Source organism: Gigantopelta aegis, chromosome 1 (genome assembly GCF_016097555.1).
Source record: "Gigantopelta aegis isolate Gae_Host chromosome 1, Gae_host_genome, whole genome shotgun sequence".
In the NCBI taxonomy this organism is placed as follows: Eukaryota; Metazoa; Mollusca; class Gastropoda; order Neomphalida; family Peltospiridae; genus Gigantopelta; species Gigantopelta aegis.
In genome coordinates, this window is record NC_054699.1 from 23,062,905 (window position 1) to 23,124,455 (window position 61,551).

Below are 61,551 nucleotides of genomic sequence, written 5' to 3' on the forward strand. Positions count from 1 at the left end.
AGTTCATCGTTGTATATTTGTCCGATTCAAGTAAAACGCTATTACTGGTTTAGACCTTCTATGTTTAAACTGATAGAATTGCTTAACTGTTCAACTGTAAAAATGCTTTGTAATCTGGGGAAATATTTGGTCAAAGCCTCTAAGTACAGAAATTTTGTAATTGGATAATTTATTAATATATCATGCTTCACTTGTCTATTTATATTCTCCACTAGCCATACTTCTTCTGTCACATGTATTATATATATATATTGTTTGTACCAGTGAACAAAAAAGAAAAAGAAAGAAATGTTTTATTTAACGACGCACTCAACACATTTTATTTACGGTTATATGGCGTCAGACATATGGTTAAGGACCACACAGATTTTGAGAGGAAACCCGCTGTCGCCACTACATGGGCTACTCTTCCGATTAGCAGCAAGGGATCTTTTATTTGCGCTTCCCACAGGCAGGATAGCACAAACCATGGCCTTTGTTGAACCAGTTATGGATCACTGGTCGGTGCAAGTGGTTTACACCTACCCATTGAGCCTTGCGGAGCACTCACTCAGGGTTTGAAGTCGATATCTGGATTAAAAATCCCATGCCTCGACTGGGATCCGAACCCAGTACCTACCAGCCTGTAGACCGATGGCCTACCACGACGCCACCGAGGCCGGTCCAGTGAACAAATGCTTACGGTAATAAAGAATTGAATTGAAAGTCCCAAAGTCTAAAATATTGCGTTTCCTGGAACGTGTTGAAAAGAATTAGGCAAAGTAGGTCGTCTTTTAAAATTTATTTGTACTACATTCACCCCTGTGGATCAGATTTGAAAAAAAGAATTAGGGTCAGCCTTTTTTCTGGATAGGGTTTAGTTTCCATAAACACATACATTTTTTTTTCGGTATCGGTATTATGTCAATACCGATTTACCGTACCGAGCAAATTTCAAAATACCGAAATTTCGGCATTGAAAATATTTCCCGGAAAACACTAATAATATATCTGACGAACGCAAAATGGGTTGGTATAAATCAGACGAGAGCCTTATGTATGGAATTTAATTGTATTTAGATGAAATTAGCGGGTGAGTATATCTAAAATAGCGCTCGATATCGGTATCGTGTCAATACCGAATACTGTACCGATACCGACGTAAATCGCCCCCACAATACCGATATCGATACCGAACCTCAAATTTCAATACTGCCCAGCTCTAGTTGCTAGTATATAACAATATTTGGTAATTTCATAATTTCAACTATATAAATACATGAATATGATAATATTATGTTGATGAAGATAATTACAAATGTAGATCAGTTTGATCGTTTAAGAAAGGGGGGGGGGGGGGGGGGGGGTAGAGATTGGGAAGTCATATAAATTTTAAAATTAAATTATTTATTTGTAACACTGACAAGTTGGATTCATCATTTACAGTTTGAATGGGAAATACATTAACAGAAAAATTATGCCACCTCCGTTAATAGCATGTTGAGCTGAATAACATATTGTGTTAATTGTATGTATGTATGTGTGTGCGTGTGTGTGTGTGTGTGTGTGTGTGTGTGTGTATACGTACGTGTGTGTTCTTTATATAATATGTACGTTCATTGTTCATATTACTACTGATAATCTCTTATTATTTTATATTACATTTCATTATAAGGTGAGAATTAAATTTTTAAAATATTATATAAATTTATGAATATCTATATATTGACTAGTACGTACACCTATATTAACGCACGGCACAGTGGACACAATTTCGTTTTGGCCTCACAAATGTTCTCTCATGCTATTGCTGGGACTCGAACTTTAGGCACAAAATTGCTCACAGTTCCGAGACCAGTATGTATGTATGCATGTGTGTGTGTGTGTGTGTGTGTGTGTGTGTGTGTGTGTGTGTGTATGTATGTATGTATGCATATTCTTGCGCAAAATAAACTCGTGCAATAAATAGGAAGCGAAAACAACGTATGTGAGGTTCTGTATATTTATCATATAATATCTTACATTTTCAGTGCAATCAAAGTATGTGATATTTTTCAGATCACATACTTTAAGAATTTGATAACTTTGCAAATTAGATGTAAATTAATCGAAAGAAAGATATGTTTTATTTAACGACGCACTCAGCACATTTTATTTACGGTTATATGGCATCAGACATATGATTAAGGACCACACATATATTGAGAGAGGAAACCCGCTGTCGCCACTTCATGGGACTACTCTTTTCGATTAGCAGCAAGGGATAGTTTATATGCACCATCCCATAGACAGGGTAGTACATACCACAGCCTTTGATATACCAGTTGTGGTACACTGGCTGGAACGAGAAATAGCCCAATGGGCCCACCGACGGGGATCGATCCCAGACCGACCGCGCATCGAGGTCACGGCACTAGATTTATTGACATTTAAGCAAACGTACTAGGGTGACACCCCATCAAATAAAAACATTTCAATAGCAATTTTACACTAAAAACTGCCCAGTAAACGTTAAACGTTAAGCACTAGTTTATTTTGATGTATGGACATCCAAAATGATCTCATTCGTGTTTGACGCCATTTTTACTCAAAACGTGTCATTTAAATATCTATTAACGGCGGACTGGAATTAAAGTTGCGTGTACAGTTTACAAAAACACGTTGTATTAAGCTTGTATGATAAAGATTATATGATAAAGAGATTATTATCCTCGTGTCATTCGGTATCGTCAATATCATATATTAGGAATAAAAATAATGTATTATGCTCGCCAGAGGTTCGCATAATACAATTTTTATTCCTAATATATGATATTGACGATACCGAAAACACTAGTAATAACCTCTTTAGATCAATGGTCCACGGGTATAACCTACGATGTTGTTAGCGGGCGGGGGCAAGTTACAAGTCAAATTAATCAACAACGTGAATTAAAATGGATCATGACCAACATAATTTCTTTTATTTTCAACCAAATTATTACGAATAATTTGATCAATCCGTGATTAACGGTCATAAGACGGCTGTTACTTTGAAAGAGAAATTATTTAATTTTGGCGATTGATATCGATGCTTACTTTTATAATGCTACATTTGTTCCAATTTGTAGTGCAAGTTTGTGTTATAAAGGCTAGTATCCGTAAAATCTATTACCACAATAGAACTAATTTCTATATTCCAAAGTAACAGTCTTTATAATAATAAATAACAGAATGTGGGTAAAAACCTCTTAATACCAGTGATAACTTGTTGCAAACTATGAAATTAAAGTTTGCTTTGTTTTACAACACCACTAAAGCTATTGGTTATTAATCATCGGTTATTGGGTGTCATATCTTTGGTCATTGTGACACTTTGAGAAAACTTGTTACATTTGTTTTTTAATAGCAGTAAGATATCTTTTATATTCACTTTCCCACAGATAGGATAGCACGTACCTCAGCCTTTGATATACAAGGCATGGGACACTGACCATGACATGACAAACACCAGTAAAAGAATAAGTCCACTGACATAGTTCGACCCAAGCACCTCAGACGACTTCTCTACCTGAAACTGTCTGAAGATGAATTATTTCAAGCACAGTGACAACTTAAAATAACCCAACAAATACACTAATTATTTGAAGGTAAAGACTATATATAGTATACTATAGTACACGTTAAAGGCCTCAACCATCCCAACGTTTGTGCAGAATCTTGGCAAGTATTATGCTTAAAACTTAAATGAAACACGTTGTGACGGTACATGCGCTTAAATTTGTTTTCGCCTGTGGCGATATTAATTGTTTTAGAGGGCCGTGTGCAGTTCCAAATTGCACTTAAGCCCAGATGGGCAACTTGTTACGTGATACCTTTGCGCGACGGTCATCGAGCTTTTCTAATACACACCCAGCGCAGGTGTGGAGGCCATGTGGCTAGTAGTTACGTAATATCTCCGGTAGTGCTGTTTATGGCCAGGGGATTGCTCGCGGTATGGCGACAGCCAGTCTGACGATCAGAGAAAAATATGCCAGCATGGTGGCTGTGGAAAATCCACATGATACGTGAGGTACCGCCTTGTACCCCCAGGCGATATTCGCTGTCTCTGAGAGTTTTGAATAAATAGCTAGGATTTTAGATATATCGAGGAGAAACATTTGGAGGTATCCAGGGGCACGGACGTCGTCCACTGAACGATCTATATTAGTTCAGACGGGACTTTGGTAAATATATTATTTCTGCTCTGTTGTATAACCTTGATGTGATTGATGTGACGTTTAATATTTTAATACTGTATTATACCAATATTCTTTAGACAGTGTCTTCGGTCATCTGACGAAGTAAATCGTAGACTTATTGTTCTAACATTATACGAGTATTTGGTAATATAAAGCTTAGCCAGTCATCCTAGAGGACCTAGGTAAACTGTAGGTTATTGTCTTTATTGTGATAGGTACCAGTATTAATTCTGTGTTACAAGGTTACTGAATGAGTAGTTAGGGTTAATTAAATATTAACCAGTTAGGAATAGTGTTGTAATTCCTTTATTAATTAAGTTCCCCTGGAAGCGTTTCTCCATTATCGCACGTGTGTGTGTTAGCGTTTCTCCATTATCGCACGTGTGTTAGTGTTAGCGTTTCTCAATTATCACACGTGTGGGTGTTGTGTCACGGTGAAGTGATTAGCATATTGTGTAAACTAGACACCTAGAGATTAACTAATTAAGTGATCAGTTCTGGATTGTTATTATTGTTGTTATTAATTAACTACTGCGGCAGTACATTTGTCAGCGTAGGTTAATACAGATTCCAAAGTGTATTGTGTTTTTGTTGTGTTTTCTAGTGAACTAAACGTGCTATAATAATATATACTTTATATAAGATCTTATCTCTGATCATACCTAGACGAGCCACATTAGGGTATAACCGCCCGTTACAGAGAGATCTAATAGATATACAGTTAGGAGAGATATTTGGACAATCGTGTTTTATTCAGTTACGGATATTATAGAATCCCCGTGACAGGAGTAGAAAATTGGGGCGCTCGTCCCGGATCTGAAACGGGACATGCATATTTAAAAAAAGTATTGTTTGTAAATGGGGGCTTTATAAATTATTTTTACAAATAACTATAAGTAGCAACGTTGTTCACTAGAAAATTAATTAAATATAAGTGCGTCATATCTAAACATGGATAAGAATTTGCTGGATAGGCCTACGCTCAGTGTAGTGGAGATTAAGCGAGCACGTAAGGCCGAGTTAGTTGAAATCGCGGGTGAGCGAGAAATTGATTTAACATCAGCTAAAACCTTTGGTGATATAAAAACAATTATTATCCAGCAAGTTTTTGGTGATAGGCCTGTTATGGAAGAAAGTGAGATTGTTCCAGAGATAGAAATAAATGAGTTAAGTGTGGAACAACAATTAGCTTTTAAAAAGCTTGAGTACGAAAGAGAAGAACGTGCATTAGATAGAGAGAGAGATAGAGAAGATAGAGAGAGAGAGATAGAGAGAGAGGGAGAGAAAGAGAAGAGAGGGATAGAGAAAAAGTAGATAGAGAGAGAAAGGGAAGAGAGGGATAGAGAGAGAGAGAGAGAGAGAAAAAAAGAAGAAGAGAGGGATAGAGAAGAGAGAGATAGAGATAGAGAAGATAGAGAGAGGGATAGAGAGAGAGAGACAGAAAGAGAAGATAGGGATAGAGAATTCCAGTTAGCAAAATTAAAAGTGGAACATGAGTTAAAGTTGAATACTGAAGAAGTTAGACGGGAGGCCGGAAATGGGTTTAACATGTCGGAGGCTTATAGATCAGTGCCTGTATTTGATGACCAGAAGGTAGACATGTTCTTCCAACTTTTTGAACGGGCCGCTAAGCAGCTAAATTGGCCGCAGTCTAAGTGGACATTGTTAGCCGTGTCTAAGTTTAAGGGGAAGGCTAGTGTAGCTTATAATTCAATGAGTGATGAGCGAGCAAGTCAGTACGACCTAGTTAAAGCTGCAGTGTTGAGGGCTTATGAATTACGACCTGAGGATTATCGTTTACGGTATAGCGAGTTGAGAAAAACGCAGGGTCAGTCTTATAGTGAGTTTGTGGCTAAGAAGGCAGGGATGTTTGATAAATGGGTGGTGTCTCATCAGGTAGAGTCATATACCGAGTTACGGGAGTTGTTGATCTTACAGGACATTAAAAATGGATTACCAGTTAGTTTACGTATTCATTTAGAGGATCGTGATGTCAAAAAGATAGAGGAGGCAGGCATAGTGGCAGATGACTACGTGTTAATACACAAAGCTCAGGCAGTACAGGGTAGCTCTTTACAACAGGGCGATAAGAAGAAATTTCAGCCAGGTTTTCCCCGGGAAAGTAACTATCGGGGAGAGTCATCTAGTTGGTCAGCTAGTCAGGCAAGGAATGCACCTGGTGGGCAAAGTAAGGATAAGCCTGCATTATCAGCCAATGCACGAACTTTTCGTCCACATTGCAGTTACTGTAAAAAGGATAACCATCTTGTCGGGGACTGTTTTAAAAGGAAACGCGATAATGCGCAAGTGGTCGGTTTAGTGAGGTCAGCTCCGTTAGCGAGAGAGTTAATGGTTAGTCCCATGGCAGAGAAAGTAAACCCGTATGTGTCCACTGGTATGGTTTGTGATGTGAAACAAGAATTGAGTCCTAAGGCAATATCAGTCTATCGAGACACCGGCTGTAGTCAGTCGTTGATAACGCAAGAGTGTTTTGCTGGTATTGAAAATTCAGATACAGGACGTAGTTTGGCTTTAACCTCGGTTACTGGAGAAAAAATGGTTGTCAGGTTACATAAGGTTTTCTTGTGTTCGAAGTTTGTGACGGGACCAGTCGTTATGGGTGTTGTGAAGGACTTGCCTGTTAAAAACATAGGAGTTTTGTTGGGTAATGATTTGACTAGTCAGTGTTGTCAGCCGAAATGTGACCAGTTGTTAATTAAAGACAGCACTTTACCAATAGAAGAGAGTGAGGTTGATGAGATTAGATATCCTGCGTGTGTAAAGACTAGGGCTATGGCCATTGGGGTAACACGAGACCCAGAGGATATTTGTGATTTGTCTGATACGTGTGTGAGCCATGAAATTGGAGTGGATGAGGTTATCAGTAAAATGGTAGATAAGTCAACTGAGGAATTAAATGTGGTGGAACCTGTTGATCTCCCGCAGAGGGGAATTGAACCAGTTGTGTTTGATAGAGGGGATTTACCTTGTAATAGACAAGAGTTAATTCTAGAGCAGGGGGCTGATCCAAAATTGTTGGCAGCTCGCACTACATTGTTAACAGAGGGTGAGATGGAGGATCAGATGTCAGGTTATGATATGGACAAGGGAGTATTAATGAATAAGAGAGTTAGAGATAGGAAGGCTAGGAAGCAACTGAGCCATGCTCAGAGCAAAATAAAATCAGTGTTTGATAGCAAGGCTAGGAAGCAACTGAGCCATGCTCAGAGTAAAATAAAATCAGTGTTTGGTAGGAAGGCTAGGAGTCGGGAATTTAAACCAGGGGATAAGGTGCTGCTGTACCTTCCCATTAAACAGGGTTCTGTGCAGAACAGGTATTCCGGGCCCTATGTTGTGCACAAACGGGTTAATGAGACAGGGTATGTGATAAACACTCCTGATAGGGTTAGGAAAAGTAGGTATTGTCACATCAATTTGCTAAAAGGTTATTTTGACAGACTGCCGATAGTTCCAGTACTACCGATCCAAACTGAGAGTCACTCAATTTCCTGTGATGACGTCAAGACTGCAGAGATCAAATTAACCAACAGCCAGTTTCTAGCAGACTTGAACCCCCAGCGAGAAAAGTTGACTACGCTGATACAAGACAAGGCTTCCATTTGTCAGGACCTTCCAACGGTTACCAATACCTTAAGCCAAGATGTGCGCTTGGAACCCAACGCTACACCGATTCGACAGCATGCCTATCAGAGAAAACCTGGAAAACGTGCGACACTGAAAAAGAAGGAAACGAAGTTCCAGTGGTCAGGTGAATGCGAGAAGTCATTCAACCGTCTCAAACAGATGCGCTACTCGTCTCCCGTGAGGGCAGCACCAGACTACCGAATGCCGTTCAAGCTAGCTGTGGATGCCAGTGACGTGGGAGCTGGAGCTGTGCTGTTCCAGGAAGACGAAAATGGACTGGACCATCCTGTAAGTTTCTTCTCGAAAAAGTTTGACAAACACCAGATGAACTATTCCACTATAGAGAAGGAAGCTTTGGCCATGGTACAAGCTCTGAAGCATTTTCAGATCTACGTGAAATCGGCAGTGCATCAAGTGGTGGTCTTTACTGATCATAATCCGCTTACCTTCATTCACAGAATGAAAGCCACCAACCAGAGAGTTTTGAGGTGGAGTCTTCTTCTGCAAGAATACCCAATTACCATTGAACATATCAAGGGCACATCCAATGTAATCGCTGATGCCCTGTTCCGAAGTTGAACGTTATGATAATGTGTTGACATTCTTGATTTCTGTTTTGTTTTTATATATTTTATTTGTATACCAGGGACTCAGAGACTCCGTGTGATTACTGGTAGTCACCTTATTATTACATGTGTTATAAATGCCCGTATGCGTCGGTTAACGCACCCTTTTGTTTTAATGTAGTATATTTCCCTATTCCTAGAGTAGAGGAAATATCGTTTTTGAGGTGGGGGTGTGTGACGGTACATGCTCTTAAATTTGTTTTCGCCTGTGGCGATATTAATTGTTTTAGAGGGCCGTGTGCAGTTCCAAATTGCACTTAAGCCCAGATGGGCAACTTGTTACGTGATACCTTTGCGCGACGGTCATCGAGCTTTTCTAATACACACCCAGCGCAGGTGTGAAGGCCATGTGGCTAGTAGTTACGTAATATCTCCGGTAGTGCTGTTTATGGCCAGGGGATTGCTCGCGGTATGGCGACAGCCAGTCTGACGATCAGAGAAAAATATGCCGGCATGGTGGCTGTGGAAAATCCACATGATACGTGAGGTACCGCCTTGTACCCCCAGGCGATATTCGCTGTCTCTGAGAGTTTTGAATAAATAGCTAGGATTTTAGATATATCGAGGAGAAACATTTGGATGTTGTATAACCTTGATGTGATTGATGTGACTTTTAATATTTTAATAACGTATTATACCAATATTCTTTAGACAGTGTCTTCGGTCATCTGACTAAGTAAATCGTAGACTTATTGTTCTAACATTATACGAGTATTTAGTAATATAAAGCTTAGCCAGTCATCCTAGAGGACCTAGGTAAACTGTAGGTTATTGTCTTTATTGTGATAGGTACCAGTATTAATTCTGTGTTACAAGGTTACTGAACGAGTAGTTAGGGTTAATTAAAAATTAATCAGTTAGGAATAGTGTTGTAATTCCTTTATTAATTAAGTTCCCCTGGAAGCGTTTCTCCATTATCGCACGTGTGTGTGTTAGCGTTTCTCCATTATCGCACGTGTGTTAGTGTTAGCGTTTCTCAATTATCACACGTGTGGGTGTTGTGTCACGGTGAAGTGATTAGCATATTGTGTAAACTAGACACCTAGAGATTAACTAATTAAGTGATCAGTTCTGGGTTGTTATTATTGTTGTTATTAATTAACTACTGCGGCAGTACATTTGTCAGCGTAGGTTAATACAGATTCCAAAGTGTATTGTGTTTTTGTTGTGTTTTCTAGTGAACTAAACGTGCTATAATAATATATACTTTATATAAGATCTTATCTCTGATCATACCTAGACGAGCCACATTAGGGTATAACCGCCCGTTACAGAGAGATCTAATAGATATACAGTTAGGAGAGATATTTGGACAATCGTGTTTTATTCAGTTACGGGTATTATAGAATCCCCGTGACACACGTGAAGCAAAATGTGGCCAGTTTTTAAAAAAAAAATTCAGCTTTATGGTAGCTAAGTTGAATTACAAGATGGACATCATACTTTTTAAAAATTATTTGCTCCTATCACAAATTTATATATGTCTGATATTAAACCTACATTTCAAAAATAAAATATTTGGAAATGTAATTTTAATTAATTATTCAGATTTAGGCTAGACATATCAGATATGAAAATGTTCACGACAGAGATAGCAAATGATCTGATGAGATGGTACAATTGTGGAAACTATACAATATTACTGTAGGCTGTGAATGAACTACATTTCATTGTACGCTTTTTGTGTGATGTCCAAACCACGCCTCTCTTCACATGTACTTTATGGATTAACCCTTAATACGTATATAGATGCCCGCTTAGGATGTATACGGATGTCCCCCTAAGAAGCATATGGATACCCCCTAAGAAGCATATGGATGCCCTCTTAAGAAGCATATGGATGTCCCTTTAAGAAGTATATGGATGCCCCTTTAAGAAGTATATGGATGCCCCTTTAAGAAGTATATGGATGCCCCCTTAAGAAGCATATGAATACCCCCTTTAAGAAGTATATGGATGTCCCTTTAAGAAGTATATGGATGCCCCTTTAAGAAGCATATGGATGCCCCCTTAAGAAGCATATGAATACCCGCTGAAGAAGCATATGGATACCCCCTTAAGAAACATATGAATGCCCCTTTAAGAAGCATATGGATGCCCCCTTAAGAAGCATATGAATACCCCCTTAAGAAGCATATGGATGCCCCCTTAAGAAGCATATGGATGCCCCTTTAGAAGCATATGGATGCCCCTTTAAGAAGCATATGGATGCCCCTTTAAGAAGCATATGGATGCCCCTTTAAGAAGCATATGGATGCCCCTTTAAGAAGCATATGGATGCCCCTTTAGAAGCATATGGATTCCCCCCTTAAGAAGCATATGGATGTCCCTTTAAGAAGCATATGGATGTCCCTTTAAGAAGTATATGGATGCCCCCTTAAGAAGCATATGGATGCCCCCTTAAGAAACATATGGATGCCCCCTTAAGAAGCATATGGATGCCCCCTTAAGAAGCATATGGATGCCCCCTTAAGAAACATATGGATGCCCCCTTAAGAAGCATATGGATGCCCCCTTAAGAAGCATATGGATGTCCCTTTAAGAAACATATGGATGCCCCTTTAAGAAGCATATGGATGCCCCCTTAAGAAGCATATGAATACCCGCTGAAGAAGCATATGAATACCCCCTTAAGAAGCATATGGATGCCCCTTTAAGAAGCATATGGATGCCCCCTTAAGAAGCATATGAATACCCCCTTAAGAAGCATATGGATGCCCCTTTAAGAAGCATATGGATGCCCCCCTTAAAAAGCATATGGATGTCCCTTTAAGAAGCATATGGATGCCCCTTTAAGAAACATATGGATGCCCCCTTAAGAAGCATATGGATGCCCCCTTAAGAAGCATATGGATTCCCCCTTAAGAAACATATGGATGCCCCCTTAAGAAGCATATGGATGCCCCTTTAAACATATGGATGCCCCCTTAAGAAGAATATGGATGCCCCCTTTAAAAGCATATGGATGCCCCCTTATGACGCATATGGATGCCCCCTTAAGAAGCATATGGATGCCCCCTTAAGAAGCATATGGATTTTCCTTTAAGAAACATATGGATGCCCCCTTAAGAAGCATATGGATGCCCCCTTAAGAAGCATATGGATGCCCCCTTAAGAAGCATATGGATGCCCCCTTAAGAAGCATATGGATGCCCCCTTATGACGCATATGGATGCCCCGTTAAGAAGCATATGGATGCCCCCTTATGAAACATATGGATGTCCCTTTAAGAAGCATATGGATGTCCCTTTAAGAAGCATATGGATGCCCCTTTAAGAAGCATATGGATGCCCCCTTAAGAAGCATATGAATACCCCCTGAAGAAGCATATGGATGCCCCTTAAGAAGCATGGATGTCCCTTTAAGAAATATATGGATTCCCCCTTAAGAAGCATATGGATGCCCCCTTAAGAAGCATATGGATGCCCCCCTTAAGACGCATATGGATACCCCCTTAAGAAACATATCGATGCCCCCTTAAGAAACATATGGATGCCCCCTTAAGAAACATACGGATGCTCATTTAAGAAACATATGAATTCCCCTTTAAAAAGTATATGGATGCCCCCTTTAAGAAACATATGGTTGTCCCTTTAAGAAACATATGGATGCCCCCTTAAGAAACATATGGATGTCCCTTTAAGAAACATATGGATTTCCCTTAAGAAACATATGGATGCCCCCTTAAGAAACATATGGATTCCCCCTTGAGAAGCATATGGATGCCCGCTTAAGACGCATATGGATGCCTGCTTAAGACGCATATGGATTCCCGCTTCAGACGCACATGGATTCCCGCTTAAGAAGCATATGGATGTCCCTTTAGAAGCATATGGAAGGAAATGTTTTGTTTAACGACACACTCAACACATGTTATGTTATGGCGTCGGACATATGGTTAAAGACCACACATATATTGAGAGAGGAAACCCACTGTTGCCACTTCATGGGCTACCTTTTTCGTTGCACATACAGGATACCACATACCACGGCCTTTGATATACCAGTCGTGGTGCACTGGCTGGACCGAGAAATAGCCCAATGGGCCCACCGAATGTCCCGCCCCAAAGCATATGGATGCCCGCTTAACACGCATATGGATGTCCCTTTAAGAAGCATATGGATACACCATTAAGAATATATGGATCCCCCTGTTAAGAAACATTGGTACCCCACTTAAGAATATATGGATCCCCCCTTTAAGAAACACATGGGTGCAATGTTAAAAACATATGGACTCCACTCCCGTTACAAAAACATGGATGAGCCTCTTAAGAAATATTTGTGTTTATAATGCTGCAGAATGAAACACCATTCCCACGTCCTAATAGTATCATATTTTTAGTCCTTAAATGAGTACGGTCAGAGTTTTAAGACAGGTTAGTTGAGTACTGCGGGCTACCTGTATCTGCATCGAATCAGGAATATATGGATCCCCCCTTTAAGAAACACATGGGTGCAATGTTAAAAACATATGGACTCCGTCCCCGTTACAAAAATATATAGATGTCACACTTTAGAAATATTTGTGTTTACAATGCTGCATGATGAAACACCATTCCCACATCCTAATAGTACCATATTTTTAGTTCTTAAATGAGTACGGTTAGAGTTTTAAAGATGTAAAACAGGTTAGTTGAGTACGGCAGGCTACCTATATCTGCAATCTAATTAAAGTTAGCTCCACTGGTTAATTACTATTACCAGTTAACCTTTCATTCGACCAATCAAAACCTTACTTGCAAAATCATGCCAGTGATTTGAAAATAATTTGAAAACATTCGGGATTATGCCGAGGGTATACGAAATGATTCGAGTGTATTACGAAGTATGTCGGAACTAATTTCAATATAAAATTTTATATAAAATTTGTTTCAAGACGTAAAAAACCAACCCGTGATGGTATAGCCATAAAATCTGTTTATACTAATATAAAATCCAAAGTTTATTACAGCACTTTTCCCTCAGTTTTTTTAATGTTGAAATAGACCAACAAGTTCGCCTATTGTATAAATAGTCTCGCCCGATATTTTTTAGAGTTTGTATGCTCCCGAATAACGCTATAAAAGGCGAAGTGTAATTGGTCGATATTTAAATTGTTATTTATAGATGACATGTCACCTGGACATGGAAGTCTACGCAATTCTGTTAGATTTACCGGTAAACCAGTAGAGCTAATTTTCATCAGATTGCCTGTATCTGCATCGAATCAGGAAATAATCAGTCGTGCTTACTTTCAATCTTGTCCTGAGTATCACCATTTTTATTAGCTGTCTCACAGACGCCACGTGCAATGTCCTCATGTTCACTTCCACCATGAAGATTAGGGATCTCAGTTACTTCTATTTCTGATAGAAGGAAATGGTTTACTTAACGACACACTCATCACATTTTATTTACGGTTATATGGCGTCGGACATATGGTTAAGGACCACACAGATATTGATAGAGGAAACCCGCTGTCGCCACTTCATGGGCTACTCTTTTCGATTAGCAGCAAGGGATCGTTTACATGTTCCATCCCATATACAGGATAGCACATACCACGGCCTTTAATATACCAGTCGTGGTGCACTGGCTGGAGCGAGAAATAGCCGAAATGGACCCACTGACGGGGATTGATCCTAGACCGACCGCGCATCAAGCTACGTCCCGCTCCATTTCTGATAGAATGCATGCATGTTCATGTCTCTAATCCAAGATAGAAATTACAGCAGACTCCTATGCAATCCTCACGCGTTTCCTTTCCTCATATAGTTAACTATCTTGGTTATTTCTTCAACAACACTCGAGCATATTTTCCGTCATCACCATGTTTAGATATCTCGGAGAACTCTTGTTCCGAATATGAATGTTCCTCATAAGTATATAAGTATTATATATCTCAGTTATCCATTGTGAAACGAACCAGTTTTCCTTTTCTTCAGACAATCGTAGAATGCACGCATGTTCCGTTACTTCATCAGCTCTCGATCACTGCTTGTGAAATACACGATAGCTCCTTTCCTGAATAAAGATTACGATCAGTTAATTGTGAAATACACCTATGTTTCTTTTCATCAAAAGAATCGGCTATCTCGACCACTACTTGTGAAACGCACGTGCATTCATTTTTCTCATACGAATCAGCTACGTCAGTTACCTTTTGTGAAAAGCACGTGCATTTCTTATCCTCACAAGAATCCGCCATGCTAATGTCAGTCGCTATTTGTGAACAGCACGTGCAATCATTTTCTTTGTAAAGATCACCTAATTCAGTTACTACTTGCGAAATCAACGTGCATTCCTTTTCCTTATAGCAATCAGCAACTACATGCGAAGTGTACGTGTCTTCCTTTTCATGAAAGCTACCCTGATGCTCTGTTTGACGCGAAATCCAGTAACCTTGGTTATCACGAGCCACCACTGACACTATCTGCGCAAATCTGGATCCAGTGACAAATCGTCCAATGCGGGGACGGCGTATCTGCAGATTGATCTCTTGGTAGTCCAGCTCAGACTGCTTTCTCTTGACCAGGTGGTGATGACGTCTTGTGAAGGACGCCGCTAACACTGCGATGAAGATGAGCACCAGAGTGAAGTAGGATATCCACAACAAGTCGCCATTCGCAGACGACTCGACAACCGGTTGTGTTGCATTCTGCATTCTCAGATCAAACGTAGGAAATAATTTATAACACAATTTCAGTTATACATGCACACATATATTCATAGCTACGTTGTGCAGAGATACGGGTTTGATCACGAATAACGATTTTTTTGGTTCAGATTTGTAACTAATGTTGATCATTATATAATGATGCCCAGATATATACATGTATATATATTTCACTGAGCTCTCTTCTGTACAAGTTTTGATTTACTGAACCGGTTTAAAGAGTGGCAGTCCTCCCACAGGCGGCCGAAGAAGAAGAACGTAACGACTTTTATGGCATCTCCTGGGAGTGGCAGGCTTCCGACAGATGAGACACTTGGTAGTGATTCATAAAAACAATCACAACTTTGTCACAAATACCCTTTTGACTCTGCGTTGTTTTGGTTACGAAAAACGGTTTTGTTGTTCAGATCCATGTAACCAGGCGTCAATAGAGGTCTTTGTTAAATAACGGCAGCAGGGTTTTGTCTCACTGTCTAGATAAAGTCTCTCATTCACAAGGTTAACATATGAATATCACAGTGTAACGCACGCAATTTATAATGTAATTTGTTATCATTAATTAACGCTTCCTTTCTCTACATTAGAGAAATAACAGTTGCTCTATAGTAAATAATAACAAAGGTACTTGTCGGTCAAACCTTGTACCTTACCTTTGTAGGTCTATGTTTTAGTCAGTCTTCGGTAACACTGACAGTTTACACTTTACTTCTGACTGGCTCCACAAATAATATTAAAAGGACCAAAGAGAATTAATTAATTCTTCAGAACATGTTCATTAGATCTATGGCACATAAAATATTTATATATAATGTCTTTTAATAAGATTCCGTGATAGTGACCAGCTCCAACTGACTTGAGAGGTATCTAATTTAATTATTTATGTTTTTATTGATTTCCTTTCATTATACCTCAAGAAAACCTGATACCAAAGATAACAAGCCGCTGAGATCTGTTGCTGTTGTTTTCGTATACTGTGTAGGGCGGGATCTAACTCAGTTGGTAGAGCGCTTGCCTGGGTTGCTTTGGTTACAGGGAACGAACTTCCCATTCTCTGATTGGAATTTCTCCCACCCCAATTAGTACCACACGACTGGTATATCAAAGGATGTGATATGTGCTGCCCTGTCTGTGGGGAAGTGCATATAAAAGATCCCGTGCTACTAATGAAAAAACAAATGTAACGGGTTTCCTCTCTAAGAATATGTCAAAATTACGAAATGTTTGACATGCAATAGCCAATGATTAATAATCTAGTGGTATCTTTAAACAAAACGAACATTATTTTATTTGTTCAAATGTTATATCAAATCTACGTTTATTCAGATGTAATGCCTAACACTGGAACCTATAGTCCGTTCCACAGGGATCGCATTTTTTCATACTATGTAATTTACTACAAGTTATTTATTTCCGAGGCGATTGATTTGTAAATTGCACACACACATTTTATTTCTTTGTTATTTCCAAAACACTTTTACTTTTCTTCCTACGTCAAACCAAACTGAAATTATTTACAAAAACATTTTAATAGAATGATGGGACGGACTATAAGCAAACTCTTGAAAACCGGACACCCATCGGACCAAGTGAAAAGTCCGGTTTTAATGGGTATTTGGTTTAGAGAGGTTCTGTACTGATGTTAAAAAAATACCGTGAAAAACGTCTGGTTTTGAGGGAATTCCGGTTTGCACAGTGTCCGGTGATGAAGGATTTGACTGTATAAAGTACCAATATATAGCTCAGATGGCAATTATTATGTATGTGACAGATATAAATAAAAACAAGCATGCATACCGTTTCTTTTAAGCACGTTTATTACCTAAGAAACAAATATGGTAGTGATATGACTACCTTACAGACATGATATGGCAAATAATTCTACACAATATAAATGATACAGATACATAACGTTTTATATTAAAACTAATAATAAACATGGATATATGAAAACAAGAGTTCTATGATATGTTGTGTTAATGGTGACAAAACCGTATTCCGTGATCGAAATCGTGATTGCTTCCATGATCCACTATAAGATGCTCAACTTTAAGAGGACCGCCACTCTAGGAGCACATAACATATATATATTATATATATATATATATATATATATATATATATATATATATATATATATAAAACTGACGATCAAAAGAAAGTATACCAATTACTTTTATGATAAATAAACACAATACACGTTCATGGAAGGTTAGATAGGTTCCAGTATTGTTCGTTATAATGCAATCAATGCCGCACGTGCAAGTTTATTCATCAAATTTATACTGCACGAGAAACATGATACTCGTGCACATAAGGGTGTAAAAAAGGGTGACATTGCTTAGAACATGCCTCAGTCAACAGTAAAACACCAGAGAACATGGGAAGGCTAACTGCTGAAGAAAGAGAGAGGGCTATTGGTATGGTACAGTTGGGTGCGAGTTATGCCCATGTGGCAAGAATCCTGAATTGCACAAAATTTACGATCACCAGGTTGATACAGCGTTACAGGGTGACTGGCAGGACTGCATACAGACCATGAAGTGGAAGACCCCGCGTCACAACAGCCAACGAGGACCGCCATCTCAGCATTTTACACTTATGTAACAGATTCCTCACTATGACGTCATCTGCAGCGACTGGCCTTGGACATGTCATCAGTCGTCACACTGTACGTCGTCGACTACGACAGCATGGTATCAGGGCCTATCGACCATTCAGAGGGATGACATTGACGAGGCAACATCGACTTCGACGTTTACGTTGGGCACGTCAGTTTCAACGTTGGCAAAATCGGAACTGGCAACGTGTACTCTTTTCTGATAAGAGCAGGTTCCAGTTATTCAGAGCTGATGGCAGGACTCGGATATACCGATGTGCAGGAGAAAGAACAGCTCCGTATCTCTGCAGAAGGCAGAGACGAAAGGATGTTTTAGGCAAAGTCGTGATAGCAGGAGAAAGAACAGTTCCGTGCTGTGTTCAGGAGACTGAACCGTTTGGTGGTGGATCTGTGATGGTTTGGCCAACAGTGGACAGACCTTATTGTCATTAACGGAAATCTGTCCGACGTCGGGTCCATGCTTGCATACTTGTACATGGTGGACATACACGCTATTGAAACATGTTCTTTGTGGTCAAATTTATTCACCTTCATTATGAGTGGTCCTTTATGAAATCGCACATTTCACCCCTAGTGCTGTTGTGAACTGTGATATTATCATTTTATGGGTTTTATTGAGTATACTAGTGTTTATTTATCGCCAAATTATTATATTTTCAAAATATAACATTTGCATCAACTTGTGTTTTGTGTTGTTTTTAATACTTTGAAAAAATAATTGGTATACTTTCTTTTGATCGTCTTTCGCTGATATATCGAATATATATATATATATATATTATATATATATATATAAATATATATATATATATAATAATAATAATAATAATAATAATAATAAATAGACTATTTCATGGTGTTTTTCCGAATACAATTTTCATGTCAACTCATTCGTTGACATATTAATCGTATTCGAAAAAAAAAACCCACCATGAAATAGCTTCTATATATTATGATGAAAATTAGGCACTTTCGTTCAGATTCCTAGACCTAAGACATATCAGTATAATTTTCTACATAAACATATTTGCAAAATATACTAACTTCATCTCCAAATTCATTCTTTGTATCATTCTTTTCATCCTTTCTTTCATTGTACATCTTTCTTAGTCTTTCGCTGATCCTATTGCAAACAGGTAACGCCATGATATATTTCTTCCGGTTGAACTTTTGTTTAAAAGTCACTTGACCATGGTATTTTAAAAAGCCATACGAATAAAAAGTATTTTTATTTAATTAATAATTACTTAATAATACTGCTGTTCAAACATACGTGACAAAATGATCCTCCCAAATAACCCACACATACAAAACGAATCGATCCGGCAAGTTTAAAAACTAACACTCAACGACAGGACATTCTTTTATCATTGTTTAGCTTCGTATTGAATCAGTGTTAAATATGTTGTCGCAATTGCACTTAATATCAATTTTTTATGGGTACAATTGTTTAAATTAAATTTTGTTTATTTTTCAAATACGACCAGATGCATTGGTAGTCATCAAACTTAAACTCGTAATAATTTACAAGGGAGATAACTGATTCATTAATATTCACAAAATATAAATATGATTTCTTACACACCCGTTGGTGAGAATATCATATTCGTTATTTTTTGATAACACATACTTGTTGACACATGTGCGTGTGTTAACAATTTCAAGACATACAACTGGCTGCTTCTGATTGGGTTACCAATGCCACACATGCAATGGAAAAAAACCCCAGCACGATCGAAATCGATTACACTGCGACGTATAGTCAATCTGACAATCATTTGTCTGCGACACGTAAGCGCAAGAGTTGTAAATAACTTTTAGTCGAAAAAGAGGTTAATTGTTTTTTTAAACCTGTTTTTTGAGGATATGTAAGAAATGGAATAATACATTCGTGTGCGTTAGATACAATTTATTTTATAACTCGTTGTTTACAAACGTCTCAAACTCGCTTTCGTTCCTTAGATACATTTTAAAACAACTCGTTGTGAGATAAATGGTATCTGACGGCCACTCATGTATTATTGTCTCATTCTATATTTTCACTGTAGCTAAAATACAGTGAAAATATTACTTTTCACCAAATATTCCTTTTATGGTTTCTGTTGATCATTACATTTCATTGCTATGTATATAATAAAAACACTATAATAAAAAAAACTTGGGTAATATTAATAATACTATCAGTTTGGATGTTGATGAATATCTAATTTCACAGTATGCAAATAACACACGTTTCACTCGTTAACGGTTCTTCCAAGTCTCTGTACAATATATCAGGCCTGTAAGCAATTTGTTTTTACCATAGTTTGACACCCAATAGCCAATGTGTTTTTCATGCTGGGGTGTCGTTAAACATTCATTCATTCTATTATATTCGAAACCAATTTTTAAAAACCTAAAGCTATTTGGATCATATATAATAAAAGAAAACAATCTTCAGAGGATGTATTCCATTATTCGTAGTGGAAGTTATAATGGGGCACAACGTGATTTAGTTTGCTCGGTATCAACGTTTCAATTATATTAACTATGATTAACAGCCTCCTATAGACTAGGCGCTAGGTAGATATGTATGGAATCAGTCACTATTTTGCCAAAATGCCTATTTGACTGCATTGTGCAGCGATACGGTCTTTCAGATTCAGAAAGAATAGTAATACTCAATACGTTAATAATGCCAAAGCTAACTAATCTGTTAATAGCTTTACCGAATCCAAATGAAAATCTAAAAACAAAATCGTAAATACATTTTTAATATATTTTATCTGAAAGAGCAATACTGAAAACTGGAAACGAAATCTAATAATGTAAGATTACAAAAAGAGGTGGTATTAAAATGATAAACAAATAATTTTGCAACAGCCTTATACTGTGCTTGAAGAGTGGAACATTCTTTTAAACTCGGTTTCAAACATATCTTTAAAGGACTTGATTAAGCAAGGCGATTATTTCTTAAAGGGACATTCCCGAGTTTGCTACATTGTAAGATGTTTCCGACTAATAAAATATTTCTACGATTAAACTTACATATTAAATATATTTTCTTGTTTAGAATATCAGTGTCTGTATATTCAATATGTTTCTGGTCGTCTTAATATTTGTAAGAAGCCCAAACTGGGTTTCGTGTTCAAATAATTTCGTATGTACGAAAACATCTTTTTTAGGAAATAAAATGAAATTTAACCTAGTACAAATATTACAACGATCAGAAACACGTTTAATATACAGCCACTAATATTTTATGCAGAAAAATATATTTGGTATGTAATTAAAATCGTTAAAAAGTCTGTGTTAGTCGATAACATCTTACAAATTTCCGCAAACTCAGGAATGTCCCTTTAATGCAAAAAATAGGGTTTTCTTGGGAGTGGTAGTCCTCCTACAGGCAGTGCAGGAGGGATCAAATATCCTGTTACGGATCGTCAAGTGGAGTGGCATCGTCTTAAAAACCAACACATGATAGTGGATCATGGAAGCAATCGCGACTTTGCCTAACATCTAGAAACAACAATAATAAAAAAAACCCACACAAAAAGAGGGATAAATATTTTGGATGAGTCTGTCTAAATTATATATTGATAAAAATGTTAATAGTATATTTAATTTATTTCAACTTATTTTCGTGCTTATATCCATTTAATGTTCAAACACACTGTCCTGGGCACACACCTCAGCTATCTGGGCTGTCTGGTTTAGTTGTTAGTGAGAGAGAAGAGGATGTAATGGTCTTACACCTATCCATTGGGTCATTAAAGTTCGCTTTGGGTGGGAGCCGGTACCGGGCTGCGAACCCAGTACCTACCAGCCTTATTTCCGATGGCTTAACCTAATAACCACGACACCACCGAGGCCGGTCAATAGTAAATAATGAGCAGCCGAACAATAAGAAGGTATTCTTGCCGGATGATAACAACTTAGGTCGACGAGTCACATAGTAATTCCACATTCACACCCATCAAATACTTAAAATATGTGTAATTAAAAACAATTCCAATATAAAATAAAACACTACATACTCATAAAATAATGGCTTTAAGTAAGTGTGCATGAATCACGAACGTCAAGGAAGGAAGGAAGTGGTTTAATTAATGACGCACTCAACACATTTTGCTTACGGTTATATGGCGTCGAACATATGGTTAAGGACCACACATATATTGAGGGAGGAAACCCGCTGTTGCCACTTCATGGGCTACTCTTTTCGATTAGCAGCACGGGATCTTTTATATGCCGAACCCCATAGACAGGATAGCACATACCACGACCTTTGATGTACCAGTCGTGGTGCACTGGCTGGAGCGAGAAATAGTGCTCACTGACGGGGATTGATCCCAAACCGATAGCGCATCAAGCCAGCGCTGAACGTCAATGAAAGCATTGTTAACATATTATTCTACAGATTCACTTTCGTGTCTCCAGACTTTAGAATACGTGAAGTATTGTTAACAGCTTTATTGTTAGGAGTAGGCTATGTGGCGTCCGCGGGATTCTCCTCTTTCTATCTGCCTCCATACACATCACCATACAGCGATTTTATATTCCCACCTTTAAATAGCCCTTCTACGAATCCGATTTTAATATCAGGATTGTATACATAGTATGGACAGATTAATACTGTTCCGTGGCCTATTTTTTGGAAACAAAGGTTTGAAGGTGTTTTTCATTTATTCAAAGTCTCCTGAATAAAAGTAGCGGTGGTGACTCTCACAAAAGTGTGAGCTAACTCAGGCAGGTGGCTAAATCTAAAATGACCACCAAAATTATTAAAACACCTGGGGCCTAATTAACTAAACTCTCGCAACTTTGCGATCTCGCAGGGCAATGCTAAAAGACTTGCAAAGAGGATGCTGTGTTGTCTAGCAGAGCCTAAGAGAGCTTTATGAATTAGGCCCCTGCTCTTTAGCTTCTGCTTGTCGTATGAGGATGATTTTGATGTCCAAATATATGTTTTGTGGGGGTCAAAGATTTCAGTTGTACACACTAGAATAGTGAGAGACAATAAATGCATTTATTGCAGATGATAAACCGAAATAGTTACCAAAATTCACAATTTGTTTAATTTTTATACAATTGATCCGAAAAAGTTGTATATACAGTTACTGTATTATTCGTATTTGCTTTCGAACCGATTTAGATACAAGGGAAAGATAATGAAACTATTATCCAACAAATACTTATCGCATCAATAGACAATCTGATTAAAATTAGCTCTACTGGGTCTACCCTGGTAGATCTAACAGCATTGCGTGGACTCCCATGTCCAGATTACATTTCATCTATAAATAACAATTCAAATATCGACCAATTACACTTCGCCGTTATAGCGTTATTCGGGAGCATACAAATTCCAAAAATATCTGGCGAGACTATTTATATAATAGGCGAACTTGTTGGTCTATTTCAACATTAAAACAAAAACGGGGGAAAGTGCAGTAATAAACTCTGGATTGTGTACTAGTATAAACAGATTGTATGGCTATACCATCACGGTTTTGTCTTGAAACGAATTTTATATAAATTTTATATTGAAATTAGTTTCCGGCATACTTCGTAATTCACCCGAATCATTTCGTATACCCTCGGCTTAATCCCGAATGTTTTCAAATTATTTTCAAATCACTGGCATGATTTTGCAAGTAAGGTTTTGATTGGTCGAATGAAAGGTCAACGGGACATACGCTCCAACGGGATGCTGTTAGATCCACGTGTAATAATAATTAACCGGTGGAGCTAATTTTAATTAGATTGACAATTTGCATACTGTACAACACGAGTAGACATGACAACATCTGCGTTTCTACATGTATAAATAATAACACCAGCTATCCTGGACATTCTACGTTAGGAATAGATGTATAAAAGTTCATGTTTCTTCATGTTGACTGTTTCTTCATGCTGACATTATGATTATACCTTCCCCAGGTGATTTTTCCCTTTTGGGCCAGTTGTATACCATAAGCATAATAAAATCCACATGTATATATGTTGACCTCAACTTGTCAGTAAGGATGTTGCAACATGTTTCTGCATCTTGAAAATCTGCAACTTGGAAAGACAACATGATGGATTGGTATAGTTGCTCCCAGTTACTGCACGGACAGTTGGTAGACATTTACAAGGTGTACTGCCAAAGCCTTGACATTGTGGTAGATTATGACACTTTTCAACGTTGATGGTCGTTCTGGAATTATAAAAAAAACCCACATTTGGTAACAATAAGGAACATGAGTACCAGTATGTACACATCAGTATTATGAGACATGTACCTGCATTCCTCGACGAAGCATACATAACATGCAGTGCAAACTGGCCAGCGTCTTTGTGGAATGAACGGAGGTCTGTATTTGGACTGCATTTCAGATAGATGTACTGGGTATCTTTTGTGATATATGTCAGTAATTGATATGCAAAAACCAAATGCTGCAGATAAACTAAACGTGCTGATCGACAAAATTGTCTTTTGGAAAGCTTAGTTTCAGGACTAATGTTGCTTTGAATCTCTATGTATTGATTGAGGTATGTAACTGGCTTGATATCATTAGTTTAATGTCTTATAATTCTATCCTGCTGTTATTGAATAATATAAAATCGTCATTATAGAGGGTTGCAAAATTAAGCCTTTTGTCAGATTCTTTTGTTTTGATTTAACCTGATTAGTAGGGGCATGTCCGTAGATGAATTAATTAGTGAGTAAACACATATGGTGTCCTAGTCAGGGTTTCCAAGGGAGAATGATGAAGAGGAAGTCAAAACCTGATCAGGAGTCTCACAACATAATGTTTTATAATACAGCTGTTGCATGGCCACCTTCATCACTTGGTTATAAGATGGCACCTGATGAAAAAAAATACAAGTACACAAAACCTACGCTACCCGAGACATTAAATAGTCTTAAGCCAATACACAGTATCAAGTGCAACCAAGGAAGAGAATGCAGAACATGAAACTGAGGAATAAAGTAACATAGTATTATGCATCTTAATTCCAGCACTGAACATGGATGCCAAATCATGCCATTGTATTGCATTGCAGACATTCTCTTAGCCTTGGCAAAATGACGTATGAATTATGATTAAATGAGAATGCTCTTCCTTGCACGGTGCTTGAACCTTAATTGGATATAGGTACGTTAAAATGTTATCCTATCCTATTCCTTGCATGGGTACTCGAGTCCTGTGAACGAACTCCAGTCTTGCTAGACTCGACCTGTGCACGAGTACTCGAGTACTCGTGGAGGCCCTATTTGAAAGGGTCACCCCAACTACTTTTATTCAGACGTTTTGATTGTATTACTTTGCCTCTACTGAAAACAGTTCTTCAGTTGGGATGTAACAAAAGTTGTAAAGCTCTTGGCCAGACTTGTTCAGTTTTTCAATGTCGATTTGGTTGCTTTAACTATAGAACTAAAAAAAAATCATTAGAACCTTTCAACTTGCATTTGGACTGATTGTCTTCACTATCGTTTTGTTTAGATCCAATGCTGTGACTTTTAAGTGTGGACTTTTTAGGAAGTGTTTGAATCTCTACACGTGATGTTCGAAGAGAATAGAAAAAAAGGGACAAAGTACAAGTTTAACAAATACACTTGTTTGCATAAGTTAATGGGTTTTTTTTTCTGTGAACTAATGTTTAGAAGGTTCTGGTATATATTTTAAACAACAAACTGTAAAACTGTCTTCTTCACCAAACATGTCTTTCAAAAAGATGTAGATCTTCTAGCACAGGACACAAAAACATGTAAAAGTTGGCCCAAATCTTAGTTTCTTAACTATAATCATTATTTATGCCAATCTTTAGTGTGAACATAACAAGCTTAATTTAAGAGGACATGCATTCGACAATGTTATGTAATGAGAAAACAAGTGCAACAATGGCAACATAAGATAATGAAATAAAAAATAACTCAATCGTGGTTGTTTAAATGTGAGATATATTACAAAATTTTGAAGTTGTTAGCGCACACAAACATTGTTGGACCTTAAAATGAATCCATAAACCACAATCCTAATTAAAATGCAGGTAATCCAACTTGAAATGCACATATAACTATGTATTTTCTATTTTTACTGAACAACTACATAACCTTCCTATATGAAAATAGTATATTAATGGTTCTGGTGGAAATGCATGCAAAATAAAATAGCGACATACTAAGAGTACAGTAGTGCAATATTCCATTTTTATTTTAAAACAAGATGGCATTAAAACATCATAAAAGTTTTTGTTATTAAAATGTGAAAACTATTGAAGTTACCAAAATAAAATCAAAAAGCAGTTTCAAAATACACCTATCTTTCATATTAGTCTAAGTTCCACTAATTTAGCATGCAAATAGTCAATAATTTATGTTTAAAATGTTAGCCATACCATGTTAATATTTCATCCTTTTAGGTGCAGAAAGGCAATCATTTTCATCAATTATACATGCCACTTGTTCCGATACTGAATGATGTTTCATCAAAGGTTTTTTACCGAGACGACTACATTTCTCTGGTGCAAAAAGGCAATAAACTTCATCATTTATACATGCCACTTTTTCCGATACTGAACGATGTTTCATCAAAGGTTTTTTACCGAGACGACTACATTTCTCTGGTGCAGAAAGGCAATAAACTTCATCATTTATACATTGCACTTTTTCCGATACTGAACGATGTTTCATCAAAGGTTTTTTACCGAGACGACTACATTTCTCTGGTGCAGAAAGGCAATAAACTTCATCATTTATACATGCCACTTTTTTCAATACTGAACGATGTTTCATCAAAGGTTTTTTACCGAGACAACTACATTTCTCTGGTGCAAAAAGGCAATAAACTTCATCATTTCTACATGCCACTTTTTCCGATACTGAACGATGTTTCATCAAAGGTTTTTTACCGAGACGACTACATTTCTCTGGTGCAGAAAGGCAATAAACTTCATCATTTATACATGCCACTTTTTCCGATACTGAACGATGTTTCATCAAAGGTCTTTTACCGAGACGACTACATTTCTCTGGTGCAGAAAGGCAATAAACTTCATCATTTATACATGCCACTTTTTCCGATACTGAACGATGTTTCATCAAAGGTTTTTTACCGAGACGACTACATTTCTCTGAACTAGAACCAGCTGCAAGAGAAGTAACAATATTGTCATAATCAGTGAAACCTTTCAAAACCGGACCCTCTTAAACCGGAATTCCCTAAATACCGAACATGTTTCACAGTCCTTTCTTAAAAATCAGTACGGCATTTTACTTGTTCCCGAGAGAGTTTCACTGTTATTGTTTTCATATCATCTTTCTTCCTGCCCCAATAAAATCCTTGTATACTGCATATTATCCATGTAAATGGCCGATGCAAAACTCAATGAAACAATTTATTGTCAGTCAGTGTGAGTTAAAGGGACATTCCTGAGTTTGCTGCACTGTTATCTACTAACAGAGACTTTTTAACGATTGTAATTAAATATCAAATATAGTTTTCTTCATTTTTTTTTATAAACAATATTCATTCATTTGAAATAAATGAAATGGATCGGCAAACAGGCTATAGGCCTATGTAAATGCCTCTCCACGATATAATTTGACATAATACATTAACTGAAATAAATGATTAACATGAAAGATAACATTACATAAATAACATTTCAGCCATTGCATACAACTACAAATACTTTGTTATAGAACTCGCATTCATAAATATACATGAGCTACGTGTGTAAACCGTATATAATACAAATTTTAAGCGAAACATGCAAATGGTGCACCAGACTAATATAATAATAATAATAATAATAAATATATATATATATATATATATATATATATACTAGGTAATGTATAATTATAAAGTGAATCGCTTTGTTAAAGTAATAAAATTGTGCACAGATTGTACTATCTTTAGGTTCAATTCAAAAGGATAATACTTATTTCCAAAAAGCACTGCTTTAATGTCGAAGCTTCTGTTATAAAAGAACATGGTTGGGCGAATATGATCATACAAAGGACAACAGAACATTTTTGCATACAGTATTAGTGGCTGTATATTAATTATGTTTCTGATCGTTCTTATATTTGTACTGGGTTAAATTTCATTTTATTTCCTAAAATATATTTTTTCGTACCTACGAAATTATTAGAAGATGAAAACCAGTTCGGGCTTCTTACAAATATTAAGACAACCAGAAACACATTGAATATACAGACACTGATATTCTAAACAAGAAACTATATTTAATTTGCAAGTTTAGTTGAAGAAATATTTTATTAGTCGGAAACATCTTACAATGCAGCAAACTCAGGAATGTCCCTTTAATTGATTTGTTACCTATATATATATATATATATATATATATATATATATATATATATATATATATATGTTCAGTAACAATGCTTCTTATGTATTTTTGTGTTCCTTTAATGTGAGTCCATAGTCAAGGTATCTTGTCGTCGTTACAGCAGGTTCAACCATTTATTTTGGTAAACAAAATAGTGGCGACTGGCCGCGTTGACCAGATGGCTATTATATACGTCTTTTAGATGTATACTAAGTTGGTGATGTTAATGTTATGTTAGACATATTTAAAAGTTGGACTTTACTGGTGAAATCGATCCACAATGTTTTGCATTATTTTAATGGAGTCAAATTAAATTTTCACACTAAATTATTTTAAAGGGACATTACCGAGTTTGCTGCTATTTTAAAGATGTTATCGACTAATAGAGATTTTGTAACGATTGTAATTACATATCAAACATATTTTTTCTGCATAAAATATTAGTGGCTTTATATTAAACGTGTTTCTGATCGTTCTAATATTTGTACTAGGTTAAGTTTCATTTTATACAAATATTAAGACGACCAGAAACACATTGAAAATACAGACACTGATATTCTAAACCAGAAAATATATTTAATATGCAAGTTTAATCGTAGAAATATTTTATTAGTCGGAAACATCTTACAATGCAGAAATGTCCCTATATTGGTTTGTAAACACACCTTTAGCCAACATGTGGCAGATTATTCACATGAGGACAAAACCATAATTTGTTTCCCTGATCAACCCAAACCTGCACAGAATAGAGCTCGCTGGAAAATATACGGGTGTGATGGCGTGCACTCACAAATCACTGTAAACATTGCTGATATCAGGCGTCCGTGAAGCATATCCTACCCCACCGGTTGCACACGCCATATTAGCAGAACCCACAGCCAGCAAGTGAAAAGTTGAAATGTAGAAGATTTTCACCAAAGAGAAGAAAAGGCATGTATAAGGTTAAAATAGAGTATTGCACCAGACATCATTTTAGTCACTGATCCAACATATCTTGAAATGGCCCTGGTGTGTCTACCATGAAACATTTTAATGGCTTTTAAGAGTCCTCGTATGTGATCAAGACTGTATCTCCACACAATGCAGAGTTGAATGGGTATTTGGCAAACGAGTCGTTGATTCCATAACTCTCTATCTAGTGTCTCGTCTGTAGTCTATAGACTATTTTATTAAATCAAAACTAGCACAGGACAGAACTCATTGGAATAAATTCAGCAGTGAGGACATGCACGCATGAATCACCGTCAAAACAGTGATGATATCAGGTGTTCACGAAAGGATACCAGACGTTTCGCCCGAAAACCAGTTAGCACCCAGTCAGTTCGCCCCCAGTAAAACCGGTTCGCCCCCAATGTCAGTTCGCCTCCTGTCAGTTTGCCCCCAACGGGTTGTCAGTCCGCCCCAACTATTTATGAGTTCGCCCACAACTATTTGTCAGTTCCCCCACCCAATAAAGATGATTTTAGCAGAGGTTGTTTTGGTTTGTTTTCTTCATTTTTGTTCTTGCTATGCGCGCGCGTTTCTTTGAAAGGTATTAAGGGGAAGAAGGGAAGGGGGAGAAGGGAAGGGGAACATGGGTTTGTGTTTGTTTGTGTGTTGGTAGATAGGCAGGCATAAATACTTTGTGGGCCCAGCCTCTGATTAAAATCAGGATTGAGGATTTTGTTTGTTTGCTATTGATTGTTTGACAGGTATTAACGTGCTTATATTCCGAGGGTTCAAACACGCTAACTGGGGACACAGCCTCCGATTAAAATCAGGGGTTGTTCCTATAATAAATTGAGGATTGATGGCAATACTGTACTATTATAATGTCGTCTAACACCAAATAGGAAACATTTTGTTTTCAAAATCTTGATTAGCGATATTTCTAGTCAGTTGAAAATTGATTAGCGACTACTGTTTAATGTTTTAAAATTAGTGTGTAGATACTGAACAAAATGTTCCCCGCCAAAGAATGCTTTGAAACACAGACGATGTGGCTTTTTCTTACACGTGTATGTGTAACCTAAGTGGTATTCATTGTCCTTTGTATGATAAGGAATTAACGAATGAACACATTGAGCTATAACTAGTAATTAAGCATCAAGACTATACTAACCTAACACAAACTTAGTGATTACAGTTAACATATTAATGCATGTTATAAAATATTTTCCTTTCTATGATAGTGGGCTTTTCTTGTTTGTTTAAGTGGTATTCACTGTCCCTACCTCGTGTAAATATACTTTCATGATGAAATACACACCATTTTGATCAGCCTAAATAAAAGGGATTTTGACCCGTAACGTACTCTCGTGTCACAGCCGAAGACACACCAAACCCTACGTTGTTTTTTTTTTTGTCGGGGCGAACTGGGAATTCATTGGGGGGGGGGGGGGGGGCTAACTGGTAATGCATTGGGGGTGAACTGACATATGTTTTTGGGGCGAACTGACTGGGGGCGAACTGACGTGGGGGCGAACTGACTGGGCTGAACATGCTTGGGGGAAAACGTCAGGCACCTGTGGATGCCATCATGAGTACTGCCACTACTACAGCTGTCAAGTCTGTCACTTCATCTAAAACAATTTAAAAATACATGTGCAAGAGTTTCACCAATAAATAAATAAAATAAAATAAAGTTCAAAATATGGAATAGCATGAGCCATCATTTTGGTCAGTCATGCATCGTATTTAGTAGATATAGCTTCCAAATCTCTACCATAAAGCGTTTGGAATGCCCCCAGGAGTCCATGAACATCATAACCCTGATGGAACAACTTCTGTGCCAGAATGAAGATTTTTGAGTTGAAAACATGCCTACCCTTTGTAGACATTACCCATCGCTACTCACCGATTGAATGGTTTAGTGAGATAGTGAAGAAAGTAAAAGTGGTAACAATGTTTTATTTCCGTATGTGACCTGCGGAAGAACCTTTATCTAGATGGCAAGAAACGCAGCTTGTCAGGTCATACAGCCCTATGCTATGTCTCTTCTTCAAATTCTTTCCGCATGGTACCTGGCTCGAGGCGGTCATCGTAGGTCCTCAGGTGGAGCTTTATGCCGCTGTTTCCGGTTACAATAACGGCCGTGCTAACCATGACATAGCCATCTGCATATACCACGTTGGCTAGCAGATAGTCTAACGATCTACCAGTCAAGAACCTCTCCAACGTTTTGGAAAAGAACGGGACGTTATGGCTGTTTGGGCCAGATCTCTGCCAGTCTTACACCTTGCCTTTGTTACCTCAAGTGCATACAGCGTGCTCGTCTAATGCATAGTGGCTACAAATGCAAATTATCCGATGGGACAAAGTCCACTGAGAAACCTTGCATTACGCAGTCGGCATGTTGCAAGCCATATTGATGGAAGCATAATACTGTCATCGACAAGGAGGGTCAGTCATGCCCATCCTCGACACGTTTCGAGGGGGAAATCTAAAGCGTAAAATGATGCTCATTGAAAATTATACCTCGGTTCAGACAAGACCACCTACTTAACTTGCATATTACTAAGAGGGGAAAAAGAAACTACCAAGGATTTTTTTCAGTAATGTCGAGTGCAACGAGAAGAGCTCAACACAAAATCTCGGAGACTTGTGTTGACGGGACCCGTGTTGTTAGAGATACGAACCGTTTATGAGTCCTAACGTGCTCTCTTGGGAGTCCTCCTTATCAAGTCTCTCCCATTGTGTGTGTCAGGCCTTTACCAGCACATGAGCCGTCGGCTTCAGGCATCCCCCGAGTCAGATTGTTTGGGAATGTAGTGCAAAGTGGGCGGATATATAATCTCAAAAATACAAAAGCAGATTAGTACCATGAGTGCTTTGACTCGCTCGGGTTGGACAAAATCCTATTTTAAGCCACATTTTTTTATTCTACATCCAGACTATACCTACTTCCTGTCGATAGGCCCTGTCCCCAAATGTGACATATATGTTGTTAATAAGAAAATCCAGCATTTCGCGTATGTCTGTCTCAGTATACTTTCATCTCAACAAATTGTCTAGATCCAATGAATATAGAGTCAAACATGTTCTAGCGGGCACCTGTAATTAGTGGTCACCTGGTTTAAGTGGCCACTTTTTTCCTCCCAAACAATTTTTAATGTAAATGCACCTGTAATAAGCGGTCACCTGTCTAACGCGGCCAGCGGCCACCTAAATCGGATCCCAAATTGCTAAAATACCTGTATTAAGTGGCCACAGTAAATGTTTACTATTATATAAAAGGAATATTTTAACAACAGCGACATGGTGCAGCAAATAACGGATCTTCACACCTTGAGAAATACTAGTACCCATTCAGTCCTGACATCTCTACTGTATATCAATTAAGAACGGATGACTCTGGAATACATCTAATTGCCTTTGGGTAGGATAATCCTGACATTTGTAGATTCACTTACTATGACAATACACTGAAGGAAGTAGGAATTAAATAATTAAATCGAAAAAGAAAACAAACTTATCGAGAACAGTTAAATTAATACATTCCAATTATGTCATTTCTGGAGGCGACATGTCGAACGTTGATTTATAGTTAACTGTGGAGCACACAACCATTAATTAGCAGTACAGACGGCAAAGAAAGAATCAAAAACAAATGTTTTAAACACTATATGTGTTAACCTGTAATCAGCGGTCACCTGTCTTAAGTGACCATTTTTCTCTACTCCTTGTGTGACAGCTTAAGACAGGTTTGACTGTAGTTATATATTTGTATGTCTGTACATCTGTTTTAGTAACAAATGCCCCATTGATTAAGGAATGGAGTTTTTCCTTGTGTTTGTCATTGAGGATCGTTGTGTACAGTATTGTAAAATTGACAATCTAATTAAAATTAGCTCCACTATTACAAGTGGATCTAACAGCAGCCCGTTGGAGCTCATATCCAGTTGACCTTTCATTCGACCAATCAAAACCTTACTTGCAATATCATGCCAGTGATTTGAAAATAATTCGAAAACATTCGGGATTATATCGAGGGTATACGAAATGATTTGGGTGAATTACGAAGTATGCCGGAAACTAATTCAATGTAAAATTAGTTTGAAGACAGAAAAACATCATGATGGTATAGCCATAAAATCTGTTTATACTAGTATATAATGCAGAGTTTATTACTGCACTTTCCCCCCCTGTTTTTTAAAGTTGAAATAGACCAACAAGTTCGCCTATTGCATAAATAGTCTCGCCCGATATTTTTAGAATTTGTATACTCCCGAATAACGCTATAAAAGGCGAAGTGTGATTGGTCGATATTTAAATTGTTATTTATAGATGTAATGTCACCTGGACATGGGAGTCCACGCAATGCTGTTAGATCTACTGATTGACCCAGTAGAGCTAATTTTAAACAGATTTGTAAAATTGAATGTTTTGATACTGGTGAACTTTGATTCTATGAATATCTGGCTAGTACCTCGTCTATAGGAGGACAGACACTTCAAAGGAGATCCATTACTGGAGATGTCATCCCTCGTGCACCAACACAAAGAATACTACCACGCCCAGACTAGTTTACTAAATGAAAACTAGCACCCGACAGAGCTCATTTGAATAAGTACAGGTGTGACGACATTCAATCATTAATAAGGAATGGAGTGTTTCCTTAAGGGAAAATGATACATAGCATGCAGTGTCACTATATTTGGCAGCGGTAGACTTAGACTTGTTAACTAGCAAAACGACAGTGGCATGATGTCACTAAGGATAGGTTTAGCGCTGAAACATACACAGTGACGTAACAAAATACCGTCGTCTATATAGGCTATATCCATAGTCTGCTTTTAGTTTTCAAAACATGTTTTCTAATATCTAATTTTTTGTGTGTGTCAACATAGGGAAAAAACCCAAACCAGTTTTAGCAAAAACAGATGATGTTTTGTGAAATTAAATAAATTTCTACCAAAAATTGTATGATTTAAGGAAACTGTTATGTACTTTCATGTTAGTCCTAAAATGGACGGCAATCACAGGACTTTATTTTGGCTTCGTATTCAATAAAATATTACATGTCTTAATGTAATTTATTTGACTAGTTCATCAAGTTTGACTGGCAGGTCATTTTATTACATCAGTTTCAGTAAATACAGATTTAGATATGTGGGAATAATTCACCACCCCCATTCTCCACCCCGACCCCAGTCCCACCCAAACACACAATGGATTTTTTAAAATGGAAAATAATGTTATTTGTACTGTCACTTCAATGAAACTGCTTTTAAAACAAAGGTGCTCAAACGATTTATGGTAGAACTTTCATCAATTTGTATCTATTGTATGTGGTATTTCAAGCTCTGACTGTAAAAACGTTTCATGGGTGACAGTACATTTTTATTACCTTATATTGATTTATTCACTCAGCATTACTATATGTGCAAACATTAAAAGGTGTAATGACTTTTAGATCCTGTATACAATTGCAAAGTAAATAGTAACTGTTTTAAAAAGTCTCTTTTTCCTTTATAGTTTCCATGTATTTAAAACTCCGTGTGTCTGCCGGATGTCATTTTAAGCAACACAACTAATGTTTTCTTTGTTGCATTACATAAAAGTTTAAAATTGAATATGCTTAATGGATATAAAACATGATTAATTCGACTACACAGAAAAAAGGAAACGTCATAGTGATTCATACACCTATTCACTTTATGGCCTGTGGATCAAAATTTTGTCCGGTGACTTACGATTTTTTGTGGTTGAGATTCCAGTAATATAAGGACATATCTATAATATGTGAAAATTTCAAGAAGGTGTAATGACTTTTAAAATTTGACCGAATAGTATCATTTCCCCTTAAGTTTGTCGTAGGGGATAATTGTGTACAATGTTGAAAAATCAAATGTTTTAACACTGACGAACTTTAATGACATTTGTACCACCAGCCCTGAAAAAGGCATGGTATGACTGAAATATGAAAATATAATTAACAGCTGTTTATACAGTTTTGGAGGCCATTGTTGAACACCACTTATTTGGTTTAATGGCTGATAGTTTTTTTTATGTGTTGATAGAGCTACAGTCTTTGCAATGTAGCATTTTACCCGTGCACTCAAGATAATGTTAAGTAGCTGATATACAGGGTAACTAGTTAACATAGATTAATTATGTAGTACGGTTTAATTATCTGGGCCTTGCAAACCATCAATAAACCACAGTCAGAAAGTATGTTTTGCATTTTCGCCCTGAGGTTGATATTTTTGTGGAAAATCTATTATATATTCAAAATAGTATGACAATAAATATTGATGAACATTTAGTGTTAATTTGATATAAGAAAGCAACATTTAAAAAACAGTGATTTTCTAATAGTCCATAATTGATTACTTACTGTTTTTTCTTTCAGCAAACACTTTCACTCGACGTTTACTGCGCAATTCAGAATCAACCGAACGTTGTGTCTTGTCCGGATCTTCTGCTGGTGAAAGAGTTTTTAGAAATCAAAACTTTGATTTTATTAGTTTATTAGTATCTCCTTCAAACATTGGGATTTCTTGTTAAAATGCATACAATTAATCACTTCGTGAAACAAACTCTGATTATATATTCAAAATAGTATGGCAATAAGTATTGATGAACACTTTAGAAATAATTAGAACATTTAGTGTTCATATATTATAAGAAAGCGACATCTAGTGAAGTAGTAAAATGTTATTTTAATGACACCACTACAGCACATCTTTTTATTAATCATCTACTATGGGATGTGAAACGTTCGTTAAATTTTAACACCAACTCTGAGAGGAAACCTGCAACATGTTCCATTAAAAGCAAGGAACATTTTATATACATTTTCTCACCGACAGTGAAACACATATCACAGTATTTGATGTAGAAGTCGTAGGGCACTGGTTGGGACAGGGAAAAAGCCAGTCAGAGAGGTATACAAATTATACTCGTTTCTATGCCAGAGACAGCCTGTCCAGAGACACATTTTTTGGAAACTATATCTGAGGTCAAAGCAAAGATCAGCAAGGCAAGTGGGGCTTTTGTGGCACTGAAGAAAATCTGGAAGACCAACACGATCAGCAACAGAACCAAGATTCGTCTGTTCAAGAGCCACGTCCTGAGTGTGCTGCTGTATGCAGCGGAATCATGGAAGGTCACCATAGGCATCTGTCAGATGCTGGAAGTTTTCCAGAACAAGTGACTCAGGAGGATTATGCGCATCTACTGGCCAAACAAAATCACCAACAAGGAACTCCAAGAAAGGACAGGCATGCAGCCCATCTCTCTCAAGGTTAAACGCCACAGATGGAAATGGATTGGACACGTCTGCAGAATGCCACTGACATCCATCCCAAGAGTGGCCAATGCCCTGGACCCCTGGTGGCAAGAGAATGAGGGGGAGACCCAAGGAGACGTGGAGAAGATCGGTGGAGTGGGAGATGAAGGCTCTTAGGTGGAGTTGAGGCCAGGTGACGAAGCTTACAACGGACAGACAACATTGGCGTTCTTTGGTGTCGGCCTTATGTGTGACCGCAGACGAAGAGGATTAAGTAAGTAACAACCTGAAAGGGAAGTCTCGACTGAAAACTAAAATGCGTTGTTGACATTCTTACATGGTATTTTTGTATTGATGCTTTTTATTGATTCAACGACAGCGAAAATGATTACCGAATGGATTAGTACTTTTTTAAATGGAATTTGCAATAACAGGTGATAAAATTAAGCGCATCCATATGGTCCTCGGGGTCTCCCAGTTTTCTGTCTCTGTAACAACCATTGAACATAAGATATAAATATAAAATAGACAAATCATTAAACATTTTAAAAATAAAACATTAAATAAAGCTTTACAGAGACAGAAATACTCGGTCTAGTACTAAAACCAAACAAAAGGATCGCATATGTAAGTCAGTGATATAAATAACTGTTAATTCGAACGTGACGTCATAAAATGCTGATGAAGGAATGAGGTCACACACAACATGCAGAACAGGTGAATACAGGTATTAACACAAGAGCCGTGTATTACTTACATGTTTTAAAACTGTGTTAAGAGCTTACCTGATGGAGAAGATTCCGTCAAACTACTGTCATCTTCTGCATTAACCTCATCAATGGATGGACTGCAATATGTGTACAATGGCGATGTAAATAGGCGTATTAAGATTATAATCTTGCCTACTTGCGATATACGGAGTTATCGGTACTGATTATAGTTATCTTGTCTTGGGAATAGGTATTTTGTTTGTTTACCCTTTAGTTTATAAAGAGGTACCGAGGAGTCGTTTCATCCTAAAAGTGTCTTTTAACATAAATAAACTTTTTTTAAATGGTAAGTAGGCCTATACGTGAATATTATTAGTTACGCATGTTTTTGACAGGGCGTACAATCCTGTACGCCCTGTCAAAAACAAGCGTAACGAATTTATTGTCTTTTAGGTCTGTTTTTATTAGTAAACAAAAATTACACTAACACTCATCAAACAAAATGCACACACATTTTGAGTTTAATAAGATAACATAACATCACATTCCTCAAAATATATTGGATTTTTTTTGTCAACAAATAACTACGTAAGGTACTACTTGGGTTTTTTTTTGTTTTTTTGTTAGCTGTTTGGATATTAAGAGTGTCAACAAGGATTCCGGATGGTTTTACCCTGAAAATATTTCGAAGCCTCTTTCGCAAAGGGAGACAACTCATAGTACCTTATTATCTTGCGTGTGTTTATCGTTTATGGTTATGTTGTAGTCGTATTGGGAAAACAAAATTGAACACCCACAGCCGAACAAAAATATTTATTGTGTTGTACTAACTTGTAGAACCTGTAGAAAAAGCATGTCAAGTTATTACTTAAAATATGTTCCTGATAATTGGCCCAAGTTCTAACAGGGTAACTGATTACGCCATGCTATATTCTAACATTAGATTTTAATACGTGAAAAGCTACAATCTAGCAAATTTTTTGGCCAAACGTGCTCAAGAAATCTTCAAACAAACAGTAAAAATAAAATTTACCGAATTTTGGTATTCCCATTCATAATGAATTAATAGTCTTTTAACAAATTTAATCAGTAAGGCGTGTTGGAGAAAATTTTGTTGGTCTTATCAGCAGTTTGTATTTTCGTAAAAACCAGTCGAGCAAGTCACGTGACATTTTGTACACCCCGGCAAATTCTGTATTTTCCTGCAAATCCTGTATTTGAAACCGTGTATATGAGACGGTGTACTAGGGGTATGCATTGGCTATTGACCAATCAAAACGCATGAAATTTATCTAAAAGGTAATAATAGTAATTATATTAGTCGAAAACATATTTAAATGGGTCTAGGTAATTTGTAGCAATCAACAGAGTTAAATAAATAAATTACAAAGATTAGCTGTGGAACTTCTGCGATTTGTCATCCGTACGTTATGTGATTAGGCCTACATGAAATATGAGGTCAGCTATATTGTATTGTAATTGTTTAATGTGTCGAAGATAATAAATAGAGGATTCGCCATGAGTATTTTTTAATACGAAAATATCAACCGAGTCTATGATAATCGGTATTTGTTGAGGCTCTACAGAGGCAAATACTGATTAACTAGACGAGGCTGATATTTTACATACTAAAAAACCCCAAACAAACAGGAGTAGCGAATTCTATTTTCCTATAACACTTCTAAAATAACATTTTAATTAAATTTTAACCAAACTCGCCGCCATCGGTAATATAACGTCATCACGATTAACACAAATTAGTTTATTTGAAAAAGTTACACTCAGGTATACAGGTCTTGTTGGCTTGTAACCAAATGACCAATCAACAGCAACACATTACATAGAAATCTTGCAAATCTGCATACCATTATTAACCATGTTCGTACACTAAATTATTATCTTTTAGATAAATTTCATGCATTTTGATTGGTCATTGTAAACTGACGGCGAGTGTGTTCTGTATTGTGATTGGTTAATTACATTCTTTTTCCGGGATCAAATGAAAATAACACCCGAAAAGCTGATGACGTCATTAGAAAGTAACGTCATTAGCAATTGGAACAGGCCAAGTTGACGGTTCAAGGGTCTACAGTTAGATTGTAGCCAACTATTTGTTTTTCAAGAAATACCAAACACACAGTTAGTTCCATAGAAAAACGATTCAGTTTACAATGAACATAACCATATGGAATTTTTAGATTTGCGGGTGTTATTTTCTATTTGATGCCCGATAACGCCTTTGGTCAAAAATGACATTTGCAGGATCAAATAGACAATAACACCCGCAAATTTAAAAACTTCATATGGTTATCTCCTAAATAGCTAATGCATACCACAAGTCCACCGTGTCATTTACAGAAAAATACAGGATTTGAGGGAAAATTCAGAATTTGCTAGGGTGTACGAAATGTCACGTGATTAGCTTGACTGGTTGTACGAAAATACAAACTGTGGAAGAGACCAACGAAATTTTCTCCAACACACCTTACTGATTAAATTTGTTAAGTCTTGAATTCATTATGAATAGGAATACCACAACTCGGTAAATTTTATTTTTGCTGTTTATTTGAAGATTTCTTGAGCACGTTTGGCCAAAAAATGTGCTAGATTGTAGAGTTTTGCGTATTTAAAGCTAATGCTCGAATATAGCATTGCGTAATTAGTTACCGTGTTAGAACTTACGCTAATTAACACGAAAATATTTTAAGTAATAACTTGACATGCTTTTTACAGGTTCTACACATTAGTACAACACAACACATATTTTTGTTCAGCTGCAGGTGTTCAGTTTTGTTTTCCCTATACGATTACAACATAGGCCTACTCAGTTTAAAACACGCAAGAAAATAAAGCGCAAAGAGTTGTCTCCCTTTGCGAAACACAGGGTTCGAAATGGTTTCAGGTTGAAACCACCCGGAATCCTTGTTGACACTCTTAATACAGCTAACAAAAAAGCTGTAAATACCTTGCATAGTTAATTTGTTAACAAAAACCCCCACAAAAAATCCAATACATTTTTAGGAATTTGATGACATGTTATGTTATGTTAACTTATATTGTTAACTTATGTTATGTTAACTTATATTATTGAACTCAAACTGAAAATATAACCACTATGACCAACGTGTGTCATAATGATTTCACGTGCACAACGTATGACGTAATTTTGTGAAGCGACATCATAACTTAATGTGGCTTCCCTAATCTTAGATCTGTGTAAACGCTTATCAAAATTACGTCATTTCGGAAAATGACGTCGTTTCGACATCTCTTTTTAGAACACTTTACGTTTGAAAAGTTTTGACATGGTCCTAGCTTGTTATTCATAAAAATAATATTTAGGATAATGTGGATAATAAAGAAATTGTTACACTCGCATTTGAATCGTACTGAGTTTACTAAACTCGTGTCAGGATTCTCGCTCGGGCAATATAAGAATCCTGACACTCGTTTCGTAAAATCAGTATGACACACAAGCTCGTATAATAATCTCTATGTATTACTCTCGCTCTCACTCAGGCAATATAAGAATCCTGACACTCGTTTCGTAAAATCAGTACGACACACAAGCTTGTATAATAATCTCTATGTATTACTCTCGCTCTCACTCAGGCAATACAACAATCCTGACACTTGTTTCATAAAATCAGTATGACACACACGCTCGTATAATAGTCTTTATGTATTACTCTCGCTCTCACTCGAGCAATACAACAATCCTGACACTTGTTTCATAAAATCAGTATGACACACAAGCTCGTATAATAATCTTTATGTATTACTCTCGCTCTCACTCGAGCAATACAACAATCCTGACACTCGTTTCATAAAATCAGTATGACACACACGCTCGTATAATAATCTTTATGTATTACTCTCGCTCTCACTCAAGCAATACAACAATCCTGACACTTGTTTCATAAAATCAGTATGACACACAAGCTCGTATAATAATCTCTATGTATTACTCTCGCTCTCACTCTGGCAATATAAGAATCCTGACACTTGTTTCGTAAAATCAGTACGACACACAAGTTTATATACTAATCTCTATTTATCACATGGGTTTATGACATGGATATCATGGGTAATTTATAGGATAAAAGGTATTATATATCGGGTAGCCCCCCCGCCCCCCCCCCCCCCCAAAAAAAAAAAAATATATATATATATACACATGTATATATATATATATATATAACCCAACTGAATATGGATTTGACTAAAATGTATGGGACTGTAATTTTAATATTTTATACTCATTAATAGTGAAAATTGTAGACCCATAGGTCAGTCCCTCCTGGATTCTGTGATTCCACGTATGCTGAAAAATTGGCAGAAGATGCATCATCGTGCAAAATAGTTATTGGTCCGCGGAAAATCAATTTTCATGCAGACCATGTGCAGAATTTGTAATTTTACGAAGTCGAATTTTTTTTTTAATTGTCACAGAATTTTCGATGTTCATTTGCTTGAAATAAAACATAAATTTCGAAGAAATAAACTGAATCACAGAGTTAGACATTTGTCCCATTTCAGTCAACAACTTATTAAAAGCTGGTCTCGTAGTGAGTAGTCAGCGTAACCTGCATTGGGAACCAGTCGGAAATTATAGCTTTCCAACATACAGAACGTAGTGTTTGCTCGTTGTAACCTATGTAGGTACCGAATACTGGTTGCAATTAAATTAAACATGTTCTACAAATGCGAAATAGGATTATATAATGCCATGCTATTTAATATATAATAATTATATAGAGAATAATCAGTTACTGTCTTAAGATATCGGCTTTATCCGGCGAAAGTTAGAACGTTGTTCGCCATTCCACCCACAGGTACAGGATTTATAGGATATTAAATGAGCTTCCATTTCGTACCATGTTTATGTCCCGAGTGAAATATTTATCAATTGTCACGAGCTTTAGCAAGTGACAATGAAAATTATTTCACGAGGGACATAGACATGATATGTAATGGTAGCGAGTTTAATATTCTATTTATTATCCATAATCGATCTTAATTTATATCACTCATCTCGTTTCGTTGACAATCCTGTAAGGTTGTGCGCCAATTGATGACGTCATCGTGTGACGTCAAAAGTGTTACGTCCCACTTGGCGTTCTAGTGGGACATATCACTTTGATATGTACCAAGACATGTTTAACCATATGGGTAATAAAAGCCGATATCATACAATTGTAATCAGTTATTTTATTTATCCTGTAATCACATAAAACAAAAAGATTTGACAGAAAGAAATGCTCCTCGCCAATAAATTATATAACAATGTAAAAACACGGTGTAAAGATCTATGAATTTTTATTTTTGTTTAACATAAGTAAGTATTTTTAAAACTTTGTATAAAAATCTACATCTAATTTCACAAAACAAAGTCTAGTTTTGCACGTAAACATACATCTACTACTAAACCACGATTCTTATTACTATTATAGTTCAACAAATATAGTTAGAAGAACACATATTTCATTTTCTGTTATCTTTGAAATACTCCAGTTGCCGTAATGATGTAATTTTCTGCGTGAAAATGATGCCAAACACGTGGAAACGCATGACAGGAATAACTGATTGTAGCAGACGTAAACGTACGATGTTTAGTAAAATGGGCCCCAGTGTTTTAGTTATGAGCGGAATATATAAGACTTCACAACATTTCTTTTACCAAATATCTCTTTCCTCACTGACATAAGAAAATCACACTCTACTAACATGTGACACACAGACAGTGTTCACACAGGATGATCTCTCTTCAGAATTAACCCGAGCATGACACAAGACCGCTTCATCCACCCAACACCGTGTGTATATGTGTGTGTTTGTGTCTATCTGTGTGTACATACGTAAGTACGTATTTATATGATGCTGTAGATACTGGAAGTATAATAAAATATACGTACCATGAACTGAAATCGTCAAGTTTTGCCACGTCGCATCCTGATTCCGATTGATTCTTGTCATGTTCCGTAAAACAAACACACTCTAAAGTTTTGAGTCCGGTACTTTGACATTCAGTATATAAATCTTTATATTTATTTTCAAGAGCATTAATAATGTCCACCGAATGTATCGTTTTCAACAGCTCACTCCATTTCCCACTGTTTATAATTGACAGACTCTTATAGTCAGAGTATGCTGGCAAACGGATTATATGTGCTTTCAGCAAAGACTCGGCGAGACGTTTAACCTGCACTTCTTCTCTGATTCGACAAGGGAGACACTTGGTGGGAGCAGTTTCATAAGACATGGTCATTTCGGCTCTTAATTGCTGGGCAACATGTGGCTGATGTTTTTGTAGTGCTGTTAAAATACAAAATACAGAACATCGAAACGTGTGAAATGTGAAATGTTTTGACTGGAATACATTCCCAAAAGAGATGAACTATAGGTTTTGAGGTGCCTTACAAAATGTACAAAAAGTATTTTCCAGTTTTGTTGATTTAAGGTAAAAACAGATTAGTTGTGATAATGAGTTTTCTCATAACACTAGTGTCATCCAGTGAAGAGAAAGTGTCAGATTGTACAATTTTTAAACTTGAGAAATATTTACTAATTGCTTGAACAATGCCATAATAAGTCACAAAAGATAGTTCAAATGGAAATTAACTATCACAAGTTTCCAGCACACATGTAGCTCATTGCTATATCAGGGGATTTAACAACAACAACAACAACAACAAACAAAACCATCCCAATTTTGAAGATGAGTAGCGGGAGAAAGTATACATTGCAGAACATTGAAATTGTGGACAAAATCTGTTTATTATGTTGTATATTGATGGGAAACCATTTAAACCGTGAGACTGTTTAACAAATATAACATGCATCTACCTGGCATAAAACAAGTGTTAAATGTTTCATAGTTGTATGCCTTCAGTCGAAGTATAAATTCCTCATTGCGTGCTCTTGGTGTTGGACGTGCTAGGATGCTTTCCATGCTAGTAATAGACATAGCTTTATGTTGTACAAGTTCGTCAAGAATATCCCCTGTCGGATGAAGATCCTTCACCAGAGAGCTGTAACATCTGTTGATTGCCTGTTGATGTGTGCACGTTGGCTCATTGTTTTCTAATAATAATAATAACAATAATAATAATAATAATAAAAATATTAATATCAACAATTATCATCAACAACAATCATCATCATCATCATCATCATTATCATCCTTCAGTTGCATGAAGCAGGGCAACAGGTTCGTACCAGATTTGTTGGGATTTGGGTTTTTACACATGCATCTAGTTTGATTTCATCATTCTCCTCTGTTCATCATCACTTATGCCAGTCCGAAATAACCATGCTGCCAATCCCATGAACATGGTTTAAACACATCGTTCACAAAGTTCATCCACGGTATAGTTTGGGTACCTTCATATATCGTCAGCAACATATTTGAATAGTACTCTTAGGGACATGTACATTTAAAACACCTGTTTGCCATTTATATGATTATATTTGATGAATATCACAAGTTTTGAACTAAGATCATTAAACATTAGTGACGCAAATCAAATGAAATTGCTGCATCAATAATTAAAGTGAGCCTTTCTTGTCATCCGTTCAATACAAGGATTGGAATTGGGAAACGTTCATTATTAACATGGATAACAATTTTGGCATCATTGCATTTCTCACAGATCACTTGAAAGTAAATAGTCACGTATGAAATCAACCACAGGCAGACTGTAATATACTGATTGCCTCTATGCTGCACTAGATTATGCTAAAGACAACCAGACTATTGGTATCATTCTGCATAAAACGAAAGGTGAATCGGCTAGCAACTCATTGCAGGAAAACCAATTAAGCCTTCAACAATTCACACCACGGAAGATGTCATCACTCACGTGTAAGAAAAACAATCATTTTCTTTCATGTGCCCGACATAATCAACATTTTGACATGGCAGTTATAGCAAAGACAGCTTAATTATGAAGAGAGCTGATAAATGTATGCAGCTCCGATAATCAAGACACTCCTGGGCCTCTTGTTAGCACTTGAACTATGAAATGGTATCGTCATCAGGAATCGAACCCATGTCACTACAGATCTGTAGCAGGGTTAAACATTTTATTACAAGCAGTTTCAAAAGTCTTTGATGGATTTTAAGGACTTGGCTAACTAGTAAACAATAGTTTCGTTCTTCCCACCAAAGTGGATGCCATCTTGGATTTGATCATGTTTGCATCGTCACATCAAGTTCATCTATAGCCAGTAATGAAGGATACTTATTTTTGTAACGTCTTGCCAATATTCATTATCACAGAAATAATACAAGTGACTAAAAACTTAAATTTATCAGCATTGCCCTTTATTTCAGTGAGATTTGAATGTCTACCAGCTCTAATTTCTAAGTATTGGGTGGAACTAATTCCATGCCCCATACAAGGGGATTGTCCCCCTGAAACACTATGGGGCACACTGATTAACAAAACCCTGAAAAAACCAAAACCAAATGAAACCTGTTATATTTGTTCCTGTATATTTTTCTCAAATATTTTTAAATATATAAAAACACTGCTACTAAATACACATTAGAATATTCAGAATGTAATGCTGGACAATATTCAATCAACTAATCATATCCAAGAGGTTACTTTCTGATATATGTTAACTGATAAAAAATTTTTTTTTAAAAGAATAACCTGTCATTTTCATATTTAGCTAGGCTTCTGGAATGGTCATCACATATTTTCATGCATCAGGTTAACTGAAAATTAGTAGCATTTGGTCCCTCGATTTGATAGTCAAACCTGAAAAATCTAGGTCTGGTAGACTAATAAGGCTATGTCTAAATAACAATATTAAGGTCTTTATGTATAATGTCTTTACAGTGTTATACATGCTATATGAACTTTGTTAATGAAGATTCAAGCCATTCAAACTAATTAAACCTAATTTTACATGCTATTTTTAATATAAAAATAATTACCATTAATATAATCTACTTGTTAATTAATATAATCTTAGTTGCCTAGATGGCTGATCATATTTAAGATCTAATGAGTAGACAGGTCAGTTACGATGAAGATATCATTTACATCACTGAAAGTGTTACTAAGAATAAAGTAGACAGCGAAACTGTATGTTATCAATGGTCTAATACTCCCCCATACGTATGCGTCGGCTGGTCATTATGTTGTGATCTCGACCTTTGAAGCAGTAAGGCGAAACGCGATATCGTTCAAGATATCATGATCCAATTCCTATATGTGAAGTTTCGTGAAAGTCAAAATGACAAATGAAGTCAGAGCGGTAGAGTGATGACGTCGTGCGTCGCGTACGTACAGGCAAAACACTATACCCCCCCCCACCACCACCACCACCACCACCACCACCATACACACACACCGACAATTAGTCGCGAGGGGATAACAATTGCCTACCTGCAGTTTGTGAATATACCAGATGGTGGGATCTCTCTCTAAACGACTGCATCAGATAATCTTCCAAGTATTCAAACTTGTGGCTAATTTCATGATATTCCTTTTCGTCTTCCGCCTGTTCGATCAATTTCACACACATCTCCGTGTCTTTCTGCATTCGGATACTTACCCAGGATAGCGATTTTTTAATTATTTTTTTCATAATTTTCAACACAATCTTCTCTTTCTTCTCAGCCATAGTGTGTGGAATTAGACATTTTATCACGCTTGCTATTAAAAATTCACAGTAGTGTTCCTCTGCATCCATCTCTTGTTATTTTGCATATAGCCTTTCACCTAAAACGACAAATTACGTTATAATACATTTAAAAATATATTTGACATAATTGTTATAGTTTGTTTTTAACGACAAGGTTATGTCTATAAGATCGGTTTTGGTTTTCATCATCGGCTATTGGAGGTAAAAAATTTGGTAATTCAGACATGTAGTCATCAGCAGCAAGGGATCTTTTATATGCACTTTCCCACAGAAAGCACCAATTGTTAGAAACATTTTATTTAGTACACTGTTGTTTAAGTTACACTCCCTTTCCCAGTGAAATCCTGGCATACTATGACTGTTTAACAAATGTGTCGATGACAATTCTTAAATATTATTTAAAACAGGATGTATTAATTCCAAATGTCAACTTATTTATAAGGGTGCTTGGTTGAACCCTTCTGCGATTTTGCGATCGTTATATATTAATATCTAGTGCCGTGGGTCAGATCAATCTTATTAACGGCAGGGGACGAGGTTGCCAGGTAGTTGTATCAGTCAAATTTTAATTTATTCATTACTGTACTTTTCACCTAGAGGGCGACATATTTGTTTTAAGCTGACCGATCGCCTGCGATGTCGTCTTTGGAAGTGACACCATGACAACATCAACAACATGACAACAAATAATCACGCAAAGAGGTTGGGGTTTTTTGTTTGTTTGTTTGATTTGTGGGTTTATTTGTTTTGTTTTGTTTTTTGCGGGGGGGGGGGGGGGGGGGGGGGGGGGGGGGGGGGGGGGGGGGGAGGTTGTTAGTGTTTTTACAGCTTGTCGGTGGTAATATGGGCTACCGAAGGAAGAGCGTTTTAAAAACACGTCACGACAGTACTGAGTGATAAGATGAACATCTAAATAATCACGTGAAGGTTTTTATCTCTTGTGGTTATACGGGTTACCGAGGAAAGAGTGTCTTAAAATCACGTCACGACAGATGTTGGGAGAAAACATTAATCACAACTGTTATCCCAATATATTTAAATATTTCACAAATAATCCATAACAAATAAATTTTTCAATCTTTATCTTTGTCAATCAGAAGGAGTGTTTTAGTAAAAACTTATCACAACATCGTAACGTAGTATCGTATTGTCTCAAATAATATAGCAATCATCTTTGTCAGTTAGTTTCATTCACATTGTATTCAAAATTATTTTGAATGAATATCGTTACCCCAGCCCTATTCATAGCTTCATGAGAAAAATAACATATAACATAATACTCTTCAAAAAGAAAAGAAAAGAAACTTGACATTGGTAAAAAATAAAGCTATCGGATTACTTTTAGAGAATCAAAGACATCGTAAAGAAAATCAAGTAAGTGCGCGAATGGTGATACAAAAACACTATAAAACACGTTTGATTCGCATAAACATAGCCATAATCAACGTTTGTACTGAAACGACAAAAACGCAGTCCTCAGAGACGCACGTGCATCATGAAGTTCTTTAACTATGCATGCCGAACCCTCCGTTGGTGGGGCATAAAAGGCCACATCAGCAGTGATTCAAACAGACAGCATAACGACACTGTAGGTAACGCAATAATGGCAAGATTGACGTCGGTTCAACGCAATAATGCCATTGGGAGATTGCAAGCAGGGGCAACTCAACAACCTGTGGCAAGGCATTTTGGCGTCTCCAGACAGACCATCTCTGCTTTATTGGCATGGTACAACACCACTTAAAGCGAAACTTAATTATAGGCCAAGGTCAGGTCGTCCCAGAGTAACCACCGCCGCTCAAGATTGATATATCCGGGTGTGTCATCTTAGAAATCGAACCACAACAGCAAAAACCACAGCGACACAAATCCCTGGACTAAGCAGAATTTCTGACCAGACAGTTCGTAATCGGCTGATGGAGGCAGGAATTTTCCCTAGAAGACCAGTGCGACGTAACGTTTTGACCCCACGTCACTTAGCGGAGCGTCTACAGTGGTGCAAGCAGAGGGTGAGATAGACACGTGCCAGGTGGAGGGCTGTTTTCTTCTCAGATGAGTCTCGTTTTCTCCTGTCACGTCCTGATGGACTCACGCGTGTCTATAGACGTTGAGAGGAACGTTATGCTCCAAACTGCGTGCAACATGTCGACCGTTTTGGTGGTGGCAGTGTCATGGTGTGGGCAGAAATCCATAATGGTGGTAGGACGGCTCTTGTGCATGTGGCAAGTGCACTGACGGGCATCAGATATCGAGACGAGATCCTGCAGCATCACGTCATTCCGCACATGAACATCAACGGTGGAATGTTTCAGCATGACAATGCCAGACCACATGTAGCACGTGTTAGTCAGGAGTTTCTGCAGCGCCACAATGTCCAGACATGACCATGGCCTGCCCGTTCGCTGGATTAAAACCCAATAGAACATCTATGGGATGCACTGGATCAGCGTGTGCGCCGGAAGAATCCACCACCCCAGACTCTTCCGCAACGTCTTACGGCACTGCAGCATGAGTGGAAGAACATTCCACAACGTGTTGTGCAACGTTTGATTGCTTCCATGCGTCGCCGTTGTCAAGCTGTCCTAAGGGCTCGTGGTGGTCATAACCGATACTGATAGTTTGCCCATCCCTATGTCACACATATGCCTGTGTACAAGTTTCAGGTGGATTCCCAAAGATACTGTTTCGGACATGTACAGAGTAATCCCCTTCCCATGGAATCTTGATCTTTGGTTGCGTCTACCAGTTGTTTTTATTAAATTTTGAAAATCAATGTCAAGTTTCTTTTTTTGAAGAGTATACATCATGTCACATTAATCTGCGAATATTAATTACGTTACTTGAAACAAGTGTTGGGGTATGTTTGTAAACAAACAAACAACGTTAATTTAATACATAAAACAATTGTTAAAACAACACATCTTAGTTGTCAATATATGTATAAAACTGGTAGATAACAATTTGATTAAATTAATGCACTAAAAGTATACTTTTGTCAGCCTAATCAACGTGTTTTTGTAACACGTGTCTGTCACCATTGTCATGATCAAGCTAGTGTATTAACTTACACAAGTTTACATAGAAGCTTCAATACATACCTTATTGTAACTTATGAATTCATAAATGAAATCAAGGTTTTATTTTATCTGTTAACGTAAACATCCAAGCATACTTTGAATTTCCCTCCGAGTGACACAACACAACCAATATGGCTACACAGACTATAAAGCTTACAGCATGGCCTATTTTTAGATATAGTCTGTTTCAAAATTATCATTGAGTGTCCTATATTTTTTAACGAACACTATTTGTGCTCATATACAAGTTTGCTCAATTCTGACATTGGCATTTTTTTTAATTGTCATTTTGTGTTGTCCAAACTAAAGAGCATGGAACACCATAATCTATTTATATTTATTTCATTTGCATAATCTAAATTTTCCTGAAACAGAATATAATAGGCAGTGTTTGTTGTCTAGAACTTACAAGAAGTCGGATCCATTACCTGTTGTTGTTTCTGTGAATATTAGCGACAGAAGTGTTTGTTTTAATGTTTACTGCGCAGACTTATGTGCCGTCATACAGGCCAATAAATACAGGGGGTGCCACTAAAATGCGCTCATTACTTGAGTTTAATGTGATGAACAGAGATTTGTAGTCGGTGGCAGATCCAGAAAATCCATTGGGGGGGGGGGGGGGGATGATATGAGGCGGAATGCCAAGGGAACTTTAGGGCAGGTTTGGAGGGGAGGGGGTGAAAATTAATATATAATCAAATTGTAACTGTCGCAAAATTTAGGGGGGCCCGGGGCACTACCCCCTCCTTAAATCCGCCTCTGGTAGCGATCAAATGCAATGAACATGTCAACATAGTTCACATATATTTTGTTATCTTCATGCTTCGGACTTTGAACTGCATCGAAATACGTCGAGGAATAAGTCGAGAACAATCGTTCGGGTTTACAGGAGGTTACCACATGTTAAAGGGACAAACCCTAGTTTTTAAACACTAAGGCATATTTTTCACTATGAGAGCCGTTTATGATCACTGAAATCAAACATTACTCATACTTTATTGTTTAGATTATTCATTTCCGTACAACCGAAGTGCTTCTGGTTATCCTGATGTTTCCAATACCACAAAATGCATTTTTCATAGTTTTAATAAAGCACGTGCATTTTAGTCTATTTTAAGGTTATTTCAACGTCACAGACTTGTTTCACTCTGTTGTATCCAAATGTGTTACAGGTTTGTAAATTAATCAAACTTAGTGTCCAGTTTTACGGGTTGAAACTAGGGTCTGGGTGAAAAACATACTTTAGTGTTTAAAACCAGGGTATATCCCTTTAAGAATGGCCCGAACGGTCCTTTGTTCTCTACAAACAAAAAGGTAGCCAAAAAAACCTACCACCTTTTAAATTTTTATCACTTGTGATGGAATGATAATGGGAATGTAAACTTTATAATTGTGCCCGGGCTTTATGGTAAATTTGCGCATGGGTTACCAGACACCATTCTTATTTAGATTCCTGTTAAGCAATAAATGTCCGTCAACAATCAGGACCGACTTGTCGAGTAATTTCACGATTAGTACAATTTTCACTTCCTGGTAGGTTTTGTATGATGTAACATTTAGTAATTCTGAGAGAGAGAGAGAGAGAGAGAGAGAGAGAGAGAGAGAGAGAGAGAGAGAGAGAGAGAGAGAGAGAGAGAGAGAGAGAGAGAGAGAGAGAGAAAGAGAGAGATACCCTCTAAATCGGATACGCTCCTTACTGGGATAAAAAAAATAAAACGTCAAACAACACATGATGAACTAGCCCGAGTAAGGGAAGTAGCCGAGACTTATCCCAGCCAAGACAACAACCTAAAGCTTCAGCATGCTAAAGCCAAATATCCGAGAACCAAGCTTGAACCCAAAATAAAAATCTGGAGGGAAAAAACCCCGCTGCACTCAGCCTTGGAAACTTTTTTCCAATAGTGGAGCATAGTAAACCAATATCCAAAGTTAAACTGACGATATATAAAAGTACATGTATGCCAGAGTAGCGAGCGTTACCGACAATTGGTTGGCTGAAATTGCCCCTGATATGAACATGTGAACAAATAAAACTCCATTAAATATAATATGTGTATACACATTACCATAATGCAGAAATAAAGCTCCCCAGTTTTCCGGTTGCAATGTAACTTTGTTATTTCTTACAATACTGTAACTTTGAACTTCTTAAAAACAATTCCAGTTGAGCAAAATGTCAATGCAGTTGATATTAACGATTCACGGGGGTTTTCCAGCTGCACACTAAAAATAACTCCTGACGAGTGATCACTTCTAACAAAGGAGTTAGATAAGGAATAATATCAGCCCATCCCTTTTTAACATTTTTCTTAATGATCTCTCATTTTTACTAACAACATGTGACCCCATTCATTTACATAACGAAACTCTTTCTCACTTGCTATGGGCTGATGACCCTTTGTTTCTCTCAGTCGGAAGACGGACTTCAAAATTGTTTAAATTCTGAATGAGTTTTGCTCAACATGATATTTTACTATACACACTGAGAAATCAAACGTTATGACCATAACAAAAAACACTAAAACAAAACTTGATAGCAAATTCTATTGTGAGGATAACAAACTAAATTAGTCACAAGAATATACGTATCTTGGATGCACCATAAACTCCCGAGGACAGTTTACTAGTACTAAAACAAACTTATTGAACGAAGCTTTAAAAGCTCTCTTCAAAATCAATAACAGTTTCTGGGTAGCCCACCATCTCCAATAAACTACAATAGCATTGTTTTAAATAACTGTGAAATATGGGGACCAAATTCTATGATACAATGAAAAACGAAACCTTCGAAAAAACTTCGTAATACATTTTGCAAATTCACACTCCAGGTTCGGAAAAAATCGATAAATATCGTTTGCAAAAGCAAACATGGTACGTACCCGTTAATCGTGAATATACATAAAACTATGATTAAGTACTGGGCACATTTGGAAAATGTATGTGAATCCAGAAAAATTCTTATTGATGTTGTACAATGTAGCAAAGCGTTACACGCCAACAGAAGAAGCTGGCACAACTATTTCAACATAATGTGTGATAAAAATGGGATTGATACTTCTCTGCAAAAGCCCTTGGCCACAAACGACATACATTTAAAAAATCGTATCTCACAGTTATAAAGCACTCGCCAACAGTACTGTAATCACAAAATATCTACATCAAAGAAACTACTTTACTATAAACTTATTGACCGCCCCTACAAATGTGTAACATACCTTGACAACATAAAAAATGCAAACTTCTGACAAGCCACAACAAAAACAAGAATATGTGCACACCGACTCGAAATTAAAATTGAAAGGTATAAAAATGTTGAAAAAACACAAAGGGATATGCAAACTCTGCAACTATTGTGTTGAAGATGAATTACACTTTGTAATAAAATGTCACGGCCTTACAAAACGCAGATATATACTATATAAAAAACTATACCAACTAAACCCAACATTTACCCAGTTAACAAACACTGAAAAAGGTTTTTTTTCTACGTCTCTGCCAAACACATATTGCCCCAATCATAGGCAATATTGCTATGAGATGTTTGAAGAAAGACGCCTTCTATTTTCAGTTGCTAGACCCCCTAACGACATTGTCACTTGTTAAATATCGTTACTAGTATATAAAATATAATTGTGCTTGGATAGTGTAACCATTCTAACATGTCTTTTTTTTCTTTTCTAGTGTTGATATTATTGTTCATGTCTGTATAATTCATATATGGAAATATATTATTGATTGATTGATTGATTGGTACTAATTACGGTTTTTTCTTAGAATAAATGATCATAAATGTTAACTAAAGATTTTGACTGGCGCTAGTACTTATATATCTCCACTTTCCATTCCATAACCCAGTCGAGGCATGGGATTTTTAATCCAAATATCGACTCCAAACCCTGAGTGAGTCATTGTGAGTGCTACGCAAGGCTCAATGGGTAGGTGTAAACCACTTACATAACTGGTTCAACAAAGGCCATGTTTTGTGCTATCCTGCCTGTGGGAAGCGCAAATAAAAGATCCCTTGCTGCCTGTCGTAAAAGAGTAGCCTATGTGGCAACAGCGGGTTTCCTCTAAAAAACAGTGTCGGAATGACCATATGTTTGACGTCCAATAGCCGATAAGATAAAAAAAAAATCAATGTGCTCTAGTGGCGTCGTTAAATAAAACAAACTCTTTTTTTACCATTCCATAAATCATCTAAATTGACCCATTAAAGTAAAGTAATCCGTCCCAGGCCACACCACTGGCCATGACAGAGCTGTAGCCTGTGAGGGACGTGCCCGAAATCATAGGGGTAAAGGGGCACGTTAATAGAGTTCAGGGTTCAGGTAGATTTATACAAATACAAAATCCTCGTAACACATGTTATCATATATAGCAATTAGCCTGAGTACTCTGACTGTAAGAGAGCTAGACGGACATTTGGAAGGTTATACCCTGTAGGCCTAATGAGAGCATATAACCTTCCAAATGACCGTCTAGCTCTCTTACAGTCAAGAGTACTCGGGCTAATATAGCAAAATATAAAACAAATTGCATTTAAATTGGCCTTTTATTGATATATGTTTTAATTCTCCACTATTCCTTCATTTTTCTCATAAACTTGCTCTTTTTATCCCAAATATTTTACGCCAAATTATTTTTTTAGTTCTTGTTATATTTTGTCTAGCTATATTCACAGAATTACAGAACTTAACAAAACTTGCCCCTGATATGAACCTTTCATTAAAGGGACAGACCCTAGTTTTTAAACACTAAGGCATGTTTGTCACTATTAGAGCCGTTTATGATCACTGAAGTCAAACATTAATTACATTTCATTGTTTAGATTATCCATTTCCGTACAACTGAAGTGTTTCTGGTCATCCTAGTGTTTCTAATACCACAAAATGCATTTCTAATAGTTTTTAAAATGCATGTGCGTCCGAGAAGTAACGGTTTTTTCTATTTTAAGGGTATTTTAACGTCACATACTCTTGTTTCACTCTGATGTATCCAAATTTGTTACAGGCTTGTAAATTAACCAAACATTGTGTCCATTTTTACATGTTGAAAAATATGCCTTAGTGTTTAAAAACAAGGGTCTGTCCCTTTAATATGTACACCTATTTTACCTATAAGTGTTTGGTTTTTCACAAAACTAAGGTAAGTTTGTTCAGAGGTGTACTTACTAGTATATGCCGAAATAAGAAAATCCACCTTTGTGTCAAAAAAAAAAAAAAAAAAAAAAGCTGATAAAAAACGACCCCAAAAAACCTCCAAACAAACAAACAAAACAACAACTACAAATACAATGGTAGGTTAGGTTCAGCCAGCCATTTTTCGCTAAACGTTTGCAAACTGTTTTGACCAGTTCCCGAAATAGTCAACTGATTTATTGTATAGCGTAAAAACCACAGTAGCGAGCATTACCGACAGTTGGTTGGCTGAACTTGCCCCTGATATGAACATGTACAATGCTGTCCAGAGTATCAGCGCACCTAAGCATTCAAAGACCATTTCCTATGTGAACAGTCACTGTGAAATACTTTATAAAATGTGTCTCTCACCAATGAAGCAGTGCATAATCTGAGATACACTACACATTGTTTTAGGTCTGTAGTAAATAAACATTTTAAAATTGTCCATAAATGTAGGCACCCCCTTGTATCCAAAACGATTTGCATGTCCGGTGATTCGGCGCAGTAGATGTGGATCAGTGACCCTGCTATTTATAGACCGCCCATGACCTCACTTTGTAGCCCATAAACGCTACACTATTGTCCCAGGATTATTTTAGTACTTTTTTTGTTTTGTCTTGTTAAAAATAGGGGCGGGACATAGGCCAGTGGCAAAGTGTGCGGTTGGTCTAGGATCGATCCCCATCGGTGGATCCTTTGGGCTATTTCTCGTTCCAGCCAGTGCTCCACAACTGGTGTTACAAAGGCCGTGGTATGTATACTATCCTGTCTGTGGGATGGTGCATATAAAAGATCCATTGCTGCTAATGGAAAAGAGTAGCCCATGAAGTGGCGACAGCGGGTTTCCTCTCTCAATATCTGTGTGGTCCTTAACCATATGTCTGACGCCATATAGCCGTAAATAAAATGTGTTGAGTGCGTCATTAAATAAAACATTTCCTTCCTTCCTTCCTGTTAAAAAATATTACTATCTCGTGATCAGTTTCATAATCGTTTTCTTGAGTGGCACAGTACTGCAGATGCTTACATGTTCATTGTCATGCATGGCTAAGATGCCTGTATGGAAATATTTTTCGCGTAGATTGTGCACACACATGGATCTTATATCTTTATTATTATTATTATATATTTTGTTGGTAACAATGTGACACTTGTGAACTGTGTTTTCCTTTCAGTTTAAATAAAAATGACCAAAAAAATTAATTATACCGCGTACTATAATTTTTAAAATGCGGGAACGGTGTTTTTAGACTGGTTTTAACATTCTTAATATCAATATCAATATACACGAAAGCAGGTGAATTATTTATTTTGAACTTATGATATAATTATTGATAATTCTAAAAAAAAAAAAAATTAATTGTACCCGTAACAATAAATGTGTTGATACTTGATTAATAATTGAAAATGGAATTGAACTTTAAGTCGTTATAAACACCGACAGCATGACAACATGACAACTTCCTTATCATACTTGAGCAAAATACCAAGTGCGCCGAATCACCGGACGCGTCGATAAACCGGACACGGTTGTATGTGAACAAATAAAACTCCATTAAATATAAACTACGTTCATAAATATTACCACAATGAAGAAATGAAGCTCCACAGTTTTTCAGCTGCACTGCAACTTTGTTATTTCTTACAATACTGTAACTTTGTACTTCTTAAAAACAATTTCACTTGAGAAAACGTTCATTGCAGTTAATATTAACGAGGCATGGGTTTTTCCAGCTGCATACTAAAAATAACTCTGATGATTAATGCCGAGTTTGCAGGGTCCGCAGCGACTCCTGTTGAGGGGGAAGTTGATCAAAATGTACCCAGACGGAAACGTACCGAACTAAAACGTAATAATTTTGATCAAGGCGTACCCATATTTCGGTCAGAACGTACCCTATTTATATGATAACATTATATGATAACACTGATAAACATTAGGGGAGGTGGTCAAAAGGTACTCAAACCGAAACGTACCCAGCGAATACGTACCCAATTTTGGTAAAATGTACCCATGGTAAAATGTAACTACCAAAACGTACCCATGTTTTGTCAAAACGTACCCTACGTACTATATTTATACAAGTTAAAACTCGTACACATTATTTTACAATTAATTTTCAATAACAAAGTATCACAGACATATTGAAAAATTCATATTGTCAGGAAAAGAAAGAAAGAAAGAAATGTTTTTTATTTAACGACGCACTCAACACATTTTATTTACGGTTATATGGCGTCAGACATGGTTAAGGACCACACAGATTTTGAGAGGAAACCCGCTGTCGCCACCATATGGGCTACTCTTCCGATTAGTAGCAAGGGATCTTTTAATCTAGGGGCCGAAATATGTACTAGCAGACCAAATTTGGCATATTTTTTCATTAGTTTGTCGATCCACAGACTTGGGGTAATTACCAATATTGTTGTAAGTGCGTTATTGGTGTTTGGGGAGTAATAGCGCTAAAGTGCCGTTTTGTAATAAACTTTATTTTCCATAATATTATGTTATGTTGCCTATTCATATCTCAAAATCACTGTCAATGCTCAACAGGACATGGGCAACAAATTCCCATTCCAACTTTTATCAGTTTTAACAAACACACGGAATTATTTCAGTTTATTACAAAACGACACACTGGTACATTTTTCAAAGTGTCGTTTTGTAATAAAGTGTCGAATTGTAATAAAAAAACATTTTTTATTTTATTTAATTCTAATCTACTCTAACTTAATCTCCCCTGCGCGTGCTGTAACCTCACCGTGGTGCAGGGGTGTAACATTCTCTTTGAGAATGGCCAATACAGCACAAATTGAAGTTTAGAGTAAAATTCGGTGTCCGTAAAATTCTGTGATATTTATATTTGTATTTTTGCACAGTTCTTTACACTGTTTTTGTTTAAACCTTGAATTTTTATATTGATGATCATCACTTTATTTATTTGCATTACCATAGTTTGACACCCAATAGCCGATGTATTTTTCGTGCTGGGGTGTCGTTAAACATTCATTCATTCATTCATTCATTCTAACTTAATCTAGGGGCCGAAATATGTACTAGCAGACCAAATTTGGCATATTTTTTCATTAGTTTGTCGATCCACAGACTTGGGGTAATTACCAATATTGTTGTAAGTGCGTTAATGGTGTTTTGGGAGTAATAGCGCTAAAGTGCCGTTTTGTAATAAAATTTATTTTCCATATGTTATGTTGCTTATTCATATCTCAAAATCACTGTCAATGCTCAACAGGACATGGGCAACAAATTCCCATTCCAACTTTTATCAGTTTTAACAAACAAACAATTATTTTAGTTTATTACAAAACGACACACGGGTAAATTTTTGTAGTGTTCTAAAGTGTAATAAATTACCTGAATAGTAGTACCTGCCTTGAATTGTAATAAAAACTGCCCTGAATTGTAATAAGCTAAGTTAATTGTTCATTCATTTTTAAATACATACACACACACATACATACATACATACATACATACATACACACATACATATATACACACATACATACATACACACACATACATAGATTCATACTCACTGTTTCAAACACGTAAGCGGGATCGACCGTGTATATTGTAGGCCCCATGCACGTGGTTGAGTTAAAAAAATAAAATCTTTTTTTTATGGATGGGTCAATAGCTCAGAGCGCATTGTGGTTACTCTTGCAATTTGCGGGTGATTAGGTGCCACAGGTTCGAGTCCCAGCAACGGCATAGGACAATTTGTGAAGCCAGAAAGGATTTAATTATCCCCTACGCCAGTGCTTTAATATCTATGTATGTAACAGTGAACCTCGACATACATGCAATATATATATATATATATATATATATATATATATATATATATATATATATAGTCATGCATCTAAACATGCATCTATAAATGTATACATGTAATACATAGAGACTCTCTATCTCTCTCTCTCTCTATCTCTCTCTATGTCTCTGTCCGTTGTCTCTCTCTTTATGTGTGTGTCTGTATGTATGTATGTCTGTCTCTCACTCTCTCTCTCTCTCTCTCTCTCTCTCTCTCTCTCTCTCTCTCTCTCTATATATATATATATATATGTCTATGTCTCTGTCTGTCTCTGTGTGTGTGTGTGTGTGTGTGTGCTTCTGTGTGTGTGTGTTTGTTTCTCTGTGTGTGTGTTTATGTGTGTTTGCGTGTGTGTGTGTGTGTTTGTGTATATGTATGTATGTATGTATGTGTGTGTATGTGTATGTGTATATGTATGTATGTGTGTGTATGTGTATGTGTGTCTATGTGCGTGTGGACGTGTTTCTGTGTGCCTGTGTGTATGTGTGTGTGTGTGTGTGTTTGTGTGTGTTATAGATATGCATATACCTTGGTATACAGTGTTGTTTTGTAATAAACTGAAATAATTCCGTTTGTTTGTTAAAACTGATAAAAGTTGGAATGGGAATTTGTTTTCCATGTCCTGTTGAGCATTGGCAGCGATTTTGAGATGTTAATAAGGAGCATATAATATGGAAAATATAGTTTATTAGAAAACGACACTTTAGCGCTATTGCTCCAAAAACACCCTTAACGCACTTACAACAATATGGGTAATTTCCCATGTCTGTGGGTCGACAAACTAATGAAATATTATGCCAAATTTCGTCTGGTGGTACATATTTCGGCCCCAAGATTAAGTTAGAGTAGATTAGAATTAAATAAAACAATTTTTTTATTTTTTATTACAATTTGACACTTTATTACAAAACGACACTCTACACAGGTTAGTTGAGTACTGCAGGCTACCTGTATCTGCATTGAATCAGGAACTAATCAGTCGTGCTTACTTTCAATCTTGTCCTGAGTATCGCCATTTACCAGTCGTGGTGCACTAGCTGGAGCGAGAAATAGCCCAAATGGGCCGACTGACGGGGATCGACCTAGACCGACCGCGCATCAAGTGAACGCTTTACCACTGGGCTACGTTCCACCCCTAAGCATATGGATGCCCGCTTAAGACGGTTATGTATGTCCCTTTAAGAAAGAAAGAAATGTTTTATTTAACGACGCACTCAACACATTTTATTTACGGTTATATGGCGCCAGACATAATATGGTTAAGGACCACACAGATTTTGAGAGGAAACCCGCTGTCGCCACTACATGGGCTACTCTTTCCGATTAGCAGCAAGGGATCTTTTATTTGCGCTTCCCACAGGCAGGATAGCATAAACCATGGCCTTTGTTGAACCAGTTATGGATCACTGGTCGGTGCAAGTGGTTTACACCTACCCACTGAGCCTTGCGGAGCACTCACTCAGGGTTTGGAGTCGGTATCTGGATTAAAAATCCCATGCCTCGACTGGGATCCGAACCCAGTACCTACCAGCCTGTAGACCGATGGCCTACCACGACGCCACCGAGGCCGGTGTCCCTTTAAGAAGCATATGAATACCCCATTAAGAATATATGGATCCCCTTTTACGAAACATGGGTACCCCACTTAAGAACATATACTTAAGAATATATGTATCCCTCCTTTAAAAAACACATGGGTTTAAGAACATATGGATCCCGTCCCCGTTACAAAAACATATAGATGTCACACTTTAGAAATATTTGTGTTTACAGTGCTGCAGGATGAAACACCATTCCCACATCCTAATAGTACCATATTTTTAGTTCTTAAATGAGTATAGTTAAGATGTAAGACAGGATAGTTGAGTACTGCAGGCTACCTATATCTGCAATCTAAATAAAATTAGCTCCACTGGTTAATTACTATTACCTGTGGATCTAACAGCACCCCGTTGGGAGCTCATGTCCAGTTAACCTTTCATTCGACCAATCAAAACCTTACTTGCAAAATCATGCCAGTGATTTGAAAAGAATTTGAAAACATTCGGGATTATGCCGAGGGTATACGAAATGATTCGAGTGTATTACGAAGTATGCCGGAACTAATTTCAATATAAAATTTTATATAAATTTGTTTCAAGACGTAAAAACCCAACCCGTGATGGTATAGCCAAAAGATCTGTTTATACTAATATAAAATCCAGAGTTTATTACAGCACTTTTCCCTCAGTTTTTTTAATGTTGAAATAGACCAACAAGTTCGCCTATTGTATAAATATTCTCGCCCGATATTTTTTAGAGTTTGTATGCTCCCGAATAACGCTATAAAAGGCGAAGTGTAATTGGTCGATATTTAAATTGTTATTTATAGATGACATGTCACCTAGACATGGGAGTCCACGCAGTACTGTTAAAGCTACCGGTAAACCAGTAGAGCTAATTTTAATCAGATTGCCTGTATCTGCATCGAATCAGGAAATAATCAGTCGTGCTTACTTTCAATCTTGTCCTGAATATCACCATTTTTATTAGCTGTCTCACAGACGCCACGTGCAATGTACTCATGTTCACTTCCATAATGAAGATTAGGGATCTCAGTTACTTCTATTTCTTATAGAAGGAAATGGTTTACTTAACACACTCATCACATTTTATTTACGGTTATATGGCGTCGGACATATGGTTAAGGACCACACAGATATTGATAGAGGAAACCCGCTGTCGCCACTTCATGGGCTACTCTTTTCGATTAGCAGCAAGGGATCGTTTTTATGTTCCATCCCATATACAGGATAGCAC

General features: G+C 37.0%; 1 protein-coding gene across 1 annotated transcript; it reads right to left on the reverse strand.

Moving 5' to 3' along the window:
• Window positions 1-23,287: 23,287 nt before the first annotated feature.
• Window positions 23,288-46,713, reverse strand: LOC121372395. Its single transcript, XM_041498701.1, has 7 exons — window positions 46,398-46,713; window positions 43,843-44,079; window positions 42,912-43,311; window positions 37,072-37,133; window positions 35,393-35,479; window positions 26,113-26,862; window positions 23,288-23,926 (listed from the first exon to the last, which is right to left on the reverse strand). Exons 1-6 carry the CDS (start codon window positions 46,702-46,704, stop codon window positions 26,117-26,119), a joined length of 1,839 nt encoding a protein of 612 aa, XP_041354635.1. The 5' UTR covers window positions 46,705-46,713; the 3' UTR covers window positions 23,288-23,926; window positions 26,113-26,116.
• Between the last annotated feature and the right edge of the window lie 14,838 nt (window positions 46,714-61,551).

Excerpts from the sequence above, each read along its gene's own strand:
- LOC121372395 (XM_041498701.1), bottom strand. The coding sequence starts at position 46,704 with ATGGATGCAGAGGAACACTACTGTGAATTTTTAATAGCAAGCGTGATA. Across the intron at positions 37,134-42,911 it reads CTTGACGATTTCAGTTCATG|TCCATCCATTGATGAGGTTA; the intron begins GTACGTATATTT and ends CACATATTGCAG. Across the intron at positions 26,863-35,392 it reads GTTTGCTGAAAGAAAAAACA|CTGGTTCTAGTTCAGAGAAA; the intron begins GTAAGTAATCAA and ends CTTCTCTTGCAG.